Source organism: Nelumbo nucifera, chromosome 1 (genome assembly GCF_055504915.1).
Source record: "Nelumbo nucifera cultivar China Antique chromosome 1, China Antique-T2T, whole genome shotgun sequence".
In the NCBI taxonomy this organism is placed as follows: Eukaryota; Viridiplantae; Streptophyta; class Magnoliopsida; order Proteales; family Nelumbonaceae; genus Nelumbo; species Nelumbo nucifera.
Window position 1 is genome coordinate 212,074,922 of NC_142649.1, and position 72,089 is coordinate 212,147,010.

General features: G+C 40.3%; 2 protein-coding genes and 1 pseudogene across 6 annotated transcripts; 1 reads left to right on the forward strand and 2 right to left on the reverse strand.

The window, feature by feature from the left end:
• The first annotated feature begins 244 nt into the window (after window positions 1-244).
• Window positions 245-21,789, forward strand: LOC104604800 (Tetratricopeptide repeat (TPR)-like superfamily protein). 5 transcript variants are annotated; one of them, XM_010269344.3, is made up of 26 exons: window positions 245-603; window positions 958-1,091; window positions 1,182-1,243; window positions 1,512-1,604; window positions 2,389-2,461; window positions 2,557-2,883; window positions 5,390-5,457; window positions 5,588-5,719; window positions 6,449-6,490; window positions 6,648-7,172; window positions 7,311-7,468; window positions 9,186-9,717; window positions 9,812-9,874; window positions 9,970-10,071; window positions 10,475-10,792; window positions 11,479-11,571; window positions 11,684-11,785; window positions 11,884-11,988; window positions 12,115-12,248; window positions 15,185-15,368; window positions 15,606-15,737; window positions 16,147-16,259; window positions 17,265-17,355; window positions 18,219-20,569; window positions 20,751-20,821; window positions 21,474-21,789. In XM_010269344.3, exons 2-24 carry the CDS (start codon window positions 1,031-1,033, stop codon window positions 20,385-20,387), a joined length of 5,679 nt encoding a protein of 1,892 aa, XP_010267646.1. In that variant the 5' UTR covers window positions 245-603; window positions 958-1,030; the 3' UTR covers window positions 20,388-20,569; window positions 20,751-20,821; window positions 21,474-21,789. The 5 variants fall into 5 exon arrangements, with proteins under 5 accessions (XP_010267646.1, XP_010267644.1, XP_010267645.1 ...); XM_010269342.3 differs by having other exon boundaries at window positions 21,540-21,789; XM_010269343.3 differs by having other exon boundaries at window positions 21,551-21,789.
• A 2,195-nt stretch (window positions 21,790-23,984) lies between these two features.
• LOC104604799 (uncharacterized) lies at window positions 23,985-31,260 on the reverse strand. The gene is made up of 4 exons (XM_010269340.3): window positions 30,939-31,260; window positions 28,453-28,962; window positions 26,269-26,415; window positions 23,985-24,431 (listed from the first exon to the last, which is right to left on the reverse strand). The coding sequence occupies exons 1-4, from the start codon at window positions 31,050-31,052 to the stop codon at window positions 24,342-24,344; spliced, it is 861 nt and encodes a 286-aa protein (XP_010267642.1). The 5' UTR covers window positions 31,053-31,260; the 3' UTR covers window positions 23,985-24,341.
• A 33,925-nt stretch (window positions 31,261-65,185) lies between these two features.
• Window positions 65,186-72,089, reverse strand: part of LOC148804478 (organic cation/carnitine transporter 3 pseudogene) — a 7,035-nt pseudogene continuing 131 nt past the window's right edge.

Sequence of the window (72,089 nt, forward strand, 5' to 3'; positions counted from 1 at the left end):
CACCACCAGCTGAGAGCCGCTCGAAATTAAGGATTGGTAGTTGCCTACTCGGGTATCGACACTAGACCGTCTTTTGGGTCAATAAAATGGACCCAAACGTTTGTCTGTCGTCTGGACCCTAGAAAATTAAATTTAAAAAAAAGAAAAAAAGAAAAAAAAAGATATTTGGAAAACAAAATGATAATTACTGTATGAGGCAGACGCTGTCATAAAATGCCATGCCATGTTTCTCTGAATTCTGACTGTTAAATCTCCGCCCTTCCTTCCTTATCATACCAACTCTCTATCTCTGTCTCTCTTTCGCTCGCACTCTCTCTCTCTCTCTTTCCGAATGAGAGCTTTGAAATAAGCTTTTCAATGGCGAATCCCTCTTCATCATCCAATCTCTGATCCTCTCGGAGGTCTTATTAGAACTTTAGGTTTATTTTACCCACTCATTTGTTATATATATATAGAGAGAGAGAGAGGGAGGTATACAACTGGTGTTACTCCTGCTGCTTCTGCTGCTGCTGCTGCGTTTTTCAGAGCTCAAGTGCCGATTGGAAACTCTTGTTGCTTCTTCAATCCTTAACCTGTAAAATATTCGCCTTGCTCGGATTCTTGGTAATTCCTTCTGAAGTTACAAACCTCTCGAAGAAGTATTAGCTTCTTCTTCTTCTTCTTCTTCAAAAAAAAAAAAAAAAAGAAGAAGAAGAAGCAATTGCTGCTTTTTTCTTGAAAAGATATTAATTAGATTAATTTGCAACCGAGTATTTTTCTGGGTTTTCTATCTCAGTTCTTTATGAGACACATGTACACTTTGTTGAGTTCAGGATGAGATATCCCTGCTCGCTTCGTTGGGTCTTCCCAGAACCCTTGTTTTTCTTTCCAGTTCATAATATAATCTTATTCTTATTATGCCAACTCAATATTTAACAGGAATAGAAATATTAATCAGTCTTTCTCTGTGCCAAGCAGCTTCTGAGCTTCACCTCCCGAACTCCGAGTTTCAGCTAATTAAACAGGTTCGATACTAATAATTATATCTAAAATGGCACCTAGGAGCAGTCGGGGCAAGCCCAAAGGAGAGAAGAAGAAGAAAGAGGAGAAGGGTAAGAACTCATTTATCAATGAAAATTTGATCACAACTTACGGACACAAGGAGATGTTCTTCATTTCTCGCTCTTTACGTGACATTGCAGTCCTCCCGGTTGCTGTGGACATCGCCGTGAATCTCCCCGATGAATCTCGTATTATTCTAAAGGTCAGTTTCTGTCACCGTTCTACCGTCCGAAAATTTTCATCATCGTTTCGCAACATTGAATGCTAGTTTGAGCATTAATAACAGAAGAGAGTTTAGCAGTCTGCACTCTGCGCAGTGGTCTCACTGATTTTGCTTCCGACTGGTTCACCGTTGACGTACATTTATAATCATAGCATATCTAGCTTGCGAGCAAGCGTTTTTCATTGACTTATCGGAGATTCTCTTTATTTTTCCCTTTATCTGCTAAAAATTTGGAAACGATGAGCAGGGAATATCGACGGACAGGATAATAGATGTTCGTCGGCTTTTGTCTGTCAACGCAATTACTTGCAGCGTTACCAACTTTTCGTTATCTCACGAGGTAAGGCGATATTTTCTTTGCAGTGAAGCATCTATAAATGGAAAATGAGAAGAGCCTTCCGTCCGTTTATAGAATTAATGTTTTCTATGCAAAACTTGAAAAGGCATATTTGTTTTTTCATTTATCTTGATAATCCGAGTGAGGGCCGAGGGGATATAATTAATTATCCTTAATTTAATAATATTAATATAATAAGAAATGTGGTAGAATTAGCAAAAGGCAGCCTTGGATTATGAAAACTAGAACGTAACTGTGTGGCGGTTGCCATAACTCATAAGCGTTAGGTTAGAACATAGAAATTAGAGCTGTAATGCACCAAGTGTTTCGTTTGCAAATCGCAAGTTCGCAACCCATCCATCAAAAAAAGCAAAGATGGGGAAACTACTTGCACTTTGCAGCAAAGAAAAAGAAAACACGGCGTTACTCGTTAGTAAAGGGAAAAAGAGCACTCGAGTCACGTGAGAAGACAGAGTGTAATTTTGGTAGGTCAGATTGGAATCTACTCACCACCATATCCGATGTTCCCCGACTCCATCGGTCCATTGTATTTGTATAGTACTATGGTATTGGTATGGTCATATATCCCGTCTGACAGCATCATACTGTGGCTGTGTCCCATAGGGGTAATTTGGTCTTTTAATAAGTTAATATTACCAGGTAGGAAGTAGGATTAGGATTATATTATATTATTATCGAAGTGGTGGCACTGTTTTAACTTTTTAACACAAAAACTTTCACTCCAAAAGATGTTGAGTGTAATGTGAGTTTGTCTGTTGCATTGCAGATCCGGGGCCTGCGATTGAAGGACACGGTTGACGTATCTGCTTTGAAGCCCTGTGTTCTAACCTTAGTAGAAGGTAAGTTGGGTTTGGGAAACCTAACTCGGGGAAAGTACTGAAAAATATAAGCTCTTTCTTTTCATTCTCTCACGTCGATGATCGATCTGGAACAGACGAGTACGATGAGGATAGCGCGGTGGCGCATGTTAGACGACTGCTGGATATCGTGGCTTGCACAACCTGCTTCGGTCCTTCGGCGGGAAAAGATGCAACGGCAGTGCCTGCGACCGCGAACAAGGATTGCAAGTGCGCTGCAGGCGGTACGCAGGATAAGAACAGCAAGCAACCTGGCAAATCTCAGGCCAACGTCAAGCACACCTCTTCATCGTCGTCCAAAGATGGAACGATCGAGGGCGAAGGGGAGATGAGCAGCGCGTGCCCTAAACTCGGGAGCTTCTATGAGTTTTTCTCGCTCTCGCATCTCACGCCTCCTATTCAGTGTACGTAAATCTTTCTTCTTCTTCCTTTCATTTTTTGGGGGTAGAACCGTTGAGGGGTGATTGTTGCCTAGGGTTTTGCTTTTGTGCTAATGTGCATGAAAACTCGACTCGAGTGTGCTGGGTTGAAGAACCTGGATTTCTGGCTGGTCACCATCTAATCCGCTCCCCTCCTTGGCAAGGTGAAATTACCTATGCCGGTGGACATCACGATTCACGGTCTTCGATGTATGTGCGTGGCCCCACGTTTTAGCTCAAGGCTACACCCTCTTTGGCGCATTTTAGAAATTAGAAAATGATTAGATGTTTTTGTAAATTACAATGACCCCCATACTGTGTGTCAGACAATCACCCTCTTTGAACTTTTTATTAGCGATAAAGATCTCTTTGAACTGTCACTTTGTGGAAATACTCCCCTAGTCGGTTTTCGAACCCTCGTTATCAGGTTTCGTTTCTCTAATTCGAAAAGGAAGAGCGGCAGAGGACGGAATGCGTTAAATCACTAAAATATTCATCTTAATTTTTCCTTATTTTATTTTCTTTGCCCTTATCAATTAAACTAAACCACGATTGATTTCTAAATGAAACCCGTTAAAATAACAAAAATCATTTTAATGACAAAAAAAAACAAGTTTCTTTAAATTTTTGTTTTATTTTACTAAAACAAATGCCTTTTAAAAAATTTTCATTCTTTTTTCAATAAATCAAAAAAAAAAAACAAAACCTTAAATTTATTTATATAAAAACTCTGCCATCTGAATAATTGAATCAATCTATAAATACTAAGAAGAATTCAATATTATATTTAGAAAACTAATGAAAATAAATAAAGAAGAGTAGTTTGAAGATTTTTTTTGATCAGTGAGTAGTTTGAAGATTTGAAAAATTGTAAACTTGAATAAAAATATTTTTCAGAGTAAATTGACATAATTTAAGGGAGGGGGTATTTGTAACAAAATAAAATTTAGAAGGTCTTTGTTGCAGACAAAAGTCAATGGATAATATCACCAACCCAGGATTATTATTATTTTTTAATTGCAAATGAAATTTAAGGGTAATTATAACTAAGGTTGGGGGGACTTATAAATTTATCAAAGGGTAAATTGCTAAAACCTACCTTAAGTTTCTAGATGTTGTTAAAACCTCTCCTAAATTTGTTGACATGGTTGCAAACAAAATACCCATGCACTTATTTTGACAAGTATATGTGTTTTTCAATTTTTATCTTCATATGAATCATTTCTCCAAACCCTTTCAATTTCTTATTTGAAATTGATTTATTTTTTAAATTTGCCTTTCATATCAATCACTCAAGGCTCAAAGTATCGACACAAGCCAGCCTATATCGGTATTTTTTTTAGGTTTTATTTATTTTTTTGTAACCAGTTCAGAGGGGTCGATTTAAGGACTACCCTCTGAACCAGTGTTTGACCCAATACAACCCCTGGAGGGGCATATCGGGAAGCCATCAGCATGATATGTATCGGCCAATACGTATCAATACTTTGAACCTTACAATCACTCAAAGGTAAAAAACTACAACTTTAAAATTTCTATTTTTTGTGTTGTTCATAAATTGTATTAATTTTCTATATAAATTAGCGGCAATAGTAATTGCATGGATATTTTTGTGACTCTTGTTAGAGGATTCTAATAGAGGGGCTCTACTTTAGGAGGTGATTACAATTACATTGTGTTTGGTTTGAAGGAAAAGGTAAAGGAAAGGTAGGGAAACCTTTACAAACCTTATATGGTTTCCTTACCTTTTCCTTAAAACCAAACATAACCTTTGGGAAAATTCCTGATTAGTACCCTATACTTTGGGCCTAGTGTCACTTTGTTTCCAAACTTTAAAATACGACAATTGAATACCCAAACTTTCAAAACGTGCCAATCCAATACCCATTGTTAACCGGTCATTAAGTGGCATTTGAAAAGACACAAATACCCTTCGAGTGTCATCCAATTCCCTTTATCAACCATCAAAGCATAACATTCCCAAATCCTCGCCTCTTCTGTTTAAGAGAATTAGACGAGACTCCAACTTTCTTAAATAGAAGAGGTAAGGATTTGAGACTGTTCATTTCTTATCAATGTTTGAATGATTGATAAAGAAAATTAGATGATATTTGAAGGACATTTGTGTCTTTTCAAATGCCACTTAACAGCTGATTAACAAATTGATTAATGGTAGGAACTGTCACGTTTTGAAAATTTCGACACTGAATTGTTGCATTTCAAAATTTAGGGACCAAAATGGCAATAGGCCGAAAGTATAGGGTATTAATCAAAAGTTTCCCTTAAAATTACCAAACTTCAGGAAATTAAAAAATTAAAGGGAGGTTCAGCAATTTACCCTTTTATATGGTTCGACTATTATATGGATCCGAAAAACAACCAATTAACTGGAATCATAGATTTGGTAGCGAATCAGGTGTTATGTTCCTGCGAGTACCATACTTCAAGGAACACTGAATTCAAAATTGATGAATTGTAAGTAATGCTGCAGTTATACGGAGGACCACGAAACGACGAACGGAAGAGATTTTACCAGACAACCATCTATTCTCACTCGAAGTAAGATTTTCAAACTGACCCCTTCTTTTGCGGTCTATCAGTATACATGTTTTGGTTGATGTTTATTTGTGATGCTAGTCTGGTACCAGCTAATTCACGGGTCCTAATAAGCTGCTTTGTTGATTTGCAGATAAAGCTCTGTAATGGAAAGCTGGCTTTTGTTGAAGTTTGCAGCAAAGGATTTTATAGTGTCGGAAAGCAGCGGCTTCTGAGCCACAACCTTGTTGATCTGTTACGACAGCTTAGCAGAGCCTTCGACAATGTTAGTATTGCCTCCCTGTGTGTGTGTATCACACGCATCCCTCTGGCTATGCTGTACTATGAGAACATGTTTCTAACTACTGATTTTTGGAAACATATATCGATTAATGTGTTTCTTCCCTCAATAAACTTTACTTTATTAGCAAAGTAACCTCACTTCTTACAAAAAAAAAAAAAAAAGAAGAAAAAAAAAGAGTGATCCTGTAAGTACAAATATCTGACAGGAGGTCGATCTGTTAGCCCATAAGACACTAAGACAGACGGCCTGAATTAGTGAATCCAATATGACAGCTTCCAGTATCCAATGGTGTTGGAGAAAAATTGATTTGACATATAGTGTTACTTATTGATTCCAATGCCATGCAGTATCGGGAATCAGTGGAGCAGTTTACCTATCATGGACATGGTGATGGACACAGCAGCATTGCGCAAACTGAATTCATAGGGTTGGGTTCCTAATAATAACAAATATTACAAGAAAAACACAATATAAATAAATAAACAAACTAGCTCATGCTGATATCCTTTGTACTTTTTGTTATCCTTATTAACTTAAGATTTAAATAAGATGTTAATCTAGATTTCTTTTTCTTGGTTTCATTTCTTAGAGTCTGAGATGTTTTCTGGGTCCATTCTCAACTTTACTCTCTAAATGAGTCATGCATTTTCTTTTAAATTGATTGAGCATCTGATTGAAATTTGCACGTGAACTTGATTCCCTATATTTCAGGCCTATGATGATCTCATGAAAGCATTCTCAGAGCGTAACAAGGTATATAAGCCATCCTGATAGTGTTCCACTCTGCCTATGGTATCAGACATTTCCAAATGTTTGCCATTTTTTCTTTTCATAAAATGCCTTCTGTTCTACATTTTAGTTTTATTGCTCTAATTGTTCTTGCTTCTATTGACTAACTCCTCTTCTGCAGTTTGGTAATCTCCCTTATGGGTTCCGTGCAAACACGTGGCTTGTTCCTCCTATTGCAGCACAATCACCATCAGCTTTCCCTCCTCTCCCAGTGGAGGATGAAACATGGGGAGGAAATGGAGGTGGTTTAGGAAGAGATGGGAAATATAATTTAATACCTTGGGCCAGTGAGCTTTCATTTCTCGCATCTATGCCTTGCAAGACAGTAGAGGAAAGACAGAGCAGAGATAGGAAAGCTTTCCTTCTACATGGCCTATTTGTAGATGTAGCAATTTTCAATGCCATTTCAGCAATACGGAATGTTATGAGAAAGTTGGATTCAACGCCATCTGTTGGAAAAGGCAAAATCCTTCACATTGAGAGAGTGGGGGACTTGAGCATTACCATAATGAAAGATACTTCCAATGCTAGTATTAAGGTAGATACCAAGATTGATGGGAATCAAACAACAGGAATGGATGCACAGCATTTGGTAGAAAGAAACCTACTGAAAGGGATTACTGCAGATGAAAATACAGCAGCCCATGTAAGAACTTCTCAAATCAAATTTATGACTAATCTATGGTGATGTTTTCTCCAACATTAGATTGTTTTACCTTTAGTTATTAATTTGAGATCTGCTTCAGTTGAAACAGTGACAGAAAATTTGTACCCTTAAGTGCAGGATATTGTCACTCTAGGTGTTGTCAATATAAGATATTGTGGATATATTGCTATTGTGAAAGTGGACCAGAGAAACAGCAGTGAAGTGGATCCTCCATCTCGATGCATGGACACCATTGATCAGCCTGAAGGAGGTGCCAATGCTCTCAATGTTAACAGGTTCTCATCAACACCTTCAACATCTCAAATGAATATGATAAAATAGTCATGTTTTGAAAGATATGCCAATTTTGTATATAGCACATACATTGTCTTCAATCTTAATCAACCTAATTTCTAGGGATGCAAACGGATTGGAATCAGGGTATTCTCTGAATCCAATCCGATACTATTAAGAGCAGATCCGATTGGATCTTACAAACATGGATTTGAATTCGAATCTGATGAGGAAGTCGGATATTCAGATCTGATCCGATCCGATTTAAATAAAGAAAAACAAAAAAATACAAGTATCTTCTCAACTATTTTCATCATATATATACATATTTTTTATAAAAAAATAAATAATATATCAAATTTACAAAAATGAAATATAAATAATATATTTATAAATAAATAACATATATATATATATATTTATGTATATATAAGGCCAGATCTTCTCAGATTGGATGGGGGGGATCTGAATCCAAAATGGGGATGCCTAAATCCGACAAAATAGGATCGGACTTCAGATCAGATCGGATCATGATCCGGTCCATTTGCACCCCCACTAATTTCAACTATCTGGGGGTTATCTACATTTCAAAACAAAATGGTAAATTAGTCATGTTTTAGAAAAGGGCCATTACCCAATAATGGTCCTTCGTCCTTGCTATCTAGGGTAGATTGGATATGGACCTAATCTTTGTTTTTTTTCTCTTTTTTCTGCATAAAGTGGCTGCTCTCAGATCTAACCTGCGTTTTCACTCTTGCCCTGAGATTTTAGTATTTTACAATTGCACCAAGCAATGACTCCTAACTATGTTCCAGAAATTGGCACCAATTTGTATACAGAACAAACATTGCCTTCATCTGCCTTCTTTCAACTATCTGGGGTTCTCTACATGAAGCAACATAAAGTATTCAATGCCATCTGTTTATATATACAAACTCAAACATAACCATTAGTTAGCATATGCATACATGTATATAATTTATTGTCAAAAGAAACAAAACACCCTAACTTGTTATTACAATCTAAAAATTTCTTGATTTACAATACAGACAGTAAGATGCAAAACACTAGTGAAAGGAGTCAACTGGGGAGAATTGCAAGGCTATACTTTTACTAGTATAAATGATCATAGCCATCCAATTTATTATTGTTTTCTTGGCAAATATTATGACATTCATCCTGGAATATAGTCAACAGAGATGACAGTTAGATTCAGATGTTTGATTGTGCTATTACCTTGAAGCTCTTCAATTTGGCCCATCAAATGGTGGGTTTAATCCATTCCATGGTTTGAAATTTGCATGTGTAAGACCAAAAAATTTCAGAAAAGGATTTCTGACTTATGTAAAAGGACCAATACCCAATGACAGTCCTGATTGTCCAGGTGTTGGGATAGTAGACTGGACATGGACCTAACCTTTGGCATTCTTTTGCAGAAGGTTAAGCATCCCATATATGTCCTACATAAATTTATAATTTTTTTCAGTACGTATACGAGGTGTAAACATATTCATGGATTTCCATAATTTCATTTTGAGTTTCTATATGTTCTTTAGATACTGATTCTGACACACTTTTTAACAAGAAAACACATATTGTGTGATTCTATCCTTTAGTAAATATGTTTAGATTGGGATGTGCATGCCCAGATGCTAGTGCTTGGTTCCTGTTCTTCAGCACTTCCATTCACAATTCTTATAATAAAATTGTTGATTACAGTTTGAGGTTGCTTCTTCACAAAAGACTAGCCTCAGAACACAATAAAACAATTTCACGTTCACAAGATGTGGAGCGTGAAGAGCTTAATGCTGCTCGGGCTTTTGTTGTGAGAGTGTTGGGAGAAAGCCTTGCTAAGATTCAAGAAGAAGAAATAGAACAAGATATCTTTGTGAGGTGGGAACTAGGAGCGTGCTGGATACAACATTTACAAGATCAAAAGAATGCAGAAAAAGATAAGAAAATATCTAATGAAAAGTCTAAGAGTGAGAAAAAGATTGAGGGACTTGGGAAGCCTCTTAAGCTTCTTAAGAACAACATAAAGAAATCAAATGAGAGCAATCAAAAGGTACAATATGAAAATGGCAAATCTCCTGCAGAGCGTATTGATGGGGAAGCTGAAAATGCTAAATCAAAATCTGCGGAATCAGAAGCTGAAATCAAAGCCAATGAGAATGAACTTGAACTAAAAAGGTTGTTGTCTGATTCTGCATTTACACGGTTAAAAGAATCAGAAACGGGACTTCATTGCAAGGTAATGTCATCCTAGAGATTGTTAAAAGATATACAACAGAGTTGTTTTTGTTAATGTTTTGACTGACATTCAATTATTAATTTATTATTAACAGTCGCTGAAGGAGCTAATTGAAATGTCTCAGAAATATTATAATGAAATTGCTCTTCCTAAGCTTGTAAGTACTGACTTCATTATGAATGGACGTTTTTTATCATCCACTAGATGTGGTTACTCAGATTTTGATTAATAGTCGTGTTTCAAACATTACAGGTTGCAGACTTTGGCTCATTGGAACTTTCCCCAGTTGACGGCCGGACTCTAACAGACTTCATGCATACAAGAGGCCTCAGGATGTGCTCTCTTGGACGTGTTGTTAGTATATTATACCAAATTTCTCTCTCTCTCTCTCTCTCTCTCTTTCTCTCTCTCTCTCTGTATGTGTGTGTGTGTGGATGAGGGTGCGGAAAGAACATGCCTGTTTGTATGTTTAGGGTCAGTACTATCTTTCTTTTTTTTTTTCTCAATACTCACAAATTCTAAGCTTCTTTCATCTTAATAATGTTTATTTATACCTACATGTAGATATGCAATCTTTTTATCCCTTTTGTTTGCCACTTCTCATTATCCCTTCTCTTTTTCTTTTTCCTTCTCTCTTTCTTTTTAGATCAAAATAATCATGTCTCTGCCTTTCAATATCTAAAATTATGGACAATTACAAGTTTACTACTTTTGGATGCATTAAGAAATTTTTTTTTTTTTACTTTTTTCTAACCAGGTTAAGCTTTCAGAAAGGCTATCACATGTACAATCACTCTGTATTCACGAGATGATAGTAAGAGCTTTCAAGCATATTCTGCAAGCTGTGATTGCAGCTGTCACTAAAATTGAAGATATGGCTGTTTCAATAGCTGCTGCATTGAACCTGATGCTTGGGGTTCCTGAAACTGAAGAGTCCAATCATTCTTGCAATGTGCATGCTCTTGTGTGGAGATGGATTGAGGTCTTTTTGATGAGGAGATATGAATGGGAACTAAGTAGCTTAAACTACCAGGATGTGAGAAAATTTGCAATTCTGCGTGGGTTGTGCCATAAGGTAATTAATGCTAACCTTTCAATTTCAAAATATGCAATCTGTTTTGTACAATTGTGGTTGGTTTGGAAACACTAACCATATTTTCATTCAATGTCCAATTGTAATAAATTAGATAATCAGAACGATTATGACATATTTCTAGTGGAACTTACATAAAATTTAAGACAACTACAGTCAAAAGAGGGAAATGGAAAAGATGTGTCCTTGACTATTCTGTCTAAATGGTAGATGCCCATTGCAATTGGAACCTTCCATTCAATGGTAAGCACCCAAGAGGATTCCTGTATACAAACTGTGATCAATTGATGAGGATGGGATCCAACAGTGACATTCTTTTGGCTTATCTCCTCTCATTTAATTTAATAGCATAATTGCTATGACTGTCCAACTTGATTTTTCTTGGACCTAGAAGAGTTATCTGGACCAACCATATTATGACTCGTATCATTTGGATATGAGCCTTGATTTTCACAGACAACAGATTGTGCATTCCAATTTGAATAATCTAGATGTAACTTTCCATATATCATATTATCACTAAAGAGAAGAATGGAACATAAGCCCATGGTAAGAATATAAATTTTACATGGTAACAATATAGTTTGTCACTTACAAAACCCAAATGGAAGATAAGATAACGAGTTGCTGGCATATTTAGAAATCTTCCTGCTTTTGCATTTTCTTAGGTTGGTATTGAGCTGGCTCCAAGGGATTTTGATATGGATTCTCAACACCCTTTTCGGAAAGTGGACATTATTAGTCTGGTACCAGTGCACAAGGTGATGAGCTACATAATTCCTCTTCCTTGAATAATGAAACAGATATTTTGTCGTCTTGAAATGAATAGGCAAACATTCTTTACTTAAATACATCTTCTGTGTTTCTTTGCAGCAAGCTGCTTGCTCATCTGCAGATGGAAGACAACTCTTGGAATCGTCAAAGACAGCTTTAGACAAGGGAAAGCTTGAAGATGCAGTCAGCTATGGGACGAAGGTATTGGGCTTCCAGGATGTTGAAAGAGTTATTTCTGTTACAGCCAAAGTACTATTATTGTATTAGTATCTTACTTATTGTACATGTGCTATGCACAGGCTCTCGCAAAGCTGGTAGCAGTTTGTGGTCCCTACCATCGGATGACAGCAGGAGCCTATAGCCTTCTGGCTGTAGTTCTCTATCACACAGGAGACTTCAGTCAGGTCTAGCCTCTAACTATTTCTGCTTTATCACTACCTCAAATTTTATGTAATTGTATTCATGTGCATTGATGGATAAATATATGTCTCTGTTATAAGCTGATTTAATTTGAAATCTCTCAATGATAGGCCACAATTTATCAACAAAAGGCATTAGATATCAATGAGAGAGAGCTAGGACTTGATCATCCAGATACAATGAAGAGTTACGGGGATCTTGCAGTTTTCTATTACAGGCTTCAACACACAGAACTGGCTCTCAAGTACATTCTGGTCTTTACACTATTTAGTACAAAGTTTTGGGCTTACTTGTGTTCATCATATATTTATCTGTCAGATTGCTGACAAATGTGTTGGTTTGTTTGTTGTTCAAATGCATTATTAATAACCTGATTTTTTATGCTAAAACTCAAAACCTTTCCTACTCCTAGTTTCTTTCTTCAATAATTTATCTTTTTTGCTTCCTTGAGTTTTTTTACTTCAAGTCAGTCTAATTAGCAAGACCAGGATTTTTAATACTTTTTTTTCCGATGAATAATGAAGAATTTTATTAAGATAAAGTTTAAAATATAAAAGTACACTGACAAGTGGTTACAAAAACAGAGTTCTCCCAGAAGGCGCGAGTTGCTACCTTACATACAAAATAAAATTACAATTGAGCCCAGAATAAGTGATCTCTGTTAACCCCATGCTAGCTAGTAGGTCAGCCAGCCCATTTTCCGACCTCCTCATCTCTCCCCTAAAAGACCAAGCTACTGTCTCCGGTTTTTTCAGCCACCTGGTTACCACTTTAGAGTCACCTTCAATAATCAACCTCCTACTCTTTAGCAATTTGTGCTCCCTGTAGAGCCGCTTTCACCTATGCACTAACCGCATCCCCCACTCCAATTGGGCCAGAGAATAGGGAGACAATCTGTCCCTCTTCATTCCTGAATACACCCCCAAACAAATGAAGTCTAGGGTTTTGAGTAACAAGGCAACTTGATCAAGTTCGGAGTCTCTCAGATCTCTTCTAAAGCCCAAATTCCAACTGAAGCCAAAGGATTGGGAGAATGAAACAAAACCTTGAATGAGTTCACTTTTAAAAAGGGAAATGAAATACAAAGAAGGGTAAAGGTCCTTAAGGGTGGAATTACCGATCGGGTGTCTTCCCAAAATATGATCCTATCACCAGTACATACATCATACCTTATGAGGCTGAGAAATTGAGGAAGAATACCATGAATATCCTTCCACGGAGAGTTTAGAGTAGCCTGCCACGACACTCCAACGTCCCAACCATTTCCTGCAAAGCCATGAATACTCCCCACAACCTTGTGACAAAGCCTTTCTCTCTCTAACGACCATCTCCACAGCCATTTACTCAGTAAAGCTTCATTCTTCTTCCCTATATTTCCTAACCCCAAACCCCCTTGCTCCTTCTACAAACTAGATCCCATCTCACCAGGTCATCTTTCCTACCTTTGCTAGGCTCCCACAAAAAATCCCTCATGATCTTCTCTAGTTTCAGTACCTCCCTTTGTGACATCTTGAAAACTGAGAGGAAGAGAACTGGAAGGTTTGCTAGAGCAGACTTAACCAGAGTTATACAACCCCCTAGAGACACATAATTTCTTTTCCAAGATGACGTCTTCTTGGCACATCTTTCAAGTATTGGGCTCCAAAAGCTTCCTTCCCATGGGTTGGCTCCTAAAGGCATACGTAGATATTTCAAAGGCCATCCTTCTGTTGGACAACCTAAAGCTTCTGCAATCCCAACCATCTCCTCCTCTCCCAGGTTAAATCCCACTACACAACTCTTTTCAAACTTGATTTTTAACTGAGAGACAAATTCAAACAGTTTGATCACCTGCTTCAGATTACTTACCTTCTGCAGATCAACATTCTCACAAAGGATAATTGTATCATCAACAAACTACAAATGTGTAACAACTGTGCTCTCTCTCCCAATCTTCCAGCCTTTAAAAAGTTCCAAACTATCAGCTCTTGTGATAAGTTTACTGAACACCTCTGCTACCAAGGTAAATAGGAAAGGAGAAAGAGGATCCCCTTGCCTCAAACCTTTGGTTGCTGGGAAAAAGTCTCTAACCACTCCATTGACTAGGATTGAGTAATGACATGTCTTCAGGCACCCTTTTATCCAGCCACACCATCTCTCTCCAAACCCAAAATTTTTCAAAGTGTCCAGGAGGAAGGACCAATCAACCATAACATAAGCTTTCTCCAAGTCCAATTTACACACAAAACCTTTCTTTTCCCTTTTTTCTTTTAAATCCTCCACACATTCATTGGATATCAAAACTTGATCTTTGATCTGTCTACCCTTAATGAATGCCCCTTGGGAGTGGCTTATCAAACCAGGAAAGACTTGCTTTATCTTAAAGATAACACTTTAGTCAATACTGTGGACAACACTTTCCCTTTTTTTAAACTTTTTTTCCCTAACAAGGACTTTTAAATTAGTTCCAAATTTGTCTGTGTTAGACACTGTCATATTTACATCATTACATGTGAAACACATACTGTCACTTTTAGTTAGGAAAATTTGTCATGTATCTTTTTCTTCCTTCACTACTTATACACCACCTTTTGTTCTCATCAGGGAAGCCTGCCTCTTCTTGAACATGTTTAGGTGTATATTTGGCTAATTTTCAAGGCCATACATGATATCCTTGATTTTCTTCTATTTTTATTGCTATTTTCTTGTTTGCTTTTAAACATTTCAACCACATTTAAGTTGATTTGTACTAATAGGTTATATCAACTGGATGATCATAAACATCCAATCTGTTTATCTTTTCTTGGACAATTTCTTGTTCTGGAGCCTAGGACATAGGTGCTATTCTAATTGGATAATCTGGCATCTGAACCAGTTAATGTTTTATTGTATTTTGACCATGTGGAATTGCCATCTCATCTTTATTTGATACCAATTGATATTTGTCTTTTACCCTTAAAATTTTCAATTTTTGAGTAGCCAGGAGGCCCAGGACTTCTCCCTGGTTTTTTCCATAGGATATAAACCTGAAAGCTTCCAATTTATAATTTCTGAAGGCTGAGATTAGCTTTTCATTGCCACACTATTCATGCTTTATCAATACATATTTCATGAGATATCTACACGATTTTTAACTTCTATACAACCTGCTTAGGAATTTTCTCTTATCATATTTCTTATTTATTTATTTATATTGATCAGGTATGTAAAGCGTGCACTCTATCTTCTACATCTCACTTGTGGCCCATCTCATCCAAACACTGCTGCTACATACATCAATGTGGCTATGATGGAGGAAGGCCTAGGAAATGTTCATGTTGCTCTCAGATACCTCCATAAAGCTCTGAAGTGTAACCAGAGGCTACTAGGTCCAGACCATATTCAGGTCCCTTTCCAGCCATTTTTCTCATTATTGTATGCTCTTGTTGTGATTTAGTGGGGAATGGAAATTTTTCTTGTAATTACGATCTTGTCATGACCCTAATAAATTTTAATTAATTGACCATCTTTTGCAATAATCTAGATTTGTTTTAGTTGTTCCACATAATGCCTGATTACTTTCAGGAGGAAATTTGAATTTACACCTTAGAGGCTAAGCTACATCTGTTTCAATCTTCTACAGACTGCGGCAAGCTACCATGCTATAGCTATTGCTCTCTCACTGATGGAAGCATACCCTTTAAGTGTTCAGCATGAGCAGACAACCTTGCAAATTCTCAAAGCAAAGCTTGGTCCAGATGATCTTCGTACACAGGTTTCTTCAATACTCGATTCACTGAGTGAAGGCAGAAATATTTCTCATTCTTTTTCAATTTTTTGGGGTCTTAGAGGAGTTCTTTTCAACCTAGCTGCCAAGCCTGTCATTTGTTATATAAGTTATCTTCCCAAATGTCCAATTGGAAGCCAGATGGTGGATAACCATGACATGAACCATGAGGATCTGATTATAATTTGCATTCCATAACATGAAACTTATTTAATTAGTTATGCAAACAATATTTTGACCTGTCCAAAATAATGCAATGGACTGTGTGGTTAATATCATTTATTTCTCTAAAAAATAAATGGTTTGAATCAGCGCTCAATTTCAACTGTAGTGCAAGTTATAAAACAAGTTTAGCTTTTGATGCCCATAAACATTGTCTTGTTGATAAACACTACAGGATGCTGCTGCTTGGCTAGAGTATTTTGAGTCTAAGGCTTTTGAACAGCAAGAAGCTGCTCGAAATGGGACCCGGAAGCCTGATGCATCCATTGCTAGCAAAGGCCACCTGAGGTATTATTTACAAACGTTTTCAGTTCAATAGTAACATTTATGTGGTTGATTATTCTGAAAATACCAACAGGACTAAGGTTTTCTCTGTCATTTCCTAATACGCCACCTTTTTTATTCATCTAAAGCTGCAACCCATCCTTGAGGCCAAAAATATTGCCTCTCTAAAATGATGGACCCTAACAATCTCTGATAGCTCCACCCACATCAGATTATCCTTGGCTACCAAAGCACAACCATCAACATTTAATCTCAGAAATCCATGCTGTGACAAATCCAATATCCTTTCTGTTGATTTTGCAACCTGTCCTCCCTTTCAATAATAATGTCACTTCATTTTTATTTTTTAGAAAAGCTAAAATACAAAGCCCTGCACAATAAGACACTGGGCAAGGTGCATATAATCTTTGTACATCCCCAAAAAAAAAACCATTTCAGTCAAGTAGATACAAAAAGATCACTGATATAAAGAAAAGAGCTGTATGGTATATTCTTCAAAAGTCTATGTGATGCCACCCAAGAGTATGTTCTACCCCAAATAACTTTCATTACTTAATCTACTGTATTGTACTTGTCTTCAATAATAAGTACTTGCATCCAGATTGGATGGTGAAATAAAGAGTGCTTGCTGTCCAGATTGAAGATCCACACGTTTAAAGTGGATCTTCAAGACTAAAAAAATTTAGTGGTTCTAGTCCCCTTTGTAATATGGGGCAAATGACAAATTCTGGATGATACTAACCACCTTTATAGTGGTAAGTGTTTGAAATTTTCTGTATGACTTTGAAAAAGCAGAAAAGAGATCAGATGGCTAGGCCATCAATTTGGAGATGTGGCCTAAGATATATATATATATATATATATATATATATATATATATTCCTGTAACATAAAGCTGGTATTCTGATGTTTGTAGTGCCAGTAGCTATCTTATGCTTCTTCACATAGTCCATAAATTTGAATTCCTAATGGCTAATGGTTTCAAGTTGTTTACTCAAAACTTGACAGTGTGTCGGATTTACTTGACTACATTAATCCTAATCAAGATGCAAAAGGAAGAGAAGCAGAGGCAGTGAAGAGGAAAAGTCTGGGTACAAAGGTATGATGAACTTTCTTCATGGTCTATTCGAGACATTCTCGGTGCACCATCTAAGATGAATGTGTTAAATAGCCAACTAGTTTCTTAATTAACAAGGTAACTTCAGTAGGATCATGCCATTGCTTTGATCTTTGGACCTGGAGCATCCAAGTGGTGTAAACGTAATATATTGTTGGCCAGAATAAGTAAATTTTGTTGCTACATAGCAACGAGTTGTGTAGATGGGATTATGTATCATAATCTCTATTCATAGGTACTAAAGTACTAGAGATGAGAAATTAACCCTTCTTGCTCTCACTTAGACAAATGAAAAATCTAAAGAAAAATAAAAGGAACAAAAACAAAAAGACAATCATACAAATACAAAATTTCTATGTAATGTCATAGGTTCTAATTTCTAATATGCAATGATCTCCCTTTTTTTTTTGCTAGATGAACTGATATCTAGTTGATCAGTAGGCTTTTCAAGTTTTTTTTTTTTTTTTTTTTTTTTTTTTTTTTTTTTTCATATAAGTGATTCTAAAGGAGTCTTCCTTGATTCTTCCCTATATGAACCCAAGCTCTATGTATAGGTTTTATCTTTTGATTTATCTGAATTTTTTATTTTCATATTCTTTTGATTTCTTGAGGGAAATACTGAACTTCTTGCATTCTAAGTTCAGCTTGAGTATGTTCACCCCACTGATGTTTTGAGTCACCATATTTCCTGAGAATAAAATGGCTTTACGAGTGTTAGTTGACTGCTAAAAGTCACTGTTTTTCTTTGTCCAATATTATTTCAGGCTTCAATATCTCTTGCATTTCCAAACCTTCCTATTTCTGTAATTCAGGCCTAAAATGACCATTGAACTTTTTCTTTGCAGGTAAAGGAAATATCTACCCAGAATTTCAACTTAGCAAGTACTGAAGGATCAGTGAAAGATTCATCCACAGCTGCTTTGGAAGAAGAGAATGAAGAGAAACAAATTCCTGAACCTAAAAATAATGAAGAGAATGACCATGAACCTGTTAGTCAAATTGAACCCAAACAGATGGTGGTGAAGGAAGTTATAGAGGAGAAGCCAGTGACTGTCAATGAATTCTCAACAGAAGCAAATGCAGAGGGAGATGATGGATGGCAACCAGTCCAAAGGCCCCGATCATCTGGGTCGTCTGGGCAGCGGTTAAGACAAAGAAGGCCAAATATTGCAAGGGTCTACAGTTATCAGAAAAAGGATTTGGTTACTGAAGCAGATCAATCTAGATTAAGAAATGTGCATCAGAACAGTAGGTATTACTTGATAAAGAAACGAACTGGTGGAAGCTACATGGATCATCACACTGCAAAGAATACCTCATCGGGCACTAGGTTTAGCAGAAAAATAATTAAAGCTGTGACATACAGGATCAAGTCAATGCCATCTTCTAGCATAGCTGAAGTAAAAGATACTTACAAGAGTGGAGGAGATGAGATATCCAGTACTGTGCTTCAACCCAAGCCTTCTTCTGCACCAAATGAAGCTACACCAGCTTTACAGAACAACACAATAATTAGTCTTGGTAAATCTCCTTCTTACAAGGAAGTAGCACTGGCCCCACCAGGCACTATAGTTAAGATGAAGGTCCGGAATTCCCAAAGTGATATCCCCAGTAATGCTGCAATGAATATTAAGAAGAATGAAGAGGAAAATGAAGCAATGGAAAGTGATATATCTGTGAAATTAGAGATTGAAAATACCACGGAGGAAAAGACTGAGAATTACATTTTAGATTCCCCTTCTCACTTGAAAGATGAAACTGAAGTTATTGAAACCCCACCAGAGAATGAAACTGTAGAATGTTCTGAGACAGTATCTCCAGATATAGAAGTGGCTGCACCTGGTGGAAATGAGGTTCATGATGTCCTGCAGGGAAGCATAGAAGCTGATAGTAATGGAATTCCTGACAATGCTCCCAAAGAAGAGCACTGTGAAAAGGCTATATCTAGCAGTGCAGAGCCTGAGAATAAGTACGGCCTAGTACAAGGAGGAGAGGATATAAAGCAGAAAACTTTGACCTTGAATTCAGTTGATGCACGAGACATTCCCAACAAGAAGTTATCTGCGTCAGCAGCTCCGTTCAACCCATCTCCTGCCATTATACGTGGCCCACCAGTGACCATGAACATTAGTCTCCCTATTGGTGCTGGTGTTGTTCCAGCTGTTGCCCCTTGGCCAGTAAACATGGCTCTTCATCCAGGGTCTGCTCCTGTCCTGCCAACAATGACTCCTATTTGCTCCTCTCCTCACCACACTGTCCATGCATACCCATCTCCCCCTAGAACCCCAAACATGGTACACCCTTTACCATTCATGTACCCACCTTATACTCAACCCCAAGCAGTACCCAGCACCTACCCTGTAACTAGCAACCCGTTTCATCCCAATCATATTGCATGGCAATGCAATATGAACCCAAATGCATCAGAGTTTGTTCCAGGAACAGTATGGCCTGCTGGCTGCCATCCTGTGGATTTTTCTGTCTTGCCACCTGTTGTTGAACCAATTCCTGATCCTGTGTTGGCGCAAAAAATGAAAAGCAATAGTATTGAAGGCTCAAGTTCAGCTTCAACACTTCTGGTAGAGTTGAATGATGGGGGGGAATCCAAGAAAGATGTAGGTAATCTAGCACGAGAAGTTTTGGATGGTGGGACTGGAGTAACTGAAATTGCATTGGAAAAGAAGCAAGAAAATGGCGACTTAAAATGCTCTGGAATAGAATCATCTGGGGATGAACTAATCTACAACATTAGTCCACGAGAGAACTCTGTAGGGGTTGGCGAGAAGAATGTGTCTAGACATACTCGGAAGATGGATAGTGAGGGGAGCTTCAGCATTTTGATAAGGGGGAGAAGAAACCGAAAACAAACTTTAAGAATGCCAATAAGTTTGCTCAATAGGCCGTATGGATCACAATCATTCAAAGTCATTTACAACAGAGTAGTCAGAGGGAGTGAAGTTCCAAAATCTACTAACATTTCTTCAAGTGAAGATAGTACTGCAAGTGTTTCATAAGAGGGTTATTTTATTTTTCCTTTTTATAGAATTGTAGGAGGAAGGTTGAGAATATTAGAAGATGAATTTCTTAACTTATACCCAGTCCAAGATAGGCTGGAAAATAAGGTGCTTCCGGCTTTAATGGTCATGTGTTACATTCCCGTTTTGCTGATACAACAAATCATGCCAAAAGAATGCAGGTTAGTTCCTGTCATTGTTGTAGTCCATGCATTTTGAGTTATTGACACCAGGGTTTCTTGTTTTATGGTGATCGTCATATAATGTTGACATGAGCAACCACATGGTTAGAACAACTTAGAGTACTATATTCATATATCCTTCTTCAAGCTTTATACTGACACACAAAAGCTGATGATGCAGACCTTCATTGAAGCAATCTGCTCACATCTGCAGTCATTTTGAGGAAATAATGGAAGTCATGTCTAAATCAGGTATTATTCTATAACTAATTTTAGATTGTCATCAAATTAATGCAGCCTTGGTTAAAGAGTTGTTAAGGAAAAAACTCAAACATCAGAATCAGGATTATGATTGGAACCTCTTTGAATATGAAGACATTTAGACTGTGTTTGGTTGCAGTGATAATTTATTTGCACTGGTACAAATGCATGGGAGTGCAAAAGTAAAAAAATGCAAATTCTTGTTTAATTTTGTTTTGGGTTTTACTTTATTCTACTTCATGTCTTAATTTACTTCATTTGTACTGCAATTAAACAAAATAAGCTAAAATTTGAAACAAAAATAGGTCAGAATTTACACACAAATCATTTGCACTGCCATGATTTTGCATCAGTGCAAATTTATTTGCATTGCAACCAAACACAGCCTTAAGGACAAAGATTTGGAGTTTTAACTAAAAACTGTTTGGTTTCACAGACATTCTCCCTGTTTCTGGATTTTAAATTTCGCTCACTATGTAAGATCAACCTGTCCAGAATTTCCACTTCTCATTCTTCCATTTTAGTGCAGTTGGCTTGTAATTGAGCAAACATTGAGTGGATCATATTATAGGTAGTTCTGTAGGCAAGTGTCATCATATAGCTTAAAGAATCATTCTCCTATATGTACTTTTATGTATTGCAGGAAAATGCCTTCATCCTTTGTATTATATGAAGCCTAAAATCATCACGGTCTGACTAGTGTTTTCAGTTGATGTGCAGGTTCAGAGAGGTAAATTATTTCTCAATTTTGGTAGGGTGTCTTAAGGTAACATCTTTTTGGTTCCCATAGGACAACGGATTTTGTCGCCAGTTTGGTTAAATTTTATCTGAAACACGTATTGGATTTATTAACAGGATGTTGTCTTTGTCATCCTAATAGAGACCAAAGCTAATTCCATATTGTTTATTAACTGCAACATTGTTGCCAAAACAAATAATGCCAGTTTCATTTATATTCATTTATATGCTTACTGAATAATTGTTTCACATGTTAATATTTTAGTCGGGCTTCTATCTTAAATTCACGTTTAGGAATTTGTTCTGTCTCTGCAGTAAAAAATCACCTCGAGGCCACAAACTCATGGGCCCGGTCCTGCATATATAATGAAATATTCTTACTGAAGTATATTACAGAGATAAAATGAAATTAAATGTAACTTTTCACATTGTTTTTGAAGTCGATTTTCTATTGCATTGGATGGACTGTATCATCTAAAATGGAACTGGAAACTGGAATGTTAGTAGAGGGTAAAAATAAAAAAAATAAAAATCAACTAATGTGGTATTTCGTGACATTCCAGTGGAACATTTCTGGTGTTCCCAAAATAGGAGGAAAAATCTTTGTTTTGCTCATGTGAATATATTACCAACGGTGCCTTGTTTAAAAACTATTTATTTAAAAAAAAAAAAACTGTTTGCTCATAGAAAAAAAGAACAAATTTGATAGAGAAAATGGTGAAGTTGGGTGTTGAGATAAAATCCTTTTCCCATTGATGGCCTTGGTCATAGAGAAGGTTGCTGCCTCCATGACATTACATGAAAAGGCCCCATTCTCTCGAACCATTTACCTACATCTTTCGGAGAATGGGGTATATATATTCATTTTGAGGTTCAGTTCGGAAAAAAATGTTAAATACAAATTGGGGACTGATCCACGAAAAAAAAACAGATGTCTATACGTCTTTTAATTGATGCAAATTGGGGACTTACAGATTGGAATTCTCACCCGCAATTCTAATTCCTACAACTTCAATTCCCTCTATCTAAATGCATCTTGTGGTTTTTCGTGAATCTTAGTCCGTCCTTGAAAAAGGACTATGTAGCTTCAGTAGGGGTGCAACTCCGACAGCTTGGGTCAAACGAGGCCCAACTTTAAGACTCAAACCTTGGGCTGTGGCCGGGCCTGGTCCCAACCCAAGGTTAACCCAACAAAATTCAGGCTGAGCTCAAGCTTAAATCCAGCACGAGAAGGTTGGTCGAGTTTGAAAGCATTTTTAAACATTTTTTTTTGCAGAACAATCTTTTACTGGGCTTTGTAGCCCAATTTAGAAGTAGAATGGATTGGAAACATTCATCAGTGTTATTGATAAATGCATATGTGGAAATATTTATAATGTTGGAAACGTACAATACCAGATCGGTTAACCACTTTTATGATACCAGTTGATTGGTTTTAAGTTTTTTGCTGCCTTGCTGGTATCTTAATCTGACATTCAGACCCTGTATATGAAAAATATTTTATAAATAAAATATATAATCTGTTTATTTGTACATGTTTGTGGATGAGCGTGAGTTTAGGCTGGTCATATACATATTGTAAATAATCAAATTTAGTTTAAGATGAATATGATGGTCTAGATATGTAATGCAATGTCAGTTGGGTTTTAGTTTAGCTCGGGTTACACAAGGTCTCACAGGCCTAACCCAAGTTTAGGACAAGCCTGAATTTTCTGGCCAAGGCTCAGTTTGGAGCCCAAAAACTACCAACTTATGCAAAAACTCAGGTTGGGTTGGGCATGCGTGGGGACGTAAGATTCAATTGAGTAGAAACTAGATAGGTAGATATATATCGAGATTAGCCTTTTTCAAATAGGGTAAATCTATGATGCCAGAACCAATCGAAACCCCTTGTGAATTTTGACGAATGCCACTTGTAATGGTTCTTCCAGCATCATGTATTTTTCTGTATCATAGTAGAAATCAAACTTTCTAACTTGACCGGCAATAGCATCCAAATTCGAAATACAACCTGATAACTCAAGAGGTTGAATAAATGAATAGAGCCCAATTCCAACGCTTACATAAACAGTGACCGTTTTTATTATGAGAATCAAGGTTTTAAAAATTAGACCGGATATAAAACCGTTTTGGCCACCGGTTTCCAGGTTGAACAGTCCAACTGTCTGGTTCAAATAGATAGCCCGTTCTGATTTAAAAATAAAAAATAAAATGAGAAAACAATAAAAAATCAACGGGTTGACAGTTAAACTGCACAGGTCCGGGTGAACCAGTCCGACTGTCCGGTTTTCAAAAAACCGTAATGACAATTAGATATCAGTACAGTGGTCGATGGAAGGCCTTTTGCTATGCGCACTTGGGTTGGGCTATTTTACAGATATCATTTTCGGCTAGACTATCAAGGGTTAGCTTTGAGTGGATTAAAGTGTCCAATAGATAAGCCACGAGCTGGTGGCAATTAGATACCAGTTACGAGTTCTCTTATTTATTAAAACAAGCACTATATACAACACTAAGCGACTAGGTTGACCTACAAAAGAAAGCTACTACAACAACAAGGAAGATGTTCTAGAGGGTGCTATTCACTGGGTTCTGGCTGATTTTAGGAATATGCTGAATAAAGCTTCTGCTTTGCTGGCTGCTGGTGCCACAGCTACACTCTACACTACATCCTCCTGATTCTCTTCTATGCCCCTCGTCGGAGATTAAAAAAAAAAAAAACTAATCTTTTCTTACCCATATAAATATATATATGTATATATATATACATATTCTACTTCTTGGAAATATCCGATTCTTCAGTCTTGGCGAACCTTCCACGGACCCTGGGCTGACTGTCAGCCAAAGCTTTCCTGCAAGCATACTGAAAGAGGCCACCATAAGTGACAGCTGCCTTGGATATGAGAAATGCAAATCATATAGCTCCTATAGTGGAATGCTCAATTTAAAATACTAAGATGCTTTTCTTTTCTGATTGGCATACCAGAAGTTAATTACAAGGATTGATCACCTAATAGTTTAGAAAATTCAGGGCTGCACATTCCCATTCAACCGTTCAGTAACTTGAAGGGGGGCTGGGCTCAACTATTGCACATGGAGTAGATTTAACATGGGCTGTTTAATTCCAATACATGGCTTGATTTAGCTTAGCCATCCTTTCATAGATGAAAGCAAGGCCTTCATTCCCTTTCCCAACCAATGTGGGACTTGGGACAGTCACTCACTCATTATTGAGTGTTGTTCTAAGTCCCACATTGTTAGGGAAAGGAAACGGAAGCCTCCCCTTCTGTATAAAGGCCTTGCCTATGAGGACAACTCTCATATTTGACTTGATTCGTGTGTTGGCATGTGGCATATGTATATGATAAAAATTTTGGGTAAAAGATTTATACCTCCCCTGAGTTTTACATTAAATACTAAGATCTCCCCTCTCTTTTCAAAATGGACTAACTTACCTCTCCCCTCCGTTAGGAATCTGTTAAAATCCAATTGCATGTGAGCACTCATTGTGTGGCTAGTTATTTTCAAAAACCCAATATTATCCTTTTAATAGCCACTAATATGTTTATAAAGCCAATGGACAAATACCTCCACTCACAAACGTTTTTCCTGTTACCTTGCTAATACTGGTTATCTGTAAAGTGACTACTGTTCTTCTACAGGGATATTGGTTAATGGGTGTTTCTCATTATCTTAGCTGGTTTTCAGTTTTGTGGAGGCTCATCATAAAATTAAAACTATACTGGCAACCTAATATTTCAGCGTTTAGGATTTTAATTAGTTAGTGTGGAAAGATATTCAAGTTCCATTTTTTCTTTTTCTCCTATTGTGGTTTCATGTGATCAGGAGCTGAACTAATTCATTCATCGAAATGAAGACAAGTTGTTTCAATGTAGCTACCCAAACCCCATACGTGGAATTTTTGGAAAACCTTCCATGCTTGTAGTGACAGGTGCACGGAGTTCCTTTAATGATGATAGATGCAGCAGTGATGGTGGCAGTTACTATTGGTCCAAGGGTTGAAGATGATCAAAGAGTCTTACGTATAATTTGATTAGACTTAAGGGCATATTAGACATTTTGACTTGTCCGTTAGAATTAGAAACAACCGTTAATTCTTTTGATCGGGGACGTTTTAGTCTATTTTAAAAATAGGGGGGAGGTCTTAGTATTTAGTATAAATTTCTAAGGGAGGTTTAAGCCTTTTACCCTAAAATTTTTATTTTTTATGTAAAAATATAAATATGTTATATATATATTATATGTATAATAAATACATACATTATATTGTGGGCCGGGACTGGCCTGGAATTTTGCGGGCCTGGGCTGGGCTTGCATACAAAATCATGGGTCCGGGCCGGGCAAGGTTTCTGGGTCGGATGAAGGATGATCACCCCTAGTCCTAGGTCATGACAGATCACAGGCTATAGCCTGTCTAATGCATGGATAGCTTAGCCAGGCCATCAGTCCATGTGTCTGAGAGAAGTGGATCATGTACAATAGGATTTAAACCAAACTTCTCACTGTCTATTGATTCTAGATTTGACCTGATCACACCAACCTCCATGTAGTCAGAAGGGAAAGACCTCTGGACATGGGAACCTGTGTAGAATCTTTTCCAATTTTGCACATAAAGCCATGTCTCTGACATAATCTACCAATCAACATGAATTTTGGAGAACGGTGGCAAACTAGCTTACCTTGATTTTCCTGCCAAAGTTCCTCTTGGTCTTCTTTTTCCTATATCTGGAAAGCCTTTGCTCGCGTTCTTCTATGGTGTAGTTGCCAATAGTTAATGGCCGCTCGAAGTGAGAGTGAATGAAGCTCATATTGCCATTGCCAAGAGTCTGTCATAAAAACTCAAAATCAATGACCCCCACATCCTGTGGAAATGGCCAGAAACAGCTAAACATCTTTCAGTTCCATAGTATTGCTATTCAGGCAATAAAGGCTTTGTGGTCACAGCAAATATATTTTTCACTGACAGATGGTGGTGTACACCAGAAATTTAGGGGAGAGTAGAGAAAGAAAAAAGAAATCTAAAGATATTATTACACTTAAGTTCAATTTACTGGAGACAAATTTATCTCCTTAACTATCAAAAGACTCATAACACACACTGCACATAGACCAAAAGAAGAGTCCACCAACCATAGCAGTTAGCTATACTGGATAACTGGAGATAAGAGGATGGTAGTACCTAAAAGGCCTTGTATAGTTAAGTTCAACACAACTAGATGATCAGATTATAAATGCATATTTCTGGACTTCTTTATTTACTGTTCCTCTCTCTTATCTTTATTTAGTTAATTTATTTTCAGTAATGATCACAAAATTATTAACCATGTTTTAGCTGCTTCAATTGGATTGTTCTTGGTGCTACATGTGACCTATCACATAGAAGGGTGCAACAAATAGTTGTTCCACCAATCTGTCCATATACTTTTGGAGCTTGTGTAGTCTTTAGAAACAAGTCATAGGCATTCTCATGAATTAATACCAAAAAAACAGGCATTGCCATGAATGAGATTTTACATTCTCTTCTGAAACCTGCACAAATTGGCAGGTACAGAAATTCCAGTCTCCAAAATAAAATAATTGGAACAGCTTTTATAAACTCATTGCTTTAGGTAATTAAGGCGTTCTCATGAATGGGACTTACACTCTCTGGAAACCTGAGCATACTAGCAGGTGAAATAATCCCAGTCTTCATAATAAAATAAATGGAATAGCCTTTCAAGACAGAGCTATTGTAAGCAATCAAGGTAATAACTTAAAAAGCATTACAGGACTAATCTGAACTGCATGGATCTGCAGTAGTCTTAGAAATTTATACTTTTACAACCTTCTCATTTTGTCAGAAGGAAAACTTGTTTGCTAAAATTGTGTGAAATATCTCTGGAATTGAAAGTTGGACAAACATGAAAACCAGAATAACCATAAGAACAATTTCTGATATTCTCAACATTTAACACTAATATCTTTTCTATTTTTTGGCAAAACATTCCCTTTTATCTTGTATGACTTTACAAATACAAAATACTAATATTTGAATATCCTTTTAAGAAACCCTTTATTTTAATTTAACTTACATTTTACACATTCTACGGAAGCCTCTGTAGTTGCACTGCTATCAGTAAAACCAAACTATTTCTGTAATTGGGTGTCTTCACTCCTCACATGATATAATTAAATATTGTGCATTGTTTTAGCCACATTTCTCTGGAAGACAGTGTCCAGACATTGAAGAAACAGTGTCCAATTATAATCATTTCTGACATTTATTGATTTTCCATTTTATTATTTTATTATTTTTTTACTTTTTTACTTTTCATAATTCGACTACTTCACAATTACCCATATCTTTTAGAAGAGACGCACCAATCCTGTCAAAGAACCATTTTGTTGACAGGATCACAAGGTCAGATAGTTAACTGTTTGACTCATCAAATAAAAATGTGAAAAAAAAAATAAAAGAATCAAAATCAAAATGGTTGTAGATTATATGTTGAAGCTATTTTTACTTCAAAATGAGCTTAAAACAATAAATATAATATATAATAGATAAACACATGTAAATGGGATTACTTTGGCCAAAGTTAACATTTCTAAGAACTGTTTAGCCAAAATAAACCATTTTAGCTGGGTTCCCAGTTCTGGCAGTCTGACCATCTGTTCTGGTCGAGTCTGACAACATTTTGATGCACTTTCTTCAATTTACAGGTGGGTAATCTATTCTACAAAATAGATAGTGCTATATGACAGACATAAGAACGAACTGTTTCTAAGGAAGTTTTTCAAATAGCTCTCCTAGGGATAAACACATGGCAAAGAAAATATTAGAAACATAATGAAACTCAAAAGAAAAGGCAAAGGGTTCTGACCTGTATGTCCCCCTCACTGAATGCCCTTCGCATCCCATAGACATCTTCAAAGTCTACTCCCTGAAAATCCAGAAAGTTTGGCCTTATGGCACCCCCATGTGTCCATTCCATTGAGCTCAAACACCCTGAACTAACACTTTTCTGGATTGGCCCCTGAACTACTATCTGATCTTTCTCTGCAATTGGAACCTCCTCCACTTGTGTGGACGGAACCTTGACATCTGGAACTTCAGGGAATGGTTCTTCTATGGCAGACTTTGCCAATAGAGCCTTCTTGCACCCATAGAAGACCTCATTCAATAGGTGCTCACTTTGAATTGAATCAATATCTGTGTCCCTGATTGTCTGGGAGGAGATGACATCTTCCCCACAAGAAATCATTGAAATAGCAGCTGTAATGGGGTCAAGACCCATTACTGGTTCTTCTATGATAGGCTCTGGAGCTTTGAAGAGATCTCCTTCTCCCCCTAGGTCATATTCTGAGACAGTGGAGGTCTGAATCAGGTTTCTCTGCAGAAAGCATAGAAAGTACAATAAGGTGACAAAGGAAAATGGGGAAAGGAACACAAAACATTCCCAGGTTAGAGAGACTTTGGAGCTGTTCTTCACTATACAAAATATTAATATTTAGTTTTATTTTACTCAAACTAATAAAAACATCTCATTGTGTCTAAGATGTGAGAAGTAACAAAAAATATAAGAATGTCAGGAATTGATTAGAGTTTGGATCCAGCAACCAGTAGTTGGAGGTAGAATAGGCTCTTCTAATCATAGTATTCACGGTGCCATAGAAAAGCTAGGTGACCAGGGAACGCCTACATGCCCACCTAGGCTCCTGCCTAGGAAACAAACTTTGCATATAAAAGACCCCTAAATCCATATTTGATTTCTTATTTTGCATAGTAACCAACAATCATCTACACTAACAATTAGCAATATTGTTTATTAAATAACTATAAAATTCACATCAAAACATAGAAAATACAATATTGATGAATAGATAGACAGTTAAACAATAATTCAATAAAGTAACTACATTAAGAAATAAACTAATGAATGTTATAAAGTACGTCCATACCAAAAGGCTAAAGTTTTCACATAATTTGAGGGAGTACACAGTTCACAACTTAGAATTCTCCACAAAGTTCACTAATCAATTCAAGGGTTTTGTTTTCGATTTTTTTGGCAGCACTCAGCTTTGCAGTTTTGGGGTAATGGGAAATTGTACAAATTAGATGGTTTGGGATGATAAAAAAGGCCCACCGCCCACTGAAAGAACATTGTAAAGGCCTGAAGGGTAACCATGGGGCTTCAACATTACCAACTGAAAGCAGTTTCTTGAAAATAAATAAAATGAGAAAGGAAATAACAGTGACAAAGGATGAAAGAAACTGAAAACAAGAAACATTATCTTGAGCATTCCCAAGAAGAGCTATTGGCGATGGTTCATGTTAAACTTATCAAGGATAACTTGTTCCATCGAAGGCGTTCCAACAGTGTGACTGTGTGAACAATAAAAATGAATAAATAAAAGAAGGTGACAAAATACGTGTGGGTATTAAATTTATTGCCGCCCAAATATCTAAATGACAGAACTACCCGAGCGCGCTAAATTGATGAATTTTCCTGCGAAGAAGTAGAAGAAGAAGAAAAAGAGAAGAGAAGAAAGTCCGACTTCTTCCACAGGAACGGAGATCTTCTACAGCTTTTCTAAGCTGTAGTTATTCTCTCTCAGACCAAGCACCTAGCAGGATACAAAAAAGAGAGGAAAAAAGAAAAGATCAACTTTCGCTTTTCTTCAACTTTTCTTTTCTTTTTCGCCCTTTTCTTTAATCTCTGTGAGTGTGGAGAAAAGTGAATCCTCAATACCGAGTTCACATCAGAAACCATCCGAAGGACAAGAAGAAAAGATGTACGAAATTGAAAAAGAAAATCGTGGATTTTATCTGAATAAAGCTGAAAAACATCTTACTACTATTATTTTCTTTTTCGGATACATGAACAAACGTAGAATCTTGAAGCGTTACGAAATTTCATTTAAGATTTGGCAAAAAGAAAACGAAAATCTACATGAAAATTGAAATATGAAGGGTTGATAGAATCCAACCGTCATTACTAGCTATCATCCAAGGAAATCGAAAAACAGAATGAAAAACCGCTTCATTCGAGCAGGAGTTGCTACTAAGACTAAATCGGGACGCATAAAACAGGAAACGAAGAAAAACGCAAAAAAAAAAGCAAAAAATAAAATTAAAAGAAAAGAAGAAAAAGAAGAAGAGGAAGTTTTTTTTTTTTTTTTGTATTTAAAGAAAGACACGAAAACCTGACTTAAACATGCAACTGGAATCCCATACTGCGTTTCGATGGAGCCCAATCAAAACTGAAATTACAGAATAATTCACTGAAACTATGATAAAGTTCATTTGAAGAAACGTAAATGGACAAACAAAAAAAAGTAAATCAAGAAGGGAGAAAAATAAAATTACAGTTAAAACATTGTTCTTCTGAATTCGACAGAACTCCTCGAGTTGCTGAACCTCCTGAGGGAAGCCCTGAAAGTATGGAAACAGAAGTCCCGTGACGCCCGTGTCTGCATACATTTCTGAATAGATCACTTGCTCTATCTCTCTCGGAGCAGAATCCGGAGGTCGAGGTGGAGATTTAATGGCGAACACCCCCTCACTCCTCGTCGGTATTTCTTTGCTGCGCAGCCTTGAGAACAGAGCAGCACAGCGGAAGTAGCAGAGAAAACGACCAAGAATCTGACTTTGGTTGTGTCTCTATTTGTCCTTTATCGGAGGGATTGTATTGTTTGGCTTTAGTTTTATTTATTGATTAAATTTTACAGATTAATTATTGTTATATATATAAAGTAATACACGGTTGATGGCGAATGCTAGCTAGACGTCACATTTGCACTCGCTTGGTTCCCACTCGCCTTAGTGATGTGAAAAGGGCGATTGCGATTTGGAAGAAGAAACAAATGCATTTTGGGTTTAATTTATTTATATAAATTGGATTTTTTTTAGAAAATTTATTTTTTTGGTAAATTAAATGTAGCAATTTTTGTGAGTTGGGATTCAGGCAGTGCAAAGCCGTTCAAACAACCATCATAGCCTTACATTGGGAATATCTCTTCATAAAAGTATGGAGATATTCCCGATGCAAGGATGTTGAATGGGCCTTGCACTGACTGAAACCGATCTCAATTTTTGTTGGCTGTTCTATCCATCTATCTACATATATATTATTGTACTAGAACGAGAGAAACGGCACAAACCAATTTGCATGTCCACATGCTCATGCTTGTATCATGTGTGTGTGCATAGATGTGTGTTTCTTCTTTGTTTCACCGTTGTGGGAGCGACCTACATAATTAGGGGTTGTTTGGTATTGATGATGTTTATAAAATAAAAATTTTGTTTGATTTTGTCTTGAAAAATGAGATAAAACTTGTTTTAAACGTTTTGTATGATTTTTAGTACCTTAACTCATTAGGCACCACTTAGGCTCTGTTAGATGTCATACAAGCCAAACATTAAAAAAACGGTTTTAAAAATGAAAAACATCAAATTTGGTGCTCTTTTTTTAATAAACGGTTCACACGATTTTGGAGAGAACCATTTATCTGTTAAGCAGTTCAACCAAACAACTTTTTAGATGGTTTTTATTGTTTCTCTGAAAAGCTACATCATACCAAACACCATCTAGATTTTCTCTTTGTTTTTTCATTCATTTAGCGATGCATGTATGATGTATGCATGCATATACATCTAGATTCTCTTTGTTTTTTCATTATGGTGGTGCAAGTTATTTGGGTGTAAAATTTGATTTATTTTTGTTTCAAATTTTAACCTATTTTGTTTAATTATTATATTATTGAAATAAAATAAGACTTTAAGCAAAATAAAGTAAAACCCAAAACAAAATTAAATCAGAATTTGTATTCTTTTCATTTACACTCCCGTACATTTGTACTCATGCAAATATAATTGCACGGCAACCAAACATAGCCACTCAAATTGAGTTCTGAACCGAATCCAAGTTCAATATATAGAACTCAAATAGTAAGAAGTTTGCAAGCTTAATCAAGTTTATATATATAATATTTTTAGTTCTTTATATGTATAATTATAATTTTTTTTATATGAAACTCAAGCCTTTTGCTTTTATGCCGAATTGAGGTTGAATAATCCAATATTTGACCGACTGGTATACATAGAGAGAGAGAGAGAGAGAGAGAGGTGTTGAGATTAATTAGTAGATAACAATGCATAGTCATAACAAAAGACAATTGATTATAACAAATTCACAATACTAATGTTGTTTAGAAAATTGATTGAATTATTAATAAATAAAGCAAATTATAATAAGTGAATTAAGATGAGGAGCATTCGAATCCAATCTGATTTTTAAAATTTTAAATCCAGAATTTAAAATATCGGGTTTGAACCATATTTGGATTTAATCTTATTCTACTATACTATTATTAAAATAAAAAAATTAAAAATAATTAATTTTAAATTTATACACACACATATATAAAGTATTATATATAATATAATACTATATAATATAAAGTTGATACTTGCCTTGGGTTTAGTGTACATATATGGTTAATCCTTGTACATACATGCATTCATTGATATTTACTTTTCACAAAGCATACTTAGCATCACATTCAACTAATTATATTTTGAATGCACACTAGAACAAATACACCACATCAAATCAGAATAATCACATGGAATATTATTAGGGGTTAAACAAAGGATGGCAATGTTAATGTTGTATCATTTAATTCAAATAAATAAGAATAGTTGAAGCCAGGTACATGCATGCATGAAATGAAATGTAAGATATTTGCACTCAGACTCAGTAGTCAATAGTAACGCCTAGCATCCATGAAATAAAACAAAGAAATTAAAACGTTTCCAGACCAGGACCGACCTTAAACTCAGTAAAATAGAGTGAAGCAAAGAGGGAGGGAGAGGTCATATTTCAATTATATTCATTCAACAGCTTGCTTGATGTGTACTTGACTTTCCAGTCTCAAATAAAAACATACGAGTTTTGGGCCCCTTGCTTTTCTTTTGAATAATCTAATCTTCTGGACATTCGGCCTCATCTGGGCTTTGAAATTAAACACTCATCAATATTGTACCCAGCAAGAAAGTAGAAGGGTTGGAGGTTAACCTAATCTGCTACTATCATCATCAGTCACCCTAATTATTTTGGGTTATACTCTTTTTCTGGTTATTAGAGGTTAATGCAATTACTTCCTTTTTGTTTTTACTTCTCCATATATAAATTGCATTCTATTTGGGGTCTTCTTGTCATGTCTCTTATAACAACAACCGCTATCATAAAGAAAGACATATACAAAACGACCCTAATGAGGGTGAAAGTTATGCAAAGTTGAATGACACATATAATCCCATTTGTACCAAGGAGCTATTTCTTGAAAATTAAGCATAGGGCTGAAGATGGTGTCATTTTTTGTCCCGATTAATGAGATCCCAATTCAGTCCAATCCATTTATGATTAGATAGATTATGGGTCCTTAGTAAAAGTTTTTAATCATTTTTAATTTAATGGTAACACTCAACTCTAATTGGTTCAAATTTTTAATGAATGAAATTTGGATATAGCTAGGGCTATCTCATTCAATATGATCTATTTGTCTTCCATTGTATATATTATATTAAACATAGTAAAAGAAATGTCACTTGCTCGACAAATAACAAGTAGAAAATAAGAAAAGAAATGAATTATTTATAGACTTATCAGCTACCAAGCTTATATCAAACAAATTAAACCAATACAAGGGTTGTAAAGGTTTCCCTACCTCTCCCTTCCTTTCCTTCTATTTTCCTTCAAATCAAACATAGCCTTACGGTATGCAGAATCAAACAAGAATATGATGATGGAAGAATAATACAAGCAGTTAGTCATGAATAAGATACAAATTAGTGAAAGAAGGGAACACCTCTAATGTATTGAGATTGGATTAGCTGAATATAATGGCTGTTTAGTAAGCTGTGGAATCAATGATAACGATCCATACTAGTCGCAAAATACATGTTTAATGGGGTGTGGGCTCAATATATCTTATGACTGGTGTGGGGCATTATCATTGGTTCCAAACAGCCATTGCATTCAGGATTCAGCTAATTCAATCTCTTATATCTTCTTCTCTAGGCCCAGAGCTCATGCCTCTGCTTTTCTTTGAAAGCCGGTAGACTTATTTCGTTTACTAGAGAGTTCCACGGATTTGAAACCTAAAAGCAGTTTCAACAACCAAATAAAAAAAAGTAACTGTTTTCTTTTCCTTTGGATGAAAATGACACAAGAAAAAAGGACTCAAAATGCATCATTCTATCTATTGCATGCCATCAGCTTGTTCCTCAGGCTCAGTTTGAAAAGAGTGCAAATGTGTACAGCATAAATGCATACAAAATATAAGATTTTACACTCTATATATTTATATTTATACTCCTTCCAAATTCAGCCATAGCTGAAGAACCAAACTTACTCCATCCAACAGTTTTAACCTTGGAAGGACAAAGCTGATAAGTTGTCCTCACAATGATAAATGATGCTTGTTGCAAACAATTAATATTTGCACTGATTTTCTTCTTGTGCCATGTTTTCAAGAGATGAGGCCGAAAAAAGGGTTGATGCCTATGCATCTTTACTATATAAACACTTTCTCCTTGGCTTCATATCAAAACTACAAGCTCCATCGTTTCATTAATTTTCTTTTGTGACTGTGGATGAAAGATGATAATATCTCTTTTTTTTTTTTGTTTTGTGAATCATTGGCATTTTCTCATTTGATTGGATGATGGTAAGAAAATGCTGAAACCATGATCATAATAGATATAAACTTCAAGTCCATCTTCATTGCATGCATTCGCACGCTCGCTCTTACTCTAGCTCTGAAATGCACATGTCATCATGAACTGAAACAAAAGAAGAAATGTCTAAATGAGCAGCACCACTATGGAATAACCCCGGCCATTCATTCATTAGACGTGTATAAGCCCACTGCGGGCTACTTATTCAACGCTACTGTACCAATCTTTTTTGTTGTTATCCGATCCAAGTGGGCTTAGTCTTCAGCCTTTTTGTTTAACCATGATTAGTTCCGTCGACGCATATTAATATTTAATTAGTATGAATGGATTCTCAGGTTTTAGATACTCATCAAATTGCAATAAAATATAGCTCAGTCTAAGCATATGATTTGGTCACCGACACAACAACAAAACTATCTTCCTCCTCCCCCCTGGGAGAGAGAGAGAAAGATAAATAGAAATTTGGCGTAGTTTGTATATAAAATGCAACTAAGTGAGCAGAAACAAACGGTGCACGTCATTGGAGACGTAAGATCTAGAGGGAGGAAATAATAAAGAAAAAAGAGAAATTAGCTGTAAAAGGAAATAAAAAAAGGGGGATAGATTCTTATCTCTTCCCAATTCCCTCAAATTATTCAAATTCTCTCTCAAATCTCAATGTGGTGGGCAGGGCTATTCCTCCCACACTGCAATTTGAAATAAAAAAAAAAAAAAAATTATATTCAGACACCAAAACGACATACTGGATTATATATAAAGTGGAACAAAAAATGCGCGTCTCTGTGCTTGGCCCATTGCATCTAAGGATGCTCACACTCAAAAATATTAAAATAAAAAAAAAAAGTTTAGAAATGCCTTATATAAGGTTTCCAACCAAATATATTTGTATTAATTTGAACTCTTGGGTTTTCACCACATGATACGTTAACAATATTAGTGCAAATCCGAAAAAAAAAACTGCTATAACTGTAAAATGAGAATATTTTTCATATTTGTATGTTATTATTTATGGGGAGATGTTCGAGATATGATGTATAGTTAAATTGCCGTATAACTATATATCCCGGTGTATTGATGGATTAACTAAACGTGTTATGCAGGGATAGCCTTATTAGCAGTGTAGACTGTCGAATGCATGTATACAGTGAAGAAAACGTGAGAATTGAGTAGTCCCCTTTCCTTATCTTTTAGTACTTTGTTTTCTACTTCGCTCTTCACCCAAAAAAAGCTAGCTAACAATTGAGATACAATAAGACGAGGAGTCTGATGAAATGAGAGCCCACCCCCATGTGAGAGGAGCAGATTTTTTATCCACTTTATACGCCCAGGCCCAATGGCATTAATCAGGGACTGACTGACTGATGAGGGGCATATACAGAACAAAGGAAGAAACTCTGCCTCTGCTCTGTAGGTTGGGTTTGATTGCAATGCAAATAAATTTGTATTGATGCAAAATCATGGCGGTGCAAATGATTTGAATATAAATTCTGACCTATTTTTGTTTGATTATAGCAAGATTTTAAAAACCGACCTGAAAATGGAATCGTTCTAACTATTGATTTTCAGGTCAGCGGTTCAATTGTCTGGGTTGAACGGTTTGGATATGTCAGTTGAGAAAAGCCAGAAAGCAGAAGGAGAAAGAACTGTTCTCTGAGAAAGAAAAAAAGAAACAAGAAGGATAGAGAAGGAAGAGGATGAGGATGATCGGATGCTCACCGGCGACGGCAGTGGCAACAGATACAGATATGAGATCTGAGTTCTCGGATCTTACAGATCTTAGATCTGAGATTGATTTTTCTAAAACTCCTATAGAAAAAAGTCTTCTTCTTCTTCTCTTTGTGCTAGACCCCACATCTGAGTTTGTGTCTTTGACTGGATCTCAGATCTGAATCATCTGAGTTCTCTCTGCAGCTTTATATTGAACTACTGGTCAGGTTGAACGAGTCGACGGTTCGATTGCCCGAGTCAATGTTTTTCTGACAAAGTCAATGGGTTCTGACCTAATAACGGGTTAGGGGTGAAATGGAACTAGTTGTCCAAACGATTTTCGGGCCGAACGGTCCGACCGTCTGAGTCTATGATGGTTTAAAAACATTGAATTGTAGTACAAATGAAGTAAATTATGACATAAAACAGAATAAAATAAAATCCAAAAAAAAAAAAACAAAAATTTGCATTTTTTACATTTACACTCCTATGCATTTATACTAATACAAATAAAATTGCATTGCAACCAAACACAGCCTTATTTATCATATTTTGGCTTACATGGATGGATGTGAAAAGTGAAAAAAAAAAACCCTTAGAAACCCTAAAACAGTAACACCCACTTTGGGGATTGCATCATTTTCAAATATCATTATAAGGTCAAGTAGCTTTCAATTCTGAGAGGGAAAAAATTATGAGGGGGGGGGGGGAATGGAGAATGGGGTGTAAAGTAATCAAAAAGGTTTAACAGAATTTCAAGTAAGTGGAAAGATAGAGGAGAGTGGGAATCAAAGCATATTCTGTCATTTGAAAGTTATCTTTTTGATCATTTGATGGCATATGAGACAACTCAACCTTAAATGCCCACATATGGTAAATGCGTTTCAGTGCCATTGGTGGTTTTCTCAATCCCTTCTGGGACATGCTTCCCCCATTTCCATATTCTCTCTCTCCCACAGTATATACATGTAATAAGTCTGGCGAGAACGACATAATAGTTGTCCTTCCCCAATTTCTCCACATTAAAGCATTGGAGACGTCTCGGCTCTGATGATTCTGACACGTGAAACCCATAGTTTGTCCTACTGTAAGGCCTATCCTATGTATCACATCATTCTCAAATTGATTCTAATAGTGGAACACATTAGATTAGATGAATGGAGCAACAAAACAAGAGAGAGAGAGAGAGAGGAGGGGGGTGGGTGGGTGGGGGGAGGGCAGTATAGGCTTTCTAGACTTGTAGGGAGTCTACCACGTTGGGTTGGAATAATGCGGTAGTAGGTGTTCCACCGTTAGAATTGAGATAATAGACACCCAAGTTCTCATTTGTTGAAATTAGATAGAAAGCGAGAAAGATAAACAGCTAATGAAGGAGAAGTAGTGAAATGAGTTTTGTTTTTGCTTTGCATCGTCTGTGTAGCTTTTCAATCCCTCATGAGTTCTTTTTTAGCTTTCATTAATTCAATCAAAGATAGAAAGATATAAAGGGTTGAGAGAAGAGAATGTATCCCTCTGGCGGGCCTCAACCATTCTCTCTCTATCGTAGAGTTAGAAAGCATTTGGGAACTTGCAATTGAAGATGGGACGAGGGACAAGATCAGGAGATGTCGACCCCAGCTGGAGTGTATTGTCTCTTTGTGCAGTATCTTTCTGGACTAATTGTTATTGGAATAGCTTTGGTGCATGGGACCCCCTTCTCTTTTGCCTTTACTTGCTCCAAACTTCAAAGCACTTTTGGATTCTTTTGTATGTAATTATGCAATGTAGGGTTTTTGACGTGGATTGAATTAGGCTTTAATTGAGCTGGGCCAAGCCTGTCTCTTCTCTTCATTTGCTAATTATCTACCTTTCAAATTTTCATAACAAGAGTCAAAGCTTCATAAGCTTATTATATACAAAATTTTTCATCAAATTTCTTATATTTAGAGTATCTAGCTAGGACCCTAATTAAAAATCAAAATGACAAATTGTGTTAATTGTTACCGCTTGCCAATTCTATTATTCCTTTAACTGTTGAAGCTGCACACACGCACACTGGTACAGAGACAAAGGCATAGCTAGCTTTTTAATTGTGATTTTTTTTTTTTAAATTTCTTTTCCTTCTGTAAGGCTTGTCCTTTACTGTTACTCTTGTAAGTGGTCCACAACTCCAAATAAAGGGTTAAGGGTACAGTATTAGTTTGGGGACAGCCACTTGACAAGTCATGTATTGAGATTGGGATTCGTTGCCCTATATCAATGGTAGAGACTGGAGACCGGAGAAGTGGAGGAGTGGGAACTCAAAGTTTCAAACTCTTCATGTGTGCCGTTTTTGTTTTATCGTGAGATGAGTTGCACGCACTTTTTTTTTTTTGTGCTACGTGTAGCCGTAGCAACGTCTTTTCGAGATCCGCTGCACTTTTTCTTGCATTTATTATTCCGTTTTAAGCAATCAATATGTGACAAGTGTCTTTATTTTCATGCCACAAGTCGTTATTTCTCCGTGTAAACCGCATGGGTTTGATTCGAACCCAGCCGAATACACTTCGATTCCGCAAAATAGCATGATGCTTAAATTTTGTATGTTTATTGAATGAATGCTAGTAGTTTATTTGTTGGTAAAATCGAGAAATGCAATAATTGTAACCGTTTATCATAATTAGGCGTTACATCATCATAACAGTGAATAAATGCCTGGCCGTTGTGGAGAGTCCGGATCTCCTGTTCACGTCTACCCACAACACACTACCCCCCGTTAATTTGGAACATCTCCCCCCTCATAATATTATGCAGAGGATGAGATGTTCTCCATGTGTGACTGCAATAAACGTGGGTAGAGTTTTTGTGGGCGGGAGATCCGGGCTCGTTTGTGGAAACTTTAAAAAATAACTTTCACAAATGACTAGCATGCACAAAAACCAAAATTCACTTTTTACATTTTCGATGCATGCAAAAGAGCAAGAGAGAGAAAATGCTGAGATGGCGCCTATGTGGCACCGTGAATAAATGTAAATAGAACCAAACACCTTGCCTGTTTGGAATGGTGGGCACTTATTCACTACGGCTGCCTTTGCAACCATTGTAACACGTCATCAGTGTGAAAATACATTGATGACGTTTATACTGAAGCAGAAAGTGACCATTGCTTTTTTTGAAAATAGTGATGGGTGGAAGAGTGTAAAGTTTTATATCGATAAAATTGATGTAGTTTTTACATCGATTATCAATGTAAAACTTTAGAGTTGATGATGTTTTACATCAATCATCGACGTAAAACTACACTCCATCCAAGCACATACAAAATTGAACCAGAGTGTAGTTTTATGACAATAATAATTACACCCTCTTTCCAAATGCATCCAAAACCGGTTCTTGATTTACATCGCATCCAAATGCAGCCTAAATGTTTGTATTTGATTTGTTTGCAAAACCGAGAAAAACAATAATGAACTAGTTTATTGACACTTAAGCACCACTAGGCACCACATCATCAAAACAGTGAATAAACGCCTACTCATTGGGGGAAGCACTAAAATGAAGCTTCCCCCAACGGTAGGTGCACACATAAATCAATGCTTGCTTTTGCAAGTCTCTATGCGTATAGATCCACATAATGAGGAAAATGCTATAGTGGCCCCCATGTGGAATAAACGCCCACAGTTCCAAACACCACCTTTGTTTGAACTTGGATTCAAAATTATAAATATAAATTTGAATCCGGCTCAATTCAAAAGCTTAAATGTTAAAGTACATTGTAATTTAAATATGATAATGAATCAAGCTTCTTATAAAAAATAAAAAATTATTCACATAAAAGATTTTACATATCTATCTATACTATATTATAAAGCAATTAGGTCCCAAGTCAGTAGCCATCTCCTTCTCCAATTCCCCCTTTTTTCTTCTCTCCTTAAATCTCTCTCATTTCTCCCTTACTCCTTTTTACCTCTCTCATTCCTCTTCTTCAATTCCCTACCCAGCCCACCCACTAAGCCACGTGGCAAGGGAGTTCATTATCAAGGAAAGAAAGAGAGATTCGGTTTTATAATATTTGACCAAGTGGCACCACTGTCCCCCACATTCCCCTAAATTATCTATAATTCCTATTTATCTCTAAAATTATCTCTAATTAGGTAGAGAACTTCTCTCCTAAATTATCTCTAATTCCTATTTATCCTCTCCTACTTTTGATCTATAACTATCTAAAGAAAGTTTAAATTAAAAAATTTAAGAATTATATAATATTACAATGAAATTATGTAACAACTTAAAAATATTTATTATAAACACAAAAATAATATTTTTATGGATTATTCAATTCAATAACTAAATAATATTTTAAAAATTTAAATGACAAAATTATTTAAACATTATTCACATAATAAAAATTTGAAACTAAAAAAATATTATTTAAATAATTTAATAACTAAATACTCTAAATAAAAAATATTAAAAATAGCTAAATAATTATATAACATAATATTGAATATTACATAGTAACTTTAAAATAAAAAATTTAAATATTTTATATAATATTTAAATATTTAAATAACTAAATATTTTAAATAATGAAATATTTAAAATAACTAAGTTTTAAATAGTTAAAATAACGAAATTATGTAATAAATTAAAAAAAATTCTTACAAGTAGAAAAGTAATTAAAATAGATTTCACAATATTTGAATTAATAATATAACAAAATTATATAATAATAGAATAAATTATAATTTTACAGATTATTGAATTCAATAAATAATTAATATTTAAAAATATAAATAATGACATTATTTGAGTAACTAAATAATATTGTAAATAACTAATTTTTAAATATTTTAAATATAAAAAGTAATAACTAAATCACATTTTGAATATTAATTAAAAATAGATTAAATAAGGAAATTATGTAATAAGCTTAAAAGAATAATATTTATTAATAATAAATTTAAAATATTTATCTATATTTATTATATATTTGTATATACTAAAATTAATTTTTAGTGTATTTTCAATAATTATTTGTTGTATTTGTGATAAATACATTTTTTACAATTATGTATAAATCTATTTTTGTTTTGTTATTTAACATAAAATTTTCAATAATTATTGGAGATTAAAATATTATTATTTAACTTTTAAATTTAATTTATTGTACTTATTGGATTTATTGTATTTTTGTTATAATTTATTGATTAATAGTTGTTAGAGATTAAACTATTATTGGATATTACACTATTCATTAACTAATTTAATATAATTGTAATATTTATTGTATGTTCATAATTATTGTATTCATTGTATGTTTATTAGTTATTTTTTGTATTTTCATTATAAATTTAGTTTCAATAATTGTGTATTTTCACTATAAATTCTCAATAATTATTGGAGATTAAACTATTGCTATTTATTAGATGTTATACTATTAATTTAGCTAAAATTAGGAGTGTTCATGAGTCATTTCGGTTCGATTGAAGGTTGTTTAACCAACCAAACCAATTTGGTCAGGTTGGGGAGTTGGTCACCTGAAATTAGATGTTCAAGGGCTAGGTAGCCCAACAGGTTGGTCTATCTCGGCCCATTCTAAATCGGGCTTGGACAACGTTTTAAGCCCATAAGCTCATGCTTAGGCTTTAAGCATTGGGCCTGACTATTTTTCGGGCTGGTCTTTAGCTTTCCAAATAAGCCCATCCCAAGCCCAACCCGATAAAATTATATATAGTAAAAACATAAAATATATATTATATAATAATAAAATTAGTAGTAAACATGTATTATATATTATAATGTATAGAATATTATAAAATATATAATATATAATTAATATAATATAAAATATTTGTCTAGCTCATGGTTTGGGCTTGGGCTCAGGCCCAGTCATTCTCTATTTATAAAGAGGAGAAGCCTGGCCCGGGCCTATCGTGTACAGGTCTAACCGAAACCGACCGACCATTAGTAAAAATCAGCCAACTTGGGTTGTATCAATTTTAAATTTAAAAAATTACAATAGTATTATTAAAAAATAAATAAAGAATTTAAATTTATAATATAAAATATTTTAGACCAAGAAATATGAGAATTTTCCCACTTCCTATAATAAAATTATATTTAAAATATAAATTATTTATATATATCTATGGTTAGGTCGGTTTACAAATGGCCAAATCGAAACTAACTCGACCTGGTCGGGTTGGGAAATTGTTGAACCCAAAACTGACCGGAAAATGCTAGAAAACTGACACTCAAGTCAAGATAGGTCGAGTTGGTCAATTTCATTGGTTTTATCAATTTGATGAACCATCCTAGTTGAAATTAATTATTGTTTTTTGTATTGAAAAAATTATTAAAAGTAGTATATAAAATATAAATATTATTAATTATTTAAAAAAAATTAAAATGTAAAGCAATTGTATACTCTTATGTATTTGTATTGTTTAGCTTTCACTTAACGAAGACCATGTATCTCACGGGTCCTCGCTAGTTTGTGTATGTATATAGAAAATTAAAAATTATACATAACAAATTGAAAATAATCATTGTAGCTTGATTAGGGTTACACTTGGTTTGACTAGCGAACAAACCTATATATTTGGAATGAGTTCGTCTCAAAGCTCAATTTAGATGAAATTAAAGCAAAAATGTAACTTGCCAAAAGCTCGATTTGTGTCCACCCCTATTGATACACAAAGATGTATTATCAAACCTACAGTTGATACAAACAATTAAATTATTCAAATCGTTAGTCAAGTAAAATTCTAAAGCTTGATTTTTTCAAAACTTGAAATTTGAACAAAAACCATTTGGTTGGTCAAAACCCATTCGACCCAGGTAATTGAACCATTGACCTGATCACTAGGTCACGAGTTGCATGCTATATTTATTCTTAACTTCTAAATTCTATAGCTCCATTATTTTGGTCAAAAACCTTTTCAATTTGCCTCAAATCCTAATTGTTGCTGCCAAATATGAGGCCGAAGGCAACAAGGGTTATCCTAGGGGCAGAGACGAGGGCCGAAGGCAACAATCAAGTTAGCTAAGTGCTTAAGAGGGGTTGGACCAAGCTAGAGACGAGGGCTCAGAGTTTAGTCCTTAACAACCAATAATGATTCTCTTGGGATTCTGAATGCCAGTGAGTTGGTGTAAGTGTCTTTACCTTGAGACGAGCACCCCCTTTTATAGCTGACCTTGCCTTGGAGTGGTTGGAAGCCATTGGTGATGTGCGACTAGGATTTGATTTGGCTGATGCCATGTGGCGTGTTCTGAAGCCCACCAAGTTTCCCTTCATCACTTGCCCCCCATTCTTGAGACCGTAGTGGTTGTGGTCGGATGGCGTGTTGAGCGGAGACCTCGGCTTTGGCTAAAGAGAGTACCATGTAGCTGCGTGGAAGCATCAAATGGTGTGTTGAGTGGAGACCTCGTCTCCCGCCGAAGAGAGTACCATGTACTTGTGTGGAGGTGTCGACCTCGGTTGTAGAGGACCCATCTTGGCGACTGTGTGGTGACTGCTTCCCTGTTTGTTCCCTGCCTCAGTGGAGGATCGAGATGGACTGAGAACACGTGGTCATGGCTGGCACGAGTGTGGGACATCCGTGTTCGTCGGCCGTGCCCCATATGGGTGTCGACATCATCTGGTGCGAGTCCATACACAAGACGGGTGTTAGTGCTGACCGGTTGTGGCTGTGCACGAAACGACACAGAGGGGTGTCCGGTTTGGGTCGCTCTTGACCCAGAGCTAACAGGCAAACCAGTTCATTCCTTTGACCGTTTCATCTTCTCGAGGTCAATGCCACGTGTAGCTTGTCGGTTCAGGCTATCAGATTGGCTAGTCCGTGGTTGTTGGGTCAAAGAGATGTAAGCCGTACATTTTCCTTTAATAGGGACACTGGTTGAATGATTCTTCACCATTCGTTCGAACCTTGAGTCTTCACTTGTGATCTCGGAGACCTCGGCTACCAATCAGATGATTTCCTAAGTCTTTTTTCCTTGCACTAACACTAGGTAAATGACTCCCATCAACAAAATGTTGGCCTCAGACTCTGAACCCGAGTACTATGAACTTCCTGACTGGAGTAACTCTAGCATCTCTTCTTCCACCTCAACCAGTAGTGGGAGCAAAAGTAGTGACTCAGAGAGCTTCCCTCAGGCGTCTGGTGTTTGGTGTCTAGGTCCTTAGGGAGAGGGCCACCTCAGGGGGAGCTGAGTGCGACCGATAGGGCATAGATTCTCCTTATCAAAGTATTGGATCCACAAGGCCGAGGGACAATTCCACGGGGAATGCCCTTGTGCTTCTTGAAGTGGTGGAGCCAGAGGAAGCTGAAGAGCCTACACCCAAGGAACGGGCCTAGGCCAGGCATTGAGGTGTGACGCTGAAGCGTTATCCCCGCTTGGCTTCGATAGCAAGCTCAACAAAGAGCAAGTGAGGGCTCTGTTTGAGATGTACCATATCCCAGGGGGCTATAGGGTTAAAGTCCCTTACGTAGGTGATCGACCGTGGCAACCCACTGAGGGGGTGGTGTGTGTGCATGAGCACCACCTCCACTTCGACCTTCGCTTTCCCTTGCCTCCTCTCATCCTCGAAATCATTAACCATTACAACATTTACCTTAGTCAGCTTGCTCCGAATGCTATTAGGACCATAGTGGTTGTGTTGATGATGGCTCGCCTCTGAGGTGTCTCTATGACCTTGAAGGTCTTCCTGGGTCTGTTTTCCTTGAGGAAGCATCCTAATGGGGAAGGCCTGTGGTACTTCCAAGGCCGGTGGTGTAGGGTAGTGGACAACCCATTGACTACCCTACCTTGCCTGGGTTGAAACATTAGGGAGGGCAACTCTCTAAGCAACCCGGGCATCGACCGCGCCTTAATCACTAGCATGCTTCCCTCTAGAGATCAACACTCGTGGACCCAGGTCTCCCCTAGGTCATTCGAGACACATTTCTCAACAATCTGGTTGAGGTAAGGCTTAATTTTCACTTGTTTTGTGCTACTCTCTTGTTACTTAGATTTTTCCAATTGACGTGGCTTTCTTGTGTCTTAGTAGATGTCTTCCTGCTTTGGTGACCTCTACGACAAGATGGAGGTGATGCTACAATAGCTCCAGATGTTGCAGGAGGAGAACGAGCAACTAAAGCACCAGCTGGTTGAGGAGCAGGCCAGCCGAGAGGCCGCCGCCAAGATGGCTTGTGGGGAGCACGAGTGTCGCCAGAGGCTCAGGACCGAGGTGGTAGCTGAGGGCTGCCAGGGCCTCACTAGGCGAGGAAGAGCAAAAGCTTCAGGAGGCTTCCGTCCTAGTCGTGGAGGAGTACAAGGCCTCTAGGCCCACAAGGAGCAGTTGGCCAAGTTTGGCACCTCTTCTTGTCTAGAGGGGATCAAAGATGCTCAGTCTCAGGTCCTGGCATCCTTACCCGGACTTTGATGTCAGGCAATTGGGTCCTCGTCTTCCGAGTCAACAAGTGGCCTAGGTGGCATCGACCCATTCCGAGGAAACAAGGGAATTTCGCTAGTGTCCGAGGTCGATAGGTCTGACCTATAAACAAGAGAAGAGTACACGTCAGAGTCCTCAGGTGTTATCATAAGAGCGAAGACTTCGACGGTCAAGTTAGCCGAGTGCATAAGAGGGGTCGGACCAGACTAGAGACGAGGGCTCAAAGCTTAGCCCTTAACAACCAAGAATGATTCTCTTGGAATTTTGAATGCCAGTGACTAAGTGTAAGTGTCTCTACCTTGAGATGAGCACGCCCTTTTATAACTGACCTTACCTTGGAGTGGCTGGAAGTAGTTGGTGATGTGCGGATAGGATTTGATCTGGTCGATGCCACATGGCACAATTCGAGGCCCGTCAAGTATCCCTACATCACTAATTATTATTATTTATAAATAAAAAATTAAAAAATTAAAATGAAAAATATAATTTAGACATAAAATATTCCCAGAGACAAAAATAGTTAAACCTCTTAAAACACGAACACAAAATTAGGTCACATGTAGACCTGTTCATGGGCCGGGCCAGGTCGGGCTTGGGCCGGGCTTTTGCTCTTTATTAACAAGATTTTTTTAGGCCCAAGTTTGAGCCCGGCCCGACCAATGGGCCTACAACTCGGGCCCGAGCCCAGCCCTCATAAAAAGCCCGAAGCCCAACCTAACAGAGGCTGAAATGTAGGGCAACTAAGTTCACTGGTGGTGCGGCTAGCGCCGGTGCCAAAGTTCGCCATCGCCAATGCTTGAGTTCACTGGTTCCTGAGAATATGCAACAATGCATGAGAATGAGAACTGCGAGAGAGAGGAATGGTGGAGAAAGAGAGAAAATTCACCACTGGAGAGAGGGGCGATTGAGTTCACTAGTGGCGCAGCTGGCGCCGGTGCCTGAGTTCGCCGATTCTTGAATCCTAAGAATATGCGAGTGCGTGCGAGTGAGAACTGTGTGTGTGTGTGTGTGTGAGAGAGAGAGAGAGAGAGAGAGACGACCGGTGCCTGAGTTCGCCGATTCTTGAATCCTAAGAATATGCGAGTGCGTGCGAGTGAGAACTGTGTGTGTGTGTGTGTGAGAGAGAGAGAGAGAGAGAGAGAGAGAGATAGAGATAGAGATAGAGATAGATAGAGAGAGAGAGAGAGAGAGAGACGATCGGTGCCTAAGTCTACCGGTGCCTAAGCTTGCGTGTCACCTTTGTGACTGAGAACTATGGCTGCTTGCTTGGATTCGTGCCGGTTATTGAGAGTGAGAATGAGGAGAGAAAGATAAAAGATGAAAAGAGGGAATATGAAAGGTTAATCGGGTAGGGTTTACAATAAAATACAAAATGTCGAGTCGAGCTGGGCTTTTGTGACAAATCACGAACCCGACCTGTAAAATAGTCGGGCTCGGGCTTTTAGGCTCGAGGTCAAGCCCGCAGGGTAAAGTTCATGCGCAAACCCATCCGGGGGTCAGGCCGGGCCGGAGCGGAGAAATTATATAAATTGGTAAGAGCTTTTGTCAAATCAAGGAAAAAAAAATTTAAAATAAAAAATGGAAGCCAACTATTGCAGGGATGGAAAGTGGAAACTTATCGATCGCTTGAGCGGAACTACGAAAAAAAGGACAAAAAATGTGCAACACTTGAGTTGTGTCCGTTTCCAAATTATGGAAAGGCTGAAGATACATCATAGATGAATCAAAATGTGGAAGGGGATAGATTTGCTGGACGGCCCATGTAGCAAAGGAGTCTCAACTCTCAATTCTGAGACACCTCACCCACAGACAAAACACATTTAAGACCAGTGCTTGCAAATCATACAACTGGCGTCTATGTGTCTAAACACTAGAGGACTTGCTTGCTCGTACATTACAACTATTCCACAACAAAGAATTCCGATTTTGACTTACCTTGTCAACAAAATCGTTCATGGACAATATATGCATGGATTGTTAATTTTTGTACGTATTTTTCAGGTTCTAATATTTTTAAAAAGGTTTTCAGGTTATAATATTTAAAATATTTAGGGCTGCAAATGAATAGAATTCGAATCAGATATTATCCATTCGATTTATATTGGATTCTAATCGATGAATTTAAAACTGACTTTGACATTATATTCTTAAACGAAAGTGAAATGAAAATAAATTTGTATGAAATTTGGACCGATCCAAATTAATTAGAAGACAACCTGACCCGAAAGCCTTTTGGGCTCACCTATTTTCGAACCGACATGACCTGGACAGTTCAACGGTTAAACCTGTATTTTTAGTATTAAAAAAAAAAAAAACTATTAACTTCTTCAAAGACCAACTGACCTAAATAGTTCAGGTGTTGACAGTTGACACATATTACCCAGGCGTCAATCAAAACCTAAATATTTAGGTTCAGGGTTTAGCCTTCATCAACCCAACCTGAAACTTGACCCCACCCAAATGTATCGAAATTGCCTTTAACCCGACCGGATTGCCAGGTTTACTTTTTAAAAATATTTACTTACTTTTGTAGTGCAAAAATGCTAGTTATTAAGGTTTTTAAAACTGGATTATTGGACAGGAAATCGTTATGGAGACCGGTTCTTAAGTTGAACAATCTGAATGGATGGCCCGTTCTAACAAAAAAATAATAAAAAAAGGTCAAAAATAATTATTCGAATTGATGGTTTAATGGTTTAACCACCCAATTCAATGATTCACTGATCAAATCAATGATTATTGGCCAAAAGGCGATTTTAAGATAAAACGAAACTAGTATTCCCGATTTTTCTGATTGGACCGTTCGGTCTGAACTGGTTTTAAAAACGCTGCTAATTATGCACACTTTAAGTATTAGAATTTGTTACCCCACTTAATTAAGATGTTATAAATACAATCCACTAATCTTTAAAAACTTAAAAAGAGCAATAAGCAAGCATTAGAACAATTTGAGCTAGTGGTGGTAATCTAAAACCTTAAAGCACCCAATATAGCAGAGAGGGAGAAAAAGGCTATTTGGTCAATTGGTGCCTTTTTAATAGAGATGGACTACTGGATACAGATTTAGCTTTTAGCCTTTTTTTTTTTTTTTAATTCCTTTACAAAGTATTCACTGTCAGACTCAAATCCACATTCTTTTATCATTGAATCAAGTAAATTCCACCTACAATTATAGAAGCACAAGCTTATATTTTTACTTCCTCAGGTGCATCTACACTTTAACTCAAATCTTCCATGAGATTATCTCCCCCCACAGCTTTTGTGTTTACCCTTTTATATTCACTTCTCTGAGTAGAATAATTTCAACAAAAAAGAAGAAGAAAAAATAAATATAACGAGAGAGAGAAACGGAAAGCCAAGACAAGTATGAAAAATATATAATAAAAAGAATTAATCAATCTCTTTAACCAAAAACAAATAATTAATCAGTCACAAATAATAGGTCCAGAGTTTTGGATGCAACGTTTAAGATGGAATAAATATCAAAGAAAATTACTATTCATCTTATTTTTTTTGGGTATTAATTATGCATCTTGTGATGTTTGGCTAGAGTGATGCCAAAACTTAGAGAACATTTAAATATCCATGCCACAACAGAACATGAATGGTTGAGGAATGCTGTTTTTGTCAAAAATAAAAAATAAATTAAAAAAATCAATGATGTGACATGTTTCCATGAACATACATGGCATCAACTTAGACGTGTCCACTTAGCTAGAAAAGATTCCTATATCAACTAGGGTATAAGGCACTAGCAATCTTGGACCAATGCACCAAACATTACTTCCCTAGGGAATCTAGTCATCTCACTTCTAATCTTTCAAAATCTTCTTCTAAATCGCAGAATCCATTGATTTAGATGCATATATAGCTCTGATGACACCACCAAATGCCAATTTGCACTTCTCTCTCCAGGCATGGTTCAAATTATTGATAATCTAGATAAGCAAAAGTCGCATGTAGAGAGTCTTTTACAATCAATACTCTTTTTCTTTTTTTTTTTTTTATTTCTTTCTATTGATAATTAAATTTGGAAATACTTGTCTCAAGATTGATGCTAATGTATATAAGTTGATTAAACAGCCCTGACTGACTTTCAGTAGAGATAGTGGGCCGGGCATCATTTGGCAGTCTTTCGGAAAAGAATTGATAAACTAATGGAGATCGTAATGTGCAAATCCAAGTGCTTATGCAAGTTGGGCTGGCCCATGCCCATGGTTTTTTCTTATTTATTTTTTTCACTCAGAGCCATATTCACCAAGTACACGACAGATAAAGAGGTGCTAACTGCTAAGAGCCTTTGCCGACAATAATGTAGAAGCCGTTCAATAACATCACATCAGGTCATCTGCCAATTCTAAAGTGGGAAAATTGTGAGACGGGATCTATTCCTTACACTCGGGCGCCTCACAAGTACATCCACTATGTATTAGGAACATTTTTCATGAATAATAACTTAAAAGTACGGGAGATGTTTCCAATAGATGGTAGGATGTGTTTGTGAGGCGCGTGTGAAGCGCTTTTGGTAAGGAGTAGATCCGGTCTCGAAAATTATGGCCCAGCAGCGCTTTGAGCTAGGGTTTTGAGCAGAGACAATATTATGACAAAAGTACAAAACATTGAAGATTTCAGTCCATTCATTCCAATTATGGAAATTGTTGAAATCAGTATTAATTAGCCATTTCATTATCTTCTTAAGGTGATAGAGCTGGGGACAATGATTGTTCAGCCCACTGTCAGAATTCTTAACTATAATGTACAATTGGATTGGTATCAGAATTAATGATTTGATGTGGGACAAATATTGATATTTAGGGTGGAAGTGTATTAGAATTTTTAACTCTAACCTACAGTTGGATAAGACGAATATTGGTATTTAGGGTGGAAATATTTGATATTTTAAATTATTATAGATGTGTAATAAAATTCAAAATTCTACAGTGGCGTGCAATATAATTTTGGATGAAACTGTTGGGTGGGTTTACATGTTGTCAATGATTGTATTTGAAGGCTCTAAGCATGATATATTGATACAATTTTTACTTGTCACGTCCAGTTTAGACTGATGGAAGGTTAAATCGCAAGCAATTTCTGGTCGTTGGAAAACAAAGTTTTAATTAAAGATCATAATGAAGTGATTTGATGACGTAGATGAGATTTTATCATTTGATACGATGATATCATCTGTCCAACCTCAAGTTGAATTAATATCTACGCTACACACGAAACGCTACCCACCCCCTACCCATAGAATACTACAGCCACGCATAGGGAACATCTCTTGTAGTAATATGTTATTATCATCCATATTTCATGGAGCAATGGAGAGATGGAGAGATGTTTTCATTGTCAGACTGTGATGTCTTGTATATAGTGTGGGTAGCGTTCTTATGGTTACCAGATCCCGACTCCCTTAGGACACACAAATTAAGTCTTTTTTTGAGTAAATTACACAGAGACCTGTAATTTTTTTGGGAGCTAAGATTGTTTAATCCCTTGTCCTGTAATTTTTTTTTCATATTTTTAATATTAATTCAATTTATAATTATTGGTAAAAAAAATTATACAGACTATGGGTCAATGATAAAGACTTTTTGCATTTTTTTTTTTGCGACAAATACCCCTGAACTTTTACCTTGCGACAATTCCGTTAAATTAGATGATGGACAGTGTTAAATTATCAAAATACCTCACTGATCTTTTTTATTTTTTTTCTTATCCTTTTTTCTTAAAACGTAAATGACCCAAAAAATACCTTTGATTAGTCACCAGAAAAAGAAAAATACTGAGTTGTGCAATCAAGAACTGTTTACTCCAAGATTCCTTCACACCATATTCGTTCATTACCATCAACACGGAACTGACAGTAATTACAGAGTATACAAACACGTCCTCTCAAAACTCCCATATTCAAATGAAAGCAATCTCGGGAAAACTGGGGAGTGGGACTACTTGAGATTCTTCGTCATGGAAGATCTGAATGCTTCTAGTTGGAGGGTAGTTTGGATGTCGGGTCGTTTTATTGGTTGATCTAACTGTAAAAGAAGGATGTTTAGAGGATTCGAGGTGATTTACCTAGTGTGGGTGTTCCGATGCTTAAATTAGTAATTTAGTATGCATGCTGAAAGTTTGTATGCTAGAAGGCTAGTGAGCAAATAATCGCGCATGCCTTGTAACGTTGGGATTATTGCCCTTATATAGGTGAGTTGTTGTAGGTCTTATGAAACACTTCTGAGATCCCCAACCCGTGCTATTAGGAATCTGTTTCACACTCGGAGGTAGACTTTGTGTGAACCGATAAAGCTTATTGAGTCAATCCGATCCAGGCGGGATAAGAATAAGGCTTGCAGACGTGCAATGTAATACCAAAGAGATCGGAGATAGCTGGCTAACTTCTAGGAGTTAGCTACGTGTCACCTCAATAGGTCAGGCCATCAGCCTGCTGAGGTGACAGGGAACACTGAATTGTCATCCCATTAATAGATCGTTTCCACGTGTCCAAGTGTTGATAAATTGGGCCAAATTACCCGTTATCAGATACCTTTGAATCAGAATCGCATAGTGTCCCAATCCAATGAAGCCCATAATTGGCAAGCATCCCAGATACCTCATATATCTGAGGCTGAAAGGGGCGTCCCCTACCCTTTTCAAGTTGGAACTCAGGGTATGTAGACCTTGAATTCAGAGTCAAAAAGAGTCATCATCATCCCCGTAAAACTGGACAATCCTCACAACCTTATAATCGTCGGTGATGGTTGATGGGATTATTTCGTCTTCTTCTAAGTTCTAACCAAACATTAGCAATGCGTACATACAAACTTCCTCGTCTTAAAACAGCCATCCAGAATTCTAGATCCAGATAATGTGTGGCGCTTATTCAAGGATGGGTCCCGGATGATAAAGTCAAAGGAATGGAGGTAGCATCCTCTTAACAAAACTAGAATCACTGATTAAAGCACGCCAAGGTATGCGAAGAGTAATAGAGGCTTGACGGGTAGTCTCAAGTGTACTTCGGCGTAACTTCATGCTAAAGATTTCAAGGAAGAGGTAAGGGATCAGGATAGGGGTCTCTCCTGCTCCCTCTGTCGTCCCCAATCTTCTCTTTCATGATTCCCCATAAGGATAATTTGCAGAATTGGTATGGTACAAGGTGGTTTTGATAATAAGTAACGACTAATATTATGCCACTTGAACACACAGTAATCTACAATAATTATTTAGAAATTTAAAGTTTTAAACAGAGAAGAGGAAAAGTCGGACAAGTACTAACTAGTAAGGAGCTAGAGTGAAATACAGAGTTCATCTGATGCGAGGTATCAAGCTTTAGTGTTTTAAAACAAAGAAGCAGGGAGAGATAACAAAATCTAAAAAAGAAGGAGAGTAAAAACATAAAGAGAGGAAAGCAAAGAAAAAGCATGACCATTACTGAAAGAAGAGAAAGCTTGTTCTTCTTCTTATGTAACAGTGCTCTGTTTTTCATTGTCAAACCGAAAATAAGAGAAAGAAAAAGGAGATGCAAACAATGAGCAATTGGCTTTAATATGGAGAAATGCAGAGATGGCGCCAAGCAGATGCAAACAATGAGAATTTGGCTTTAATATGGAGAAACGCAGAGATGGCTCCAAGCAGGGAAGAAGATGAAGGCCATTTTGAATTCCAGAGAGAAGAGTAGTGAGCTGAGAACAGGCTTTTGGCGTGAAATGTAACGTGTAAACTTGTGGCTGATTGTCCTAGGGGTGTCAAGGTATTCCAAAATTCGATTTCGAATTTGAGATTGGACATAATTGAATTGAACTGAGATAATTTGAATATCTAACCGGTCGAATTCAGATGTTCTATTTGATGACGGAAGATTTGGCCCGACCTCTTGACCACCCAACACGTGGCAGAAGCAACAGCTCGGCACAGTAGTACGCTCAAGGTGCGAGCTCCGAGAGGAGGAACCAGTGGTCCGAGCTCCCCAAAAGGAGCCTGAACTCTCCCTTTGACCCCGAGCCTTACGAGGAGCGCAAAGGGCAACAACCTGAACTGGCCTGCCCTAGGGCAGTTCGGGCCACACCTCTACCCGAACTCAAGACTTCACCTCGCACACCACTCCAGCACTTCGGCTCCAAGCCACCGAACTGAACAACCATACCTAACACCAAAGGAGTCCGTATCCTGAGGCGGCGCACCTGATTGACTTAGGATCTGACACTTGACAGCCGCACTTCAACGGCCACCTGCCACCTCCACCTCCAGTCACAGAGACGGCTCCGACAAAGAGAGCAGTGGCGGTTGTCTGCCCCAGCAGAGGTGATGACACCCAAACTGGCAGAAGTGCAGAGGTAATGATACTCGACCTGACAGAAGCTTGGGAGTGAGTGCGCGAAGTGGTTATAAAAGGCTCTCTCCCCCCAAGAAGGAGGTATGTGATAACTTTGCGCCATCTGGTTTATTATCTTGCCTTTGAGAAAATACTGACTTGAGCTTCGGAGCACTCTTGCTGGGTTCCTCCCCGGAGATACTCGCTTTCTTCCTCGTTTCAGGCACCTTCTGCTCCAGCCAGAGGCAAGATCGTTGATAGCTAGGACCGGCCGGATTGCGCTCCATCAATTGGCACCGTATGTGGAAAACACTTCTAAAAGCCTCCCTCTAAAACTCTCATAACCCCCTTTTTTCCAAGAAACCCCAACACCCATGGCTTCTTCCAGCAATGCTGGATGTAGCACGGAGATGAACGCCACCGGGGAACAACTTCAAGTCCCCGTGGTGTGCATCGGACAGTTCACCATCCCCCTTCCGGTGGATGGGATCCCCAGCCTGAATGCGCCACGAACAGTGGCGCCCGTGAATCTTCCTGCCATGAACGTCCCCCTTCCTCTCCCTGTCGAGACAACCTTTACTGAACCAACTGCTGTCCCCCTGGCGACTAGCCAAAACCAGTTTGATGACTTGATGCAGTGCATGCGGGCAATGCAAGCCCAAATGTAGCAGTTCCAGCAGCATCAGCTCCAGTAGCACCAAGTATTGCACCACATCTCTCTGTATCACTATCAACAGCAGTTCCCCCAACTGCCTCTGAACCAACCACAGCTTCCACCTCGGCACCCCGCTACGAAGCCGGTTAAGCCCTCACCTCAGGGCGGACGCCTTCACCGAGGAGAAGCCTCCCAACTTCAAAACCCCTCCAAGAGCCAGGCCTCATCCCCGGGCCGGAGGAAAAGAAAAATCACCCCCGCCTCGCAGCTCACCGGCGGATCGGGAACCTCGCCCACCAAGTCAGCACCTTGGCACTCCAAGCCTGAGCTCCCGCCCATAGAGAACCGATTCAGCGCCCTAGCGGCGAACTACCAACAGTCCAGGCCCATCGAGCTCGGCAACACCGAAGCCAGCAACGCCAGTACCAGGCCCACTTAGCAACGAAGACGCTGGCGAAGTCGCCGAACTACCACCCGCGTTCTATCCGAACTCCGAGGTAAAGAAGAGACAAGCTCAGACGAGGTAAAAGATGCTCCTATTCTCTCAGTCCCTTCCCCCCTCTCATCAGAACTCCTTGCAGTTCCCATGCCCAGAGATTTCAAACTCCCCCCTTTAGACAAGTATGATGGGTCCTTCGACCCCAACGACCACGTCGATGCCTTCCAGTCCCAAATGCACCTGGCAAGGGCCAGTGAATCATGCATGCGTGTGGCCTTCACTACCACCTTCAGGGGGTTGGCCCGCACCTGGTATAGGAACCTGGCCCCCAGGTCAATAAGAAGCTGAACCCAGTTCGTGCAGGTCTTCACTGTGCACTTCGTTACCAGCAAGCGGTGCCCCAGAACCGAGGAGAACATCTTTGGAGTAGCCCAGAGAAAAGGAGAGTCCATCTGGGGCTACATCAAGCAGTTCAATGAGGCGTGCTTGCAGATACCGCGGCTTGACCCCGCGGTGCAGCTTGCGGTAGCCAAGAGAGGAGTGACACACAAGGAGTTCAAGTGGCACATGGTAGTTAGCCAGCCTGTGACTGTAGCTGAATTCCTCAAGCTCGCGGATAAATTCATGAGAACAGAGGAAGAGATCAACCAGAGAGCCGAGAGCGGGATCGAGAAAAGGAAGAGGGAAGGCGAGCCCTCCAACCCAGATGACAGGAGGAGGAAAGATCCATCTTGGGAGACGAAGCCGAGCCAGCCGTTCCGAGCTCCCTTAGCGGCTCGGACGAACTACACACCCTTAAACGCGAAGCGGACTGAGATCTTGATGACGATCAAAGACGCCCTGTACGTGAACTGGCCACCTCGCCTAAAAGAGAACCCCAACGAGAGGAACAAAAACTTGTACTGCAATTTCCATAGAGACCACGGTCACAATACCGAACATTGTAATAATCTCCGAGATGAGATAGAGGGACTCATCCGTCGCGGGTACTTGAGAAACTTTGTACAGCATAACAATAATAATAATAATAATAATAAGACAGGTCGGCAAGGGGAGCACGGTAAGGATGCCCCCGAGTCCAGTGGCAGGCCGGCCGAACCGTCGCAAAAATAGCCTCCGGAGGAGAGGCCTGTTCAGGGAACCATCCACGTGATAGTGGGAGGTTCGGTAGTAGCGGGTTGCACTTCAGTAGCGGCCCGGGCGTTAGTTTGCGAAGCTGCCCGAGAAGAACAGAACTCTCCAAAGAGGCCAAAGACGGAGGAACCGATTTTCTTCACGAAAGATGATGCGCGAGGGGTCCACTACCCCCACGATGATGCGCTTGTCATCAAACTAAGGATCAGCGACTTCGATGTCAGGCGCGTGCTTGTTGATTCAGGCAGCTCGGCAGACATTCTCTTCAAGTCGGTGTTTGACCAGCTTCAGTTGCAGAGAAGTGAGCTGAAGCCCGCAAACACTCCTCTGGTGGGCTTCAGCGGAGAGGAAGTCAGGCCCCTCGGGAAAGTGACAGTACCTGTGGAAGTCGGCACATGGCCCTATGCGGTCAGACTCAACCACGATTTCCTGGTGGTTGTGACCCCCTCCCCATACAATGCCATAATAGGGCGGCCAATCACTCATGTCCTACGGGCAGTGGTCTCCACCTACTACTTGACAATGAAGTTTCCTACAGACTTCGGTGTGGGGGTAGCGCGGGGCAACCAGCTCAAGTCCCGCAAGTGCTATGTTGCCGCCCTGAAGGAAAAAACCAAGGTGGCCGACGACCTCGAACTGGAGCGGCCTACGGAGCAAGGTGAAGAACGAGTTGCGCCCACAGAAGAAACAGTCGCGATCCCAACTTCAGCTGTGGACCTAGTTCGGACGCTACAGATCGGTGCTTCCATCTAGGAACCTCTACGATCCGAACTGGTGAGTTTCTTAACCCCAACCTTATAACTCACAAACTTAAATACTGACCCTGTAGTTAGACCCATTAGACAGAAGAAACGCAACTTAGCCCCAGAACGCTGGAGGTCGATCGACGAGGAGGTCGAAAAGCTCCTTGTAGCAGAGTTCATAAGGGAAGTTCACTACCCGAGCTGGGTAGCCAACACAGTGCTGGTAAAAAAGGCAAACGACAAGTGGCGCATGTGCGTCGACTACACCGACCTGAACCGAGCCTGCCCGAAAGATTGCTTCCCCCTCCCCAGAATTGACCGCCTAGTGGACGCGACCTCAGGACATGAGTTGCTAAGCTTTTTGGCCGCCTACTTGGGCTACAACCAAATCAGGATGGACCAGTCCGATTCGGAAAAAAACCACCTTCATAACTGAGTTCGGCTTGTACTGCTACAAGGTCATGCCCTTCGAACTGAAGAAGGCTGGGGTGACCTTCCATAGACTCGTGAATAAACTGTTTCAGCCCTTAATTGGCACAAAGATAGAATGTTATGTAGACGACATGGTCGTCAAGAAACAGTTTTCGCATGAATTAATACAAGACTTAGATTCTGTCTTCCAAATTCTGCGTCAATTTAGCATGAAACTAAACCCAAACAAGTGTGTCTTCGGAGTCACCTCGGGTAAATTCCTAGGGTACATCGTCAACCGGCGCGGTATTGAGGCCAACCCGGACAAGATAAAGGCCATCCTAGATATGAGACCACCCCGAAAAGTAAAAGAGGTTCAAAGGCTAAATGGCCGCATAGCCGCTCTGAGCCGCTTCATGTCCAAGTCGGCAAACCGCTGCCTGCCTTTCTTTAAAACAATTAAAGGCAAAGGGTTCGAATGGACCCGAGACTGCCAGCTCGCATTCGACGAGCTAAAGAACTACCTCGCTAGTGTGCCGGTCTTAAATATGCCCGAGGAGGGCGAGGTCTTAGAACTGTACCTCTCGACAAGTGACGAGGTGGTCAATTCGGTACTAATAAAAGAAGTAGATCGGGTCCAACGACCCATCTATTATGTTAGTAAAATTCTGCAGGGAGTAGAGACGAGATACCCGCAGATAGAAAAGCTGGCATACGCACTGATAATTGCAACTCGGAAACTCCGCCCATATTTCCAGGCTCACACTGTCATCATCTTGACTGACAAACCTCTGAGGCAAGTCTTACTCAAGCCCGAGGTTTCCGGTCGGCTGACGAAGTGGGCCATCGAACTCATCGAGTACGACCTTCAGTATAAGCCACAAACTGCTATTAAGGCCCAAGCCTTGGCAGATTTCATCGCCGAGTGCACGTTCAGCCTCGAAGTCCCTAGGTCGGTTGAGCCCGAGATCCCCACTTCGGGTGAGCCCGGGGCTCCCAGGCCAATAGAGTCCGAACCCCGTGAAGTAGCAGCCAGGGTGGCATCTCTCCTAGTTAGGCCAAACGCGAATTGGGATGAGGAGCCCTAGATCCTTCATGTAGATGGCTCCTCGAACCAACAAGGCAGCGGGGCTGGGATAGTCCTGCGCGGCCCGGGTGGCACAAAATTGGAATACGCGCTACGCTTTGAGTTCGCGGCATCCAATAACGAGGCAGAGTACGAGGCATTGATAGCCGGGTGGCCCTAGCGCAAAAGGTAAGAACGAAACAAATAGTTATCAGTAGCGATTTTCAGCTTGTGGTCAACCAGGTTACGGGCGAATACGAAGCACGCGATCCAACTATGATCGCCTACTTGGCAAAGGTAAAGGAGGCTCTGCTCAAGCCGAGGTCAGAGAACACTGAGGCCGATGCCCTATTCCGGTTAGCCAGCATCAATCACAATGCCATTAGAACCGTGTACATAGAGGAATTACCTCGGCCTAGCATTCTCGGTGGGGCAGAGGAGGTCACTCCTGTCCTTGAAGCAGAGTCGAGTTGGATCGACCCACTCGCGAGCTTCTTGCTAGATGGGACCCTCCCTGCGGACCGCAATGCAGCCAGAAGGGTGCAGCGCCAGGTAGCCAAATATGTCATAATAGACGAACGGCTGTACCGACGGTCCTACATGCTACCCTACCTGCGTTGCTTGCGACCTGCCGAAGCCGAGCTCGTACTCCGCGACACTCATGAAGGTCTGTGCGGCGGACACTTGGGAGGCAGGGCCCTCACCCAGAAGACACTTCGGCAAGGGTACTACTGGCCAACGATGAAGACAGAGGCCATCAAGCTCGTCAGAAAATGCGACAAGTGTTAGAAGCCGGCCAATATCCACCATCAGCCTGCCACCGATCTCAAGTACCTCACTAGTCCATGGCCCTTTGCACAATGGGGCATCGACCTCCTGGGGCCATTCCCACCAGCAATAGGTGGAAGGAAGTTCCCAGTGGTGGCGGTAGATTACTTCACAAAGTGGATAGAACCTGAACCTCTCGCAACAGGTACAACTCGAAACGTACAAAACTTCTTTTGGAAAAACATAGTATGTCGCTTCGGGTTACCTCAGGTACTGATCTCCGACAATGGAAAACAGTTCGAGGACATCAAGTTTCAAGAATGGTGCCAAGATATGGGGATTCGACAGAACTTCACATCGGTCGCGCACCCGTAGGCAAACGGTCAAACAGAAGTGATGAACAGAGATATCCTCCGCGGACTGAAAGCGCGACTAGACCGAGCTAAAGGGTTATGGGTGGATGAGCTACCAAGTGTTCTATGGGCTCACCGAACTACGAAAAAAACCGCCACGGAAGAGACCCCCTTTAACCTCACCTACGACACTGAAGCGGTAATACCGGCGGAGATCGAAGTACCTACACTGCGACTAGAAGCATACGACGATCAGACAAACGGAGACGAGCTATGTACCAACCTTGACCTATTGGACGAGGTAAGAGACCTCGCGTACATCCAAACTGCAGCTTACCAGTAAAGAGTAGCTCGGTACTACAATGCCAGAGTAAAAAAGCGGAACTTCTGCATCGGTGACCTGGTTCTCCGTAAGATCATGGCACCCGAGCCCGGCGTGGGCAAACTTGGACGGAATTGGGAAGGGCTCTAACGAGTAAAGAGGGCGCTCAGGGGAGCATACGAGCTCGAAACATTAGAGGGCAAACAAGTACCCCGAGCATGGAACGTCGTTAACTTAAGACAATACTACCTATAAATTAATAAGCGAAGTGGACTAGGAGTCGCTATCAGAGCCTGAGAGTTAGAATGACGAGCTAACAAGGACCTCGGCACCATAAGACTTAGTCACCTCTTCATGGACACGCAAAGGCAAAACGATAACGAGCTAACAAGGACCTCGGCATCTCATTATCAGAAGCATATGGTCAGTTTGGCAATATAGTCAGTTTGGGAAAAAAGAGGGTGACAACAACTTAGTCAAAAGAACCTTTCATTACAAAACACTTTGTTTACATTAAAACAACAACAACAACAACAACAATAATAATAATAATAATAATAATAATAATAATAATAATAATAATAAAATACTCTGTTTACATCCCAAACAGTCTGAAAATCTCAGTCCTCACCCTCGGAAGGCACGTCGACGATACCCGAGGATCCTGCCTCATCATCGGAATCCAGTTCACCATCAGCCGCATTGTCCATCTCCTGAGTAATGCACGAAGTAGTTATGGCGTTGATGTCGAGCTCGGAGTACGTGTTCCTGATCATCCACTGGCTCAGTTTAAAACCACTTCTGTACGAACCCACCATCAGGTCGTCAAAGCGCGGTGAGGCGATATAGTCTTCAACGGCCTTCTTCTTGGCATCCTCGATGCCCTGAGAAAAGATCTCTGTCCTCTCCCTAATATCCTCTTGAAGGTATTCGACCTGATGCAGCAAGTCCAGCCTCAGGTCCGCCATATGCTTCACCACCTCTCCCATGGCCTCGGTATCTCTCTGAGACCTCACCAGCCTGGTCTGTGCAGCACGGGAAGCCGCTTCGGCAATGCGGAAAGCCTCTTCGGCCGCTCGTGCCCGCCTCGAGCTCCTCTCCGCTTGGGCCGCTAAGGCATGGATGGAGGAGTTCACCTACCAAAAGGAAAAAATAACGAGAATGAGCAACGGCGAGAAAGGTAATGACAAGAAGCCCGACAAGAAGTCGCTGACTTACCACCATGGCATGAGAGGCAGCACGCCCGGCTACCTTGTTCAAAGGAAGCTCGGTCCAAGCCGCGACCTCCTCGGGATAAATGGCCTCCCTACTTTTTTGATGAGCGTGGTTCGGCGACAACACGCTCCTAAACTCGCCTTGGCCTCCCGAGCCTTAAGGCCCAGTTCGCGTATAGGCAGTCTCAGTGTAAGGAGCCCCCATATATGTAGCCTTGGCATAAGGGGCCCTGCCACTTCTTGTACGGGAGGGGCCATCTCGGGCTCCCTAGGCGGGTCCACTGGCGGGTAGCCTGGCACCTCGGGCTCCACGTCTTGGGGCAGTTCGGCACGAGTCCGTTTGGCACCTCGCTTCCTCCTCTTCATGGCACGAAGCAGGTTCCCACCACGAGTCTTCTCTGCGTCCATCACACCTGCACAAAGAGCTCGGCATCAAGAAAACAAAAGAACGGAAAGCACAAAAAAAGGCAAGTCTCTGAGCAAGGAACTTACCCGAACTCAGGCCGGCCTGGATGAGCTTGGCCTCCGTTAGATAATGGTGGCATTTTAGCCCAAGCCGGGCCCATTCCCGGAGGCCCTTCGTCGTCTCCCTATCTAGCGTAACACTGGCATTAGGGGCAGTCATCCCCCACCCTATTTGGAATGGCCACCCCATTGCACTTCGCACCCTGAAGTAGTCCTGTTTCCACGTCGGGACCTTGTCGGGAAGATCGTGTAAAAGCTTGAAGCCCGGGCGAGGAGACAGGTAGTATGCCCGCCTATGCCTGGGAAGGGAACCCGCTTGCTTCTTAAGCATTAGAATGGAGGAAAAGATCTCAAGGTCTAAAGGCAAAATCTGTTCGCAGAAAAGGGAGATAGTCTCAACCAAATTCAGGATAGAATTCGAGTGGAGCTAACCAACGGTAACGCCGAAGTGGTTCATAACCTCGACGATGAGGGGGTGGAAAGGTAGGCGCAACCCAGCGGAGAGCTGCTCCCGGAATATCACGATCTCGTCAGGACCGTGTTCCCAAGGGAAATCGCCCGAGGGTATAAAGTAGGTGTACTCCCTAGGCAGGTTAAACTGGGTGATAAGGGAGTAAAGCCCCTCAGGCATCATGGTTGAGGGCCCAAACTTGTCCAACGTCTGACCTCAACGGGAGGAGGACGCCAAACTACCCGAGGCGACTCGGCCTACGGGTTCGAACTCTTCCTCGAGCTCTACCTCGGGTTCACTAAGGCTGTCGGGGGTTGCAGCTCGGTTCGTAGAACCTGCCTCTGACACCCTCGAAGAACTGTCTGAACTGTCTGAGCTAGACATCGGGAGGAAAAGAATACCATGAAGAAAGCACCGACTCACCAGGAAAAAGCAAACGGACTACGGAAGGATGACGCGAGCTAAAAACTTGGATGCGAGCTAAGAAACTTGGACGCGAGCTGAAACTTGGACGCGAGCTCAAGAAGCAAACGCAGGAGAATGGCAATAGAAAGCGTCTGGGGGTCCCCCCACTATTTATATACACAGTGACCGAAAACCGACGGTTCTGATCGAGGCAAATCCAACGGCCCACGATCAAGCTGACCGCACGCCTCCTAAGATCGAGACGTGATTGGCCGCACGTCTTTTTGAAACTGAAGCAGTGCCGGCGCACATCTCCCCGCATTGAAGGTAGCAGCGGCGCGTTTTTTCAAATTTGAAATAACGCTCGCTGTCACGTCTCCCAGCCGCGCGTTTTTTTTTTCATTTTTGAAATAACGCGCGTTGTCACGTCTCCCAGCATTTAAAGACGGACTGGCGCGTTCCCTGACTTTTTGGCGCTCGAGAAACCCGAAAATCTCCTGACGAGCGCACACTTCGCGCTATCAGTAAACCGGTTCGAAGTACAGGTCAAATCCACCCGCCACCTCGCGAACTCCCCGCGCTAGGGCAAGCCCCTTATCGCAAGGAGTGAGGGGCAATTGATGAAGGAAGATTTGGCCCGACCTCTTGACCACCCAACACGTGGCGGAAGCAACAGCTTGGCACGACAGTACGCTCAAGGAACGAGCTCCGAGAGGAGGAACCAGCGGTCTGAGCTCTCCAAAAGGAGCCCGAACTCTCCATTTGACCCCGAGCCTTACGAGGAGCGCAAAGGGCAACAACTCGAACTGGCCCGCCCCAGGGTAGTTCGGGCCACACCTCTACCCGAACTCAAGACTTCACCTCGCACACCACTCCAGCACTCCGGCTCCAGGCCGCCGAACTGAACAACCGTACCTGACACCAAAGGAGTCCGTATCCTGAGGCGGCGCACCTGACTGACTTAGGATCTGACACTTGACAGCTGCACTTCAACGACCACCTGCCACCGCCACCTCCAGTCATAGAGACGGCTCCGACAAAGAGAGCAGTGGCGGTTGTCTGCCCCAGTAGAGGTGATGACACCCGAACTGGCAGAAGTGCAGAGGTAATGATACCCGACCTGACAGAAGCTTGGGAGTGAGTGCACAAAGTGGTTATAAAAGGCTCTCTTTCCCCCAAGAAGGAGGTATGTGATAACTTTGCGTCTTCTGGTTTATTATCTTGCCTTTGAGAAAATACTGACTTGAACTTCAGAGCACTCTCACCGGGTTCCTCCCCGGAAATACTCGCTTTCTTCCCCGTTTCAAGTACCTTCTGCTCCAGCCAGAGGCAAGATCGTTGACAGCTAGGACCGACCGGATTGTGCTCCATCACTATTCATACCGAATAGTTAATCGGATTTGAATTTGAATATGATCTTATTCGATTTGATAAATATATGAATTTAATCGATTATTTAATTCTTATATATAATATATAAAATTTTTAAATGTTTTATATAATTTAATTATATAAATAATTTTTATACTTTATATAAATAAAATTTTTATTAAATACCTAAAATAATTAATTAATCGAATTCGAAGATTCGAATTCGAATATTAATTTTTGATATCCATCGAATATCAAATCAAATTCAAATATCAATTTTTTTAATTGGATTCAAATTCAGACATTACCTGATCCAATTTGAATTTGATCCTTTTACCTCCCACTCACTGATTGATGCCGGAAAGGGAGCAGAGAAAAGATAATAATGAAATTAAAATGATTTCATAAATCAAAGAAAGGGTAGTTTGGATATTTAAAAACTTTAAATAATCACATCAAAATTTTTTTCTAAATTAAATGACAGAATGCAAATAGAGGGAGTCTTTATTTTGTCATTGACCCCATACTACAAGGGTCTTTCTAATTTGCCATTTTTTGTATTAAGGCGTTGGTACAGTGAACAGTGTAACATCACATCAACATCTCTTTCAGTCTGTACTACCAAAACAATTCAGTCAGCACAATAACTAAACTACCTCTCAGTTGGGAATTAAGTCTGCTTATATCTTGTTTTTATATTCTCGTTAATTATGTTTGCCACCAACACCGGACTGAACACTCCGCCGAACACTAGCGCTTGCCTAACCATCGGCAATGCCGAGTTCCTCGTACTCGTCGGGAGCAACTGCAGTGTGTATATCAGCAACGTGCTGAACATCGTGCACACGCTAAATAAGCTCACCAGCTCCACCGCCACCTGCAATTCATGCCGTGACTCACCCACCACCATGCACATTATACTGCAAATCCCACTTATAGTTGTGAACACCAGCAGCCAACTTCTCCTGTTCACTTTTCTGATAAGAAAGAACGTCAGCAATGGCGATTGTAGCTCTGATAAGGCGTTGAAGGTGAACGCTCAAGTAGAGACTGAAGGCCAGGTTTCTGACCCCCAAAGGCATCCCGTAGTACACCATTCCGATGCCAAAACCGACGGTCGTCATTGCCATTAACCGTAGAAAGGCCCATTCTTTCTCGACCAATGCCTTGATAGTAGAGTAGAGGTTACCGGCGAACGTCTCCGATACAATGGATATGCCGGAGAAGCTCGCGCTTAACCTGAAGCTACTTTGATTCCTCGTGGTTATGGTTCTTAATGCCTTGATTGCTTCGTCTTTGCGTCCTTTCACCAGGAGTCACCTCGGTGATTCACGCATTTCAAAGTGGACGATTATATAGTAAAAGATGTGTTATGGGCCCGGGCGTAGGATCTCGTCATGGGTCTGTCCACCGAAAGAGATTCCTGCTTTCCCTTACCCTTCCCCTTGCGTACAGACCCTATTGTGGCAACCGAGTGGGTGATTTGTCCAAGAGATCACCTGAACTCTCCTTACACCTTTTTTGAACGAAAAATTGAATGCCTTTATTTCAACTCATCGCTGCTTAAATAGGAGATTACAAAAGGGAATTCCTTGTTGGATTCGGCTACGCTAGGGTAATCCAATTCAAACTCAAACTCAAACTTCTACTTCTAAATAAATTACCTACTTCTAATGGTAACACAACTCCTACTTCTAGTGGTAAACAAAACTCTTAATAAGAAGATAAGATAAGATAAGGATAAGGGATGAGGGATCAGGCAGCTGGCGGCAAGTTGGCGAGCAGAGCTGTTGTGGCAAGATAAGGGTGGGCCCACCCTGCTGAGCTGTCGTGTGGGCTCCTCTCTAGTGCTATTGCCGGATGGCGGTGCGTGTGTCTCCTAAGTGCTGCTGCCTATGGTTGCGCACATCCATAACATCACACCCCTCTTAGACAACGAGCTTGTCCTCAAGCTCGAGATCTGGGTAGGCGTTGTGAAGATCGGTCCAGGGAATCTAGGTGGCCTCAGCTGATGGTAGTCCGTCCCATTCCACTAGTACCTCGAAGGTACCTTGATTGATGCGTGACCGAACAAGGGCTCGAGGTTGGAGGATGGGTCTGCCGTCCTTTAGAGGGGGTAGGGAAGGCATTTGATCAGGGGGAGTCCCTATAAAAGGCTTCAGTAGGGACACATGGAAGGTGTCATGGATTCTACTGTGCTCCGGTAGCTCGAGCTGATAGGCAACTTTCCCGATCTGTCTTAGAACCTTGAAGGGCCCGTAGAATTTTGGGGCTAGCTTAGGTGGGACTCGACGCCTGAGGGAGAGCTGCCGGTAGGGTTGGAGTTTCAGCCAAACAAACTGTCCCGGCTCGAACGTGACTTCACGGTGGTGCTGATCGTAGGTGTTTTCCATGCGCGCCTGTGCCTGCTGCAAGCGTAAGGAGACTTCGGCCAGGAGGGCATCGCGATCTTGGAGGCTGCGATCCACTTCTTCCAGCCGTGTTGAACCGAGTTCGTAAGATAAAAGACGGCGAGGGTCTCGGCCATACACCACCCGAAAGGGAGTCATGCCCAAGGAGGAGTGGTAGGACGTGACATCTAGGCTGGTCTCCCACAAGGCAGCAGCGGAGGTACATCTCTATTGTTCGGTTCACCACCTCTGTTTGGCTGTCAGTCTGTGGATGGTAAGCGGAGGAGAAGGCCAGGTCTATTCCTTGCAGTCGGAAGAGCTCCTTCTAGAAGGCGCTGGTAAAGATCGGGTCCCTGTCACTTACAATGAATTCGGGTAGCCCATGCAATCGGAAGATGTGGGCGAAGAAGGTGTGGGCGACTGAAACCGCGCTGTAGGGGTGAGATAAGGGAAGGAAGTGAGCATACTTGGAGAAGCGGTCCACCACCACAAATATCACCGATTTTCCTCCAACCTTGGGTAAGCCTTCGATGAAGTCCATGGAAATATCTGCCCAGATCTGAGTGGGGAGTGAAAGAGGTTGGAGAAGGCCTGCTGGGTGCAAGTTTTCCCACTTCTGTTGCTGGCACATCGAACAGCTCTGGATGAAGTCCCGTACCGAAGCCTTCATACCTTGCCAGTGGAAATCCGCATGGATACGGTGCAGTGTTTTCTGGATACCCTCATGTGTGGCGTTGTGTATGCTGGAGAGAACGGAGGGAATTAAGGGGCAGTCGGTCGGGAGATAAATTCGTCCCTTGTATAGGGCCAAACCGTCGTGCACGAACCAATTTGGGTTGGTCGTTCCAGCTTGTATTCTCTTGATCAGATCGTTCCATTCGGGTGATTGTAGCAGTTCGTTCCGAATGTCTTCCAGCAGGGAGGCTCGGGGCTACGAAATTGCATGGAGGAGCATATCTTTTTCTTGGCGGGACAAGGCATCAGCGGCACGGTTCAAGGCCCCTGCCTTGTAGTCTACCCGGAAGTCGAACCCAAGAAGTTTACTGACCCAATGCTGTTGCAGCGAGGTGGTGAGCCGTTGTTCCAGTAGATACTTGAGGCTATAGTGGTCCATCTTGACTATGATGGTTCTCCCCCACAAGTACGGCCTCCAATGCTGCACTGCCTTAGCTAGTCCAATAAGCTCTCGTTCGTAGGCGGGCAACTTAAGGTGGCGGTCGGCCAACTTGCGGCTGAAGAAAGCGATGGGGTGCCCTTGCTGCTGTAGTATGACGCCTATGCCGGTGTCGGATGCATCGCACTCCACTCTGAACTCAAGATCAAAGTTTGGCAATTGTAGAACTGGTGTGGAGGAGAGGGCTTCTCTTAATTTTACAAAGGCTGCATCAGCTGTACTGTCCCAGAGGAAGGCATTTTTCTTGAGCAGATTTGTTAGTGGAGCCGCCAGCAGTCCATAATTGTGAACGAACTTGCGGTAGTAGCCTGTCAGCCCTAGGAAACCGCAGAGAGCCTTGGCGGATTACGGTCTAGGTCATTCCTTGATGGCCTGAATCTTGGAGTCATCCACAGTGACCCCTTGGCCGCTGATCACATGTCCTAAGTAAAGGACCATGCGTTCCCCAAAGGAGCATTTTGATCGTTTGAGGAAGAGTTGACGTTGTTGCAAGAGTTCATGAACGATCCGCAGATGTTGCACGTGCTCTACCCACGATTTGCTATAGACTAGGATGTCGTCGAAGAATACCAAGACAAATCTGCGGAGATGGGAGTGAAACACCTCGTTCATCAGGGCCTAGAACGTGGAGGGAGCGTTGCTAAGACTGAAAGGCATGACCAGGAATTCGAAGTGGCCATGGTGTGTTCGGAAGGCCGTTTTCTCTATATCTTCTGGAGTCATTTGGACCTAGAAGTACCCTGATCGGAGGTCTAGCTTGGAGAAATACTACACGCCATGGAGCTCATCCAACAACTCTTCTACGACGGGGATAGGAAATTTATCCTTGACCGTCCGGCTGTTAAGCTCCCTGTAGTCTACACAGAATCTCCAAGTCCCGTCTTGCTTGGGTACCAAAAGAACTGGAGAGGAGAAGGGGGAGCGGCTAGGGCGGATGATCCCTTGTTGTAACATGTCTGCGCACTGCCTCTCTATTTCATCTTTCTGCCGATGTGGGTAGCGGTAGGGCCAGACAACAATGGGATTTGATCCAGATATCAGAGGGATTCGGTGGTTGCAGGTTTGGAAGGGGGAAGCCCCTTGGGCTCCTTGAATACTGTAGAGAAATCCGTAAGGAGCCTTTCCATATCCGTTGCGTGTGAGACTTCACCCTAGAGTGTATGCAGTTGCGCCTTTGTTCTTACTCTGGTTCCCTGCCACGTAACCAGTTTCCCATCTAGGTGGAAAGTCATTGTCAGGGCGCTGAAATCCCAAAGGATGGGCCCTAACGTGATCAGCCACTTGACCCCTAGGACGATGTCAAATTCGTCCAAGGAGAGTATGAATAAATCAGTGCGGAAGGACTCTGATCCGACCTGAATTTCGGTGTCCTTGCAGATACCGGGGCTGTGAACTCTTTCCCCATTGTCCACGGCTACCTGTAACTGTGGTCTGATTTCTATGGGTAATTTTAATTGGCGGGCAGCTTGTTCACTGACGAAGTTGTGAGTGCTTCCGGAGTCTACTAGAATACGGACTGGCTGTCCTGCTATCAGCGTCCTCAGTTGCATGGTTTGGGAAGTTTTGATCCCCGTGATGGCGTGGAGGGAGATCTCTGGTTCTGATGTTGCAGGTTCGTCCTCGTCCTCTTCGGGTTCCTCTACCAGAAGACAGAACAACTTCTTGCTCTTGTGCCCGACGGAGTATAGATCATCGCAGTTGAAGCACTGCCCCCTTGCGCGCCGTTCTGCCATCTCGGCTCGGGTCAGCCGCCTAATGGGGGGTGCAGTCCTGCTACTTCCTATGCTTGATGCTGATCTGGAGGGGTTACACGTAGGGAGCCTTTGTTCTCTGCTGGTGATCGAAGAGGGTGTCACTCCTGTTGTCTTCGAAGTTGTCCATGATGATGCCGGCCGTCCTATACTGAGGTTCCCGTGGGAGAGCTGCATTTTCCTTTCGAAGGCACGTGCGAGGTTCATAGCTGTGACTAGATTAGGAGGGTGTTGCATCTCGACGTCCACTCTGAGGGGTTCCACTAACCCTGCTGTAAACATGTCGACTTGCTGGTCTGGGCGTACCGAGGCTGCTCTGGCAAGAAGGGTTTGGAACTAGCATTGATAATCCGCCACAGTTCCGGTTTGTTTGAGGTTGATTAATTCGCCCGGCGGATTACTTGTTAGCGGAGGTCCAAATCGGAGGAGGCAATAGGATTTAAATTGTTCCCAGCTAAGCCCGGGTTCTTCCTATTCTAGACGGTAGAACCAGAGTTGTGCCTCTTCTATGAGGTGGAAGGCGGCCAGACTGACCTTGTCTTTGTTATTGGTGTGCTGGTTGCAGAAGAACTGCTCGCAGCGATACAACCATCCCAGTGGGTCTCCAGTGCCGTTGTAAGACAGAAATTCTAGCCGATTGTATTTGGGGATAACAACTGTAGTCGGGGCAGCGATTTGATGTTCGCCGGACGCTTCTGCCCAGTCCGGCCTGCGGCTGTTGTTGGTGGCGGTTCCTTCTGAGTTTCTTTCTTTATTGGATAAGAACGTCTCCAGCAAGCGCCGAATCTCCCGGACACCGTCCTTGACCTCACGAACCTCCATGCCGGTCTCTGCAAGTTTGTGTTCCAGTTCGTGGACCCTGGAAGACAGCGGCTCCTGTTCCCCCATGACGGTAGGCTCTAATACCAGAATGTTATAGGCCCGGGCGTAGGATCTCGTCACGGGTCGGTCCACCGGAAGAGACTCCTGCTTTCCCTTGCCCTTCCCCTTGCGTACAGACCCTATTGTGGCAACCGAGTGGGTGATTTGTCCAAGAGATCACCCGAACTCTCCTTACACCTTTCTTCAACGAAAAATTGAATGCCTTTATTTCAATTCATCGCTCCTTAAATAGGAGATTACAAAAGGGAATTCCTTGTTGGATTCGGCTAGGCTAGGGTAATCCAACTCAAACTCAAACTTCTACTTCTAAATAAATTACCTACTTCTAATGATAACACAACTCCTACTTCTAGTGGTAAACAGAACTCTTACTAAGAAGATAAGATAAGATAAGGATAAGGGAGGAGGGATCAGGCAGCTGGCGGCGAATTGGCGAGTAGAGCTGTTGTGGCAAGATAAGGGTGGGCCCACCCTACTGAGCTGTCGTGTGGGCCCCTCTCTAGTGCTGCTGCCGGATGACAGTGCATGCGTCTCCTAAGTACTGCTGTCGGGCGGTGCGTGCTGCCGCCTATGATTGCGCGCGTCCATAACAAGATGGCTGGCACGGACATCCAGAGATAAACGGTCCGCCATGAAGACTCTCGGTTGATGTAAGCCATGGCCGGTAACCACAAGAAAACGAATATGAATAAGAAGAATCCGATGATACCCACCTTGCCTCGTCATCGTCTTCCGACGATTTCCGTCGATAGGACGAGCGCACAATTTCCGATCGTAGCGCGGCCGAACCCGCTAACGAATCTCAAGGCGACGTAGACCCAAAGATTGGGAGAAAAGGCCATTTAAGTAGAAGTTACAGACATCATTGGAAATGAGAGGACGAGCATGTTCTTGCGACCGAGATGAGGCCGGCGCAGGTGAAGTTCCATTCCGATAGGACGGATGTCCGTGACGGCTTATCCCTGGTCCATGCATCCTTGGGAAGTAAGCAGAGGTTGGCGGTAGAGTTGCAGGAGGGGTCGTCTTGGCGAGAGCACTGCCAGGTGAGCTCGGCGTCGGTGAAGACGCTGATGAAGGTCTGCTAGGCGATGGCTTGCAGGAGCTGAGCCCACCCGAAACTTCCTATACACCGTTCGATGGTGTCTCTAGAGAGGGAACATGCTTCTCGAGTCGTGGGTGTTCGTTCCTATGTAGTTGTTCGTTCATGGTGGGACCAAGACAAGAAGCAAGATGTGTCCAATCCATACTCGGATAATCCATGTCCGAGTTGGAGTTGTACACCGCATTCCTTCAAAGATTCCTACTTTTGAACTCAAAAGTTCTTGGAGATAGAGATGAAAAAGATGGTCCACATGAAGCAAAGCCGTCTGATTATGA

Coding starts and splice junctions, on each gene's coding strand:
- LOC104604800 (XM_010269344.3), top strand. CDS start 1,031: ATGGCACCTAGGAGCAGTCGGGGCAAGCCCAAAGGAGAGAAGAAGAAG. Junction 2,884..5,389: donor TCTCACGCCTCCTATTCAGT/GTACGTAAATCT, acceptor GTAATGCTGCAG/TTATACGGAGGACCACGAAA. Junction 11,572..11,683: donor GTCTGGTACCAGTGCACAAG/GTGATGAGCTAC, acceptor GTTTCTTTGCAG/CAAGCTGCTTGCTCATCTGC.
- LOC104604799 (XM_010269340.3), bottom strand. CDS start 31,052: ATGTATGCAGACACGGGCGTCACGGGACTTCTGTTTCCATACTTTCAG. Junction 26,416..28,452: donor TCAGTGAGGGGGACATACAG/GTCAGAACCCTT, acceptor TTTTTATGACAG/ACTCTTGGCAATGGCAATAT. Junction 24,432..26,268: donor ACTTTGGCAGGAAAATCAAG/GTAAGCTAGTTT, acceptor GGCCTCTTTCAG/TATGCTTGCAGGAAAGCTTT.